This window comes from Callorhinus ursinus, unplaced genomic scaffold (assembly GCF_003265705.2).
Source record: "Callorhinus ursinus isolate GAN/ISIS: 27379988/994484 unplaced genomic scaffold, GSC_fseal_2.0 scaffold4, whole genome shotgun sequence".
Classification (NCBI taxonomy): Eukaryota; Metazoa; Chordata; class Mammalia; order Carnivora; family Otariidae; genus Callorhinus; species Callorhinus ursinus.
In genome coordinates, this window is record NW_027397066.1 from 112,611,771 (window position 1) to 112,683,859 (window position 72,089).

A 72,089-nucleotide genomic window follows, 5' to 3' on the forward strand; every position below is an offset into this window, starting at 1 on the left:
GTTTTCTTAGTCGACAGGTGGTATTTCTTTTCATTGTTCCAATTCTCCTCTCTATCCTTAATCAATGAATTTCTCCTTTTGTGGCATAGTCCACAGCTAATGTGAGCATCACCTCTAGAGTTCCTCATGCTGTTTTCCCCTTCACATCTATAAACCCTCTTTTGTACCAAAACCTTTTGCAGCTCTTTGAAGTCTTCTTATTTTGTGGCTCACTAACTGAGGTCACCGAGTTGCCATGGTTGGGAAGGAGTAGGGCCTCTGACTCCAGGTTGGACCTTTCTTTGAAGATAAACTTTTTATCTTTTTTTCTAGACATGTGCTAATCGGGCATCTGGAGGGGTATCACAGAAAAAGGATGTTGGTGTCTAAATTAAGGGTTTGCTAATTCCACTGAAATTATTTTTATATACTTAACATTTTAGATATCTGGGTATTATATTTCATTATATAAGAGTAATTATATTTTAAACTTTTCAGTGCTCATAACCAAAAGGTAATTTAGAGTAAGAAAAAGAAATTTATAGGGCTGTGTAACCTCTTTTAGGACTGACACTGTACATCAAAATAGTAATAAACTGGTTCAATGAAATGCCATATTTATCTGTCCTCTGTAAGCTATGATATGGCAAACCTTCAACAGAGACCACAATATTTACACACATTTAAACATTTCTCTTAGTCTATTTATTACATACAAATATATAAATGTTTATTGATATTTGTACAAATTCAATTGAGCTCTGTGCTTACATAAAGAAATTTAAATGTTAGGGAGATAACATGAAGATATTTTGAAATTCTTATTTTTCTGTACACACTTACAATAATAACACTATTATTAGTGCATACTTTACAATGATCATAAATTACCACCTCTTTCTCAAAGGTCACTCTAGTTTATGTGCAAACATACATATACACATATGCATACATTCTTTCAAGTAATTTCCAGCTATTGTAGTTACTGATTTTCCTCTTCATTTTTAAAGGGGTGAAATGAAAACTTCCATCTTCTTGTCTTGTCATTTTTTTTCCTCAGAAAGCAAAGTTTATTTCTAATATATTTATTTATATTAGAGAGTATATCCAATATATATTCTAATCCCCCCTCCCCAACCCCAATACTGAAAGGTATTTTCTAAAACTCTTCTTGGCACTGAATTCCTGACTCATATACTTAACTATCTACTTGGCAGCTTTATCTAAACATTTAAAAGGCTCTTTAAGCTTAACAGATCCATAGAGAACTCATGATTTTTCCCTAACAAGGTATTCTTCCTTAATTGTCCCCGTATGAGTAATTGGCATCATCGTATACTAAATTGCTCACAACAAATATTCTATAGCTTCTACTCCTGATATGTCAGCTATACTCGTTGGCTCTAAGTATTTATTTCAAATGTGACCATTTTTTATTTCGACCACCTTAACCAAATTATCTCCATAATTCACATGAACTATTATTACATAGACCTACCCAGTCTCTTTACTTTCTTTCCTGCCTTCTAAAACCCATGCTTCTTATGATAGCCAGAGCAAATTTTTAAATGTAAGTCACATACACATTGTCCTGCTTAAAACTTACCAATGGTGGGGTGCCTGGGTGGCTCAGTTGGTTAAGCGACTGCCTTCGGCTCAGGTCATGATCCCGGAGTCGTGGGATCGAGTCCCGCATCGGGCTCCCGGCTCAGCGGGGAGCCTGCTTCTCCCTCTGACCTTCTCCCCTCTCATGCTGTTTCTCTCTCTCTCTCTCTCTCTCAAATAAATAAATAAAATCTTAAAAAAAAAAACTTACCAATGGTTTTTCATTGCAAGTAGAAAAACATGACAATATTGTGGACTAAAGACCCTAAATGTTTTGGAGACAGCCCACTTCTGTAACTTTATTTTGTTCCATGCTCCATGTTCTCTCTATCCACTGTGGCTTTTTTCTCAGAACATGTCAAGTTTTGGTGGTTTTTTTGTTTGTTTGTTTTTGTTTTTGTTTTTCCTAATACAGAGCTATAGATTTAAACCATGGTCCATCTATTAAACTAATCTTTTAAATGAGTAAGTCTTGAAAATTATCCACATAATTAAAAACTTTCTTAAATTAGATATTTGGTTGTGTTATTCTATAATAGTTGAATTATCTAGCCCACCTAGAGGATAATATTATTAAACTCTGTTGTGAATATATTTCTTAAATGCTAGTGTGTATGTGTATATATATATATATGCATATATATATATATATTTTTTTTTTTTTTTAAAGAGAGAAAACGAAAGGGGGGGTGGCAGAGGGAGTGAGAGAGAAATCTAAGCAGGCTCCAAACCCAGTGTGGAGCCCAACACCGGGCTTGATCTCACAACCCTGAGATCATGACCTGAGCTGAAATCAAGAGTTGGATGCTTAACTGACTGAGACACCCAGGCACCCCAATATATATCTTAATGTATAGGAGAAAAAATGATGTTGGCTCAAAAGAAAAAGCAGATATTGATGAACATCTATTTAGAAACTTCTACATACCAGACACTTGGTTAGGTGTTATACTTTATCTCTATTCAAGTAGAGATTGGTCCTCATGTTAGATCTATCTCAATTACATATTCGGACTGTCACCTTACACTGTACATTTAATCTTGGACTTTGGGTGGACTTTTGTAAAGTCTGAGTGCCTGAACTGAGAATACAAGGATCCCAAAGGAAGTACATTAGTATTATTGGGTAAGACTTGATATTCCCATAGCAATCTATGCCTACCAGTAGATACAATTCTTCTATAGAACAAGGAATCTTAACTATTTTAGGTTGCACAGCCTGTTGAGTATCTGATGACAGCTAAGGAAATTAACTCCTCACCATGCACCTATTTTACTCATTTTTTTTTTCAGGCACCATTTCAGAATCATGTGGGCTCTCTGAAGTTTGTCCCATGGGTCACAAGATTTAAAAAAAGAAAATCCTGCTGCAAAGGTAAATACTTTGCTGAATCATTTCTTAATGATTATCAGTTACCTTCAACACTGGGGTTAAAAACTAAGCTTCTACCTTTTAGGACCACATTCCTTGAAAATTATTGCTTAAGTAACACAAGAAGTGTTTACCTCTAAGGATATTCTGTCAATTTATTTTCTGTTCAATTCTTAGGCAAAATATAGTCCAGTTACCATTGTTTATCTAACCATATGAAAATGATTTCTCCTCCACAATAACTCCTGTTGATTAATAAACATCCTATGGGACAAATAGTTCACAGAAGTTCACTTTATTTTCCTTTATTGTGAAATCTTCTTTGGAGGGTGAATCCTCAAGTTAGTTTATCTCCTGCTTGACACTCAAACAGCAACATTAGCACAATACCCCTGTAAATATCATAGAATTCTTTAATTAAATATAATATCAAATTCTATTATATAGCTCTTAATTTTTTGATTGAATCATTGGATTATGAATATAATCATATAAGTTCTCAGTATTACCACATAGCTAACAAAGCACATACTTCCTTTTCCATCTGTCTCATGAAACTTGCCAATCCGCGTACACTTTGGCTGATGGCTTCACTTTAGTTTCTGACACGGTCCCAGTTCTGGCTGCCCTTTCACCGCTCTTAACACATTCCATTGTAATATATTCACCCTGAGCGTATAGCGTAATCTGTTCTTTCCAGACCCCCACGAAAACCTCCCTGATTTTATCTTAAATGTGACTTTTATTATATTTCCATCTCTCAGTCTATTGTTTAACATTGAGGATGATTTGTCAAATTCGTTTCCCAGAATCTTTCACTCAACTATATCGTCTTTTGACAATTCCTTTTTTCTAGAGTTCCCCTCTCTAATGCCCTCTGTTCTTTTTAACATCAGTGTATCATCCTGGTTTACAAAGAGCACAAGCCCCCTTCCTTTTAACATTTTTATTTTCATCTATACTCACTAAATCTCAATCAACATTACAATCCAAGATATTTTGTTTTGATACATGCTCAGATAAATATTACCTGACCTGGACTTCAACACCTGGGAAATCTCAATTCTTAACTATCTGTGTATCTAATACCAGAGACAGTTTTATTGCATCCTAGATTAATTCTCTGTAATAAACTGGGAAGAAGCTTGACCTTTATAGTCATTGCTAGTCAAGCAAAACAAATTATCTATATAGTTCCTTGTGGAAATTACAGTAATGCTGCAAATAATTTCCATATTGCTCAATGCTCCTTCTTTCTCTCACACTCTCTCTGCCTCTCAAGAGTTAAAATCGTTTTGATTTCTAAATGCCTGAAATCTTTGTCCTCTTTAAGAGAGGAATCTTTTGTTAAGTGAAATTTCCTTTACTATCAAAGTTAAATAAATTAATTAAAAGGGTGAGCATAAGTATAGCTCATAAGAATTTTAGCTCCCATCAGAAAGGATGAATACTTACCATTTACATCAGAGTGGATGGAACTTGGGACTATTATGCTAAGTGAAATAAGTCAGTCTGAGAAAGACAATTATCATATGGTTTCACTCATATGTGGAATATAAGAAACAGCACAGGGGATCATAGGGGAAGGGAGGGAAAACTGAATGGGAAGTCATCAGAGAGGGAGATAAACCATGAGAGACTCTCAACTATGGGAAATAAACTGAGGGTTGCAGGAGTGGAGGTGGGTTGGGGGATAGGGTACTTGGGTGATGGGCATTAAGGAGGGCATGTGATGTGATGAGCACTAGGTGTGGCATGCAACTGATGAATTATTGAACTCTACATCTGAAACTAATGATGTATTATATGTTGGCTAATTGAATTTAAATAAAAAAAAGATTTTTGGCTCTGGATTTATTTATGAACTCTCACTCTTTCTCTCTAATATGTAAATTGTTACTACTGCTCATTGTTATACACTTTTATGATGTAGGTGAAATAATTTTCTTTCTGTATCACAGCCATTGATGTCTAAAATATATTTTTACTTTTCTTTCAAATTCATTAGAAGCTAGGAAGACTTTTATGTTTGTATTTATTTAGAGTTACTTTTAATGCAGACCTATTTCTCATAACTTAAAAGAATATGTAGGGAAATATTATTGGCTTTAACATTTAAATTTAATGTTTATCTAGTCCAATACTCTTACTGTCCTGAAAAATAAAATCAATCTGAGTGCTATCAAATTTTCAGCCATAATGATGAAACATAACTTCTTATGAATTGTAATGAAATGGTTTTGTTTATGAGATCATCTTGCTTGAGAAGTTAGTGAAATAAAAGCACTTAAACAACATCTATTTCTCAAATCGCTACAAAATCATATGAGGTAGTTTTCAAAATCCATTTTATTAATAAAAAATAATATACCATACATGAGTAAATAAGGCATCTACAAGTTTTAAGGATACACATTTTTTTTCTCAATCACTATTTATTTAGTAATAAAAATCTACGATTTTAGTTTCTATATCACTATTAGGAATGTCAAGATCAAATTCTATCCTAAGGGGAAATATTTTTATAAAATCACTTAGAAGACATTATTTTACTGCTGACTAATCCTTTAAGATGTATGAAAATTCTGTAGTATGAAAAATTTATGATTAAGTACATTTCATTATACAGATTTAAAATCATCATCAACTTAGGTTTTGTAGGATTTATGCATCAAATATCACACTCGTGTGTATACATTTCTGTGTAAGTTTCTATTTTGGTTTGCAAACTGTTTAATTTAATACTTCTATAGTATAACTCATCTGAATTAGTATAAGTATTTACATTTTATGAATGAAAACTAAGTCATGACTATCAATTGGATGGCTACCCAAACCACATAAATCATTCCATAGTTGGAAGTTTAGTTTCATAACTTTTAAAATCCATGTTATGACTTAATTATAAATACTATACAGGCAATAAAGAATTATAGAATAACTGCTTGTATTTCTTCCAACTATCATCACTTCACTTATTAAATATATTTGTCAATAATATTCTTTATGATTAGCTTCTGGCAAAGACAATTATATTCATATTTCAGAATTTAAACTGGTAAGATGATTGACCTTTCTTTCCTCTTTTTATCTACGTACTTACTCTGTACTGAGTACCATGCAAAATGGTACATTTTATTATTTTCTCCCCACAGAAACCATGAAGCAAATGTTATTATTCCAATTATTCAGTTAGAGAAGTTGAATTACAATAAAGCCAAATACTGGCCCAAGGCCAGTAGAATTAAGACCCCAAGGCCCTTAGTTTTAGTGATGATGCTGTATTGCCTTTTCTGGTACAAAATTATTTGATTAACAAGAGTTCTAAGCAGGTCATGTTCAGCATCTTTTCTTTTTTTCTTTTAAAGATTTTATTTATTTATTTGAGAGAGAGAGAGAGAATGAGAAATAGAGAGCACGAGAGGGAAGAGGGTCAGAGGGAGAAGCAGACCCCCCGCTGAGCAGGGAGCCCAATGCAGGACTCCATCCCAGGACTCCAGGATCATGACCTGAGCCGAAGGCAGTCGCTTAACCGGCTGAGCCACCCAGGCGCCCTTCAGCGTCTTTTCTTATTCTTTTTTCCCCCCCAGTATTTTCTCAATTGGTTTTCATTGGCTTCTGAGCTAATATAACAATGTGTCATTTTATGAACGATCTGGCTTCCATCTACCTTTGCAAGTCACTCCCTCCTTCTCCCTCTCCCGCCACCTGCCTCTGCCAGCTTCCTTTTCAGCCACTTCCTTTCTCTTTCCTTCTTTTTCTTCTCCTTTTCTTTCTTCTCCCTTTTCATCCCTTCTTCTCACTCTCTTCCATCTTATTCTTTCCTCCACCTCCCCCTCCTCCTCCGGTCTCCTCTTCTTTCCAGAAATTGGAATTCTGTCTGTCTCTCTTTTGGAGTTAATAACTACAGACGTTTTTGCATAATGCATCTTTGAAACAGCAATTCTGTACAGGAATATGGAGAACTTTAAAAACATACCGTGGAATGCAGCTGTGCTGTTTACTGGGAGCGGAAAAATTAACATTTTGGCTCTTTTATCTGACAAACGGGCAACACGACAGCGTATTTTCCTAGTAAATAAATGGATTTTCTTTCCAGATATACTCCAGAGAAAAATCCATTATTGGTTTCCGCCTTGCACCTGAGAAGTTCCCAAATTAAGTACAGATTCCAAAATTTTCGGTAGAAAGTCTATAAACTAATTTTCTAAGGACAATTATCTTGACTTCAGTTTGATTCAGAAATATTAATTGAACAGCCACTACATATAAAAGAACTGTTGGAATACATAGTTGGAATACATAATTTTAAGTTTTTTGATCTTACATACTATAGTATTTCAACCAAATTGAACTTACAAGCAATCTTTATGTTCTTATTAGCAGAATGTGTGAGTTTAAGCTGAGTATTCAGCTTCGAAACTGAATATTGCTATGTCTTCTCTCTCACCATTTTGCTAAATTTTGATTTTTTTCTCAAAATGGAACTGCAATTCTTTCCTCACTAATATTGGTTTATAAATACTTCCCATGTATCAGATTGACAAATAAAAATTAGTAAAGGGGGAGTGGAAAAAAAACAGATATTTATTCCAAAATGAATTAAAAAAAAAAACAGATTCGATGTTTTTCAGTTTATGTATATACACCCCCACACATACCCACACATAAATGTATGATATGCCTGTGTGTGTACATCCAGCTAGCTAGCTAGCTATGTATCTATATATAAAATGTAGCCTTTAGGGTATATAATGTGTAAATCTTTGGCACTTGTATTCATTTATAAAAACACTATTTTATATTTAATGAAATTTTAATATTGCTTTATATTTCATCATTCCAACATTGAAATCCAATTTTTATATACGTTTAAACACTCAAATAATGCATAGAAATAATGTAGAGAACAATAGCCATCATACATGACATACATGTTTATAGAGGACGGTCAATGTGGAAACTTGCATGTAGTATTAGAGCGGTATAACCAAGTGTGCCAGGCAGAGGAACTGATTTGAAAGTAAAAATACAAATGTCAGAAATCTGCTTGAATTTTTGGTGCTGCTTGTGTCCTGTTGGGCTCTGAATGGAGTCCCTTATTAATTTTCTCTAATCCATCTTAGAGCTGTCAGAGGTGCAAGTTGCTAGTCACGGCTTGCATATCGTGCCTTAGGATGACAAAGCTCAATAAAAACAATTATTTCAAAACCCATATCTCATCCATTATTAAATCTATGAAAAGAGTTTAATTTCCTGTGCAATTACGTAGTGAAATGTCATACTCTGGATGAAAAAAGATTAATTGCTTTTGATAAAATACTGTGTATTTTTGTTTGACTTTTTGGACATCCATTTAATGCAGTAATATCATTTCAATCTAATGTGCTTCATATCATGCAGAATTATTGCAATTTTGCAGAGGAAATATTGTTTAATTATTTTCTTTTCTCATAAAGGAGTAAGAATAAAATATTAATTCTTCTTGGCTCAAAAGGACCACAAGCCACACTTTATTTTTTAAACCACATTGGAGACTCTTACAAATGAGCAATAACAAAATAAGATTGATGTATTTTGCAAGAGATTCCTAAGACCACCTCAAGTAACATTTATATGTCATGTGTAGACACAAATTATAATTTCTATCATTTGTATTTGTTTTCTACTTACCAATGATTATTAAGTAATCCATAACAATGACCAGTCACTTTCTTCCCGTCACAAATATGACATCAATTTATTCTCTCATAAAGGCTAGCATAATGGCAAATGAATCTTCAGTAAAACAGTCTAAATACTGTAAGCTATACTCCACATAGTGACAGAACCCAGAAGTCCCTGAAAGAGTGAAAATAACACTTGAGCAGTAGTGGACTAGAAGGCAGTGGTGACCTTTGACTTATCTCATCTAGTCCAGTAAATGTTTGACAGTGTTAGAATTTAATTATTCTTTTGTGTTTTGCTGAAAATTGCTGGAATAGGCATTTGATAGGAAATTAATATTTTGACAATTTCACCTCTCTACAGATAACATTTAAATTTACATTGGTATTATTCAGTCTTCAAGTGCCTATTATATTCCCTGGTGTTAAGTAGCAAATAATAAAAATATGGGAGAGTATATAGAGAGCACATTCTGAATAATTATCGTACAAGGAAGAGACAACCCTCTTTATTTGCAGCAGTTTAATTTGATTGGCGTTCCGGGCCCTGGCAAAATGTGTTGCAGGTCAGGAATGAGTTTGATTGGCACATATGCTTTGGAAAGCTTACATAGTACATCATCCACCAAAAACTAATATGGGAAATTGTAAGCCTTAAAATCAGTACATTTATTTTTTTCCCAGACTTACAAATCAACTAGTCATTTTATATCCAATGTTTTCTTCCCTTCTGCTGATTTGTAAAAAAGAAAGCTAAAAAGAGATAGAAAGTAGAAGATTGCCTTTTCAGAGGTGGCAAGAAAGAGTATTTTAAGAAAGCATATTGAGTACCAGAAATGAAATTTCCATACTCACTTATAATTTTGAAATATTATTTAATTAAAATGTGAAAAGAAAATTTACTTTGCATGTATCAGTCATTATTTGTCAATAATAAAGTTCTAGTGAAAGAAAAGTTCTGGTCATTTCCCTATTGCTGTAGATTAAGGAAATGTTAACAAACTCACATCATCCTGAATATGTGAACTGGAAAACTGAAGTTATTCAATTTGATGTTTATGTGAATTTAACCCTTTAATTTGTAATATAAAAGGAAAAAAACTCTAAACCTATATAGCTTTTGAATATTGCATTCAAATCTCCATGTAACATGTAGATTCCTGAAACAGATAATATGCATCTGTTCACGGATAATATTATAATTATAACACAAATGTTAAAAAGCTTTTAATCTAAAGTTATGCACAATGTTTTAAGAATGATATTGGAACTCTGAGTACAAAGACTAAAATATAAGTGTTTAGTTTCTTGTCCGTCTCCAAGACATTCATATAGCAGACACATGGTTATGTTTATCCAATTTTATTTAATACATTTTCGTAAATTGATAGTTTCTTAAATTTAAGAATGAGTAGATAAATATAATAAATATATGAAAGTCTATCACATGATTGCCATTTAATTTTTTATGACCGGCCTTTTGCTTAACCCCCTAATAGAGAGCTTTATAAATATTAATGAATGAAAGAACAAAAGAAAGTATGGTGATTATACCCAACAATATCTAGATAAAATAATGTTAAGTCATTTTTATTTAATCTGAAGACATTGTGCATAAACATATGATTTTCCATCATAATTTGTTATTTTTAAAGCCCTAACAATAAATCAAACAACTCTGACCTCATAAAGGTTAAGCTTTCTTCCTATTAAGTGTTTCTTTTCAAGGTCAGTGATGACCTTCATCTTCGCAAGCCCAGTTTTTAGTCCTATTTCCTCAACATAATCCATATATCATCAGCTTGATTCTCAACATTCATGCCTTTTCTAAATATATTCTTTCTGTAAGTAATCCAATGATTTAAATATAATTTTTATACTGATGACTCCAAATTTTCTATCATAGTTTTGTCCTTTCTTCTGAGCTCTTACTTGTGTATCTGACTGCCTACTCAGCAACATGACTTGGATATCTTAAACATCTCAAAGTCAACAAATGAAAAACAGAACTCACAATTTCAGCTGTTCTAAACTTTCTCCTATTCCAATGTTCTTTATCTCAGTAAATCTCCCTCTCACAATTGCTCAGACAAAATATATTAGAAACATTTTTGACTTCTCTGACCCAGTCTACCCAAGTCATCAACAAATTCTTTAATTCTGTTTACAAAGCGTACCCAGATATGAGCTCATGCCCCCAGCTACAACATCATCACATCTCTTCAAGGCACCAGCATCTGCCTGTACTGTGATAATTAACTCTTTATCGGTTCCTTTGTGTTCATGCTTTCCTGTTTATATATTTTCATTCTGCTACTTATTCTAACGGATAAATTTTGCAACCATCACCTACCATAATGGTAGAAGGAATATAATTACTTGAAAACTGCCACATACATTTTTATAGATTGAGAAATAAAATTGATATACCCCATTTGCCTACCCCACCAAGAAAAAAAAAATCAAGGAATCCTAAAAATAATAGTGCAATGACATAAGTGGTAAACCAATCTGCTTGCTCTCAGCTCTGTTTCTGGGAGGTTATTTTTGTCCAAGACCAATTGCATGATGGCTCTTGAAGAGGCTTTTTCTTTAGCGTGTGAATTGTCTCAGAGACGTGCAAAGTTTAACTTTAATTCATCAGTTTTGGGGGCTAGCTGACTTTGCATCTCTTTCAAGCTAAACCATAATCTACTAACGTTTCTTTGAAATAGAAGCCCCAAACTTTTCTTTTCTTTTCTTTTTTATACAATGGCATCTTGCACTTGAAGATGCTAGGTCTGGGTGGCAGGCTTAAGGGCTCAGTAACCTCCATTTAGCTTCTGCCTAGAGGAAGAACGGGATAGGGTATGATGGTGTGGCAGAGCCTGCCACCCTGGCCTGCTTCACTGGGGAGTGATTACCAACTATGTCAGGAAGGTGGTCTTTGTGGTCTGGTTTCTCCTCCAGCTAGATGCCTTGCGCCCCTGCCTCTATTCATGCTAAGCTTATATTTGAGCAAAGAATGTGGTTATTAGAGAGTTTTAAAGCGTGTGATTATCTGATTGATCCTTCCAGCTGTGCTGTGTCCCTACCATAAAAGACCTAGCCTAGAAAGACTGTATTGTTTTTTAAGATTTTATTTATTTATTTGACAGAGAGAGGGAGAGAGCACAAGCAGGGGGAGCAGCAGAGGGAGAGGGTGAAGGAGGCTCCCCGCCGACCAGGGACCTCGATGCACTTTTTGGATTGAGATTTATAACATGTTTATAAAGTGGCCGCAAGAAGTAGTCAACAAAATCCAATATCCTTATAATTTCTATCAACTCACCCTTAATTCTAGTTTCAACATGCTCATCTACATGCCTAAACAGAAAAATATCCCACTTTATATGGTGCTTTGCCACCTCAAAATACAGGTTGACAAGCTAAGGATTGGGTTATAATCCCTACACTCTGATCCCACCTTGACTCAGACAATCCTACAGTTTAGGGGTTTTCATTTAAATACTTCCAATGCTTCATAGTTTTTCTACTAATCATGATTCCTTCAGATGCAAATGACCAAAGTTCATGACCAACTTCAGGAAAAAAAATAGTCGATTGTATTTGCTTTTTTAGTTGGAGAGTATGAAGCTGCATGGGTTCTGCTGTTCCCGCTATTTCTGGAAATGCTTCTTATTCATTCTCTTTCTCATTGCTCAGTTTTCCCACATGTTGGCTTTGTTCTCAGATAGCTTTTCTGCACCTGGTGGCTAAGATGAACAATTGTTCCTTCCCACACACTTTCAGACAGAGAATAATAAAGGAATGTTGACCCTGGGACTGTCAAAGTGGCCGCACTCTAAGTGTGTGCTAAGGACTAGGCAGAGATCGGAAAGATAAAAATCTATGCCCAGAAGGACCTTAAATTCTAAGAAGTTAAGACAAACAATAATAAATGGGTATGTAGAGTATGTATGATCTCATATGGTGATAAATTTTGTGGGGAAAACCTTTCTCTGTAGAGAAGGAAATGTTCTTAAGGATTGCCAGGAGTAACTTATTCTAAAAAAGAGCTTAAATTCTAGCTAGCAAGGGAAGACAAATAACAATTAATAAATGGGTAATTTAAATACTGTTTCATCTGATGATAGGTTCTGTAGAAAAGATTTAAATGCTTGTTTGTAGAGAAGAGAAAGCTTTCAGGGAATGTCGGGGATAACTCTGGAAGGAAAGAGATGATTTGTCTCAGGATATATGTTAGTATCTGTACTTGGTCCTGGATTAACAACAGTCTCTTGGAAAAAGGTATTCTCCTTGTATGATCACCATTTGTGATGTGGGAAAGCTAGAACTCCTTGAATGACTGGTTGGTCATTCAAGGAAGGAAAGAGGGATGGAGAAAGGCTGCCCTTAGAAGGAAAAGGAAAATCATTTCTAGACAGCATGGTTTTGAATTTCAGCCAGAAAAGAAGCTGAATTTCCACACAAACTACTTCCTTAAACAGTAGCATGTAAGAGTGGTTCTTCTCCAGAACTATTTCTATTGGTTATCAGTACAACACTGCACACGTAGAAGACTAGTTTCGGAATATTCCTCAAGCTGCAAACACTTAGGATACTAAAACAATGCCGCGAGCTTCATTGAGCTGAAGTTACTCTTTATTTCACCAAAAAAAAAAAAAAATGGGTAAGATCTTATTTTCTATCATCTATGTTATACTTGTTCTTCTGGATCTTGAAGGAGAGCTTGTCTTATCAGGAACCACAGGTGATAGTCACTTTAGCTCCTGGCTCTATCTCTCTCTGTAAGACTGACACCTATGAAGATAAGCCAGAAAATAGGTGTATGCTGTCCTCACAAATCCCAAAGGCATCTCCTAAGAAACTACATTCAGGGGAAACAAGCTTTTTTTGAGGCCCTATCCCCAATATGCCCAACTTAAACTAAATTGGCTACAGTCCTGCATACATAATTGCCATGGAGTCAAAGATTATGGTTTTCTGGAATACTGCTTCTTCCTCCTTCAGAACTTTCTCTTTTCTCTCTCAGCATACTATTTTTGGGTAATTTCAGGAAATTCCATAGACTCAATAAATAAATAATTTTCTGATTCTTAAAATATTTACTTTAGTACCCATAAAGGCCATCATCTTCTGCATCTTACCATTGCTTTTCCATTTCTCTTTGCAAACCAGCCATTTTTTTTGTCTAAACATCTCTTTCTTATTATACTGTATTTATATGGTTAATAGTATATAATTATCACAAGTATCTGACTCTTTTTATTCCCCTAAAAGTTATCATGGAACAGTGTTGACAAATATTTACCAATGAAATAAAAGTACCTATTCCCTCTTTTCCTTCCTTCCTTCCTTCCTTCCTTCCTTCCTTCCTTCCTTCCTTCTTTCCTTCCTTCTTTCCTTCCTTCCTTCCTTCCTTCTTTCTTTCCTTCCTTTCTCGTTGCTTCCTTTTTTCCTTCCTTTGCTCTCTTTCCAGTTTTGAATGGCATAATCTCATTTAAAACATAATTTCTATATAATACAGAAAGGAATTAGGACTGAAACAATTTATTTCCAAATTTTAAGTAGTATAACAAAATAAAAATTTATTCTTTGCTCATATCAAAGTCCAAGATGGCCTAACTGGTGGAGGAGTTCTGCTCAGTGCAGTCATAGAGGATTCAGGCTGCTTCTGATTGGTCCTCCTCAAAGTCCTCTCTCTACTAAGATAATGGATGGAGACATACTGCGATGGTTGAGAGATTTACATTTTATGATCTAATCATGGAAGTAGCATATTAACATCATTAACCAGAACTAAGCCATAAGTTCACAGCTAACCTCAGGGAAGTTATTCTCATTTTCTATTGCTTGTAATAAACTACCCTGAAATTTGTGATTGAAAATCATTTTGTTTCACTGACAATTTTGTGGGTCAAAAATTCAGACAGGGCTCATCTCTCTTTCTGTCTTTGCTCCACACAGTATCGGCTGAGGTAAGGGAATCCACAACCATGATAGCTCATCCATATAGCTGGTAAATTGGTTCTAGCCATGTCTTGGTCAGTCAGCTGTACTGTTGGACAGGGACCTCATTTCTTCTCTATTGGTCCTCTCCGTGGTGTTGCTTGGAATTCTTCAGTGGCTGGCAGCTGGCTTCCAAGAAAAATGTTTCAAGAGACTAAAGCACAAGTTGCAAGGCCACAATCGATCTAGTCAAATGTTTCACAGAATCATTTCTGCCATATTCTATTTGTCAAGCAACTCATTAACACCAACTCTTGTTTGACAGAAGAATTATATTCCACATCTCAATGGAAGAAGTAGCAAATTCTTGCTACTTGCCCATTTTCACCCCAGGAGTGTAGAAATTATAATTTGGCAGTCTACCTAGGGATGAAATTAAAACATAAATATTAGCAAGCAGAGAAGAATAAAGAAAAAAAAGAAGTTACCATCATCTAATTACATATATTTCACATCCTATTGAAATTTTCATCTGAAAAATTTGAAAAGGGTCCTATTCGATCTTGCACAGATTGAGAGTCACTGATTTATACAAGAGAAATTCATTTTGAGGTCTGGTACCAGCAATATGATTTTCAGAATATGTTTCCTTGCTTATTGCTCATGAAAATATCTAGTGAGCTTTCAAATACTGTGGGAAGACTATATATATATATTACTTTCTAACTACAACGTCTGTGGCTTAATCACAGAATAAAATTTGGTTGCCTGGATAGAGATCATTTTTCACCTGGTAATACAAGTTATTACCCAGGACTCCATACATACTGAACTGGTCTTGAACTTTTATTACTTCATTACTTTTTTTTAAAACTCCCATTTATACTCCTTGATGATTTGTCTCCAAATTCCAAGTGCAGAAATGTATTTTTTGTTTCCTGTTTTTTTAAGTCATTCCATAATTTGCAATTAAAGCATTCCACAGGTCCTTAACTGATTGCCTCTTATCTACATTCAAGTGTATTGGTGTAGTGATATAGAAATTAAAAGGAGAGAACATGAGTACATTATATTTCATTTTTTCTTTATTCATCCATAGAGGAATTTAAAATTAATATTTGCAGAATGAATAAATATGTGAAAAAATAAATGGATGGATAGATGATTGAAGTAAGCTTAATTTCCAAAGAGCAATTCAGAAATATGGGACTTATCTCTGGAGTAGTATGGAGAATATTCAAGATTTTCATTTTTTTCTTTAAAGCAAAATTCACCTTCTTGGCTTAATAAGTTGATTTATGCAACACTAATCAATCTGTGTTCCTATCATATAAGTTGCTCTCTTTTGAAACCTATATATATAGAGAGAGAGAGAGAGAGAATTTCTCCTGTAGTATCTTTAGCAAGAGAGTTTGATATCCTGAGATATTCTTGCCAACATTATTTGGCATGATTTATAACAGTCTAGCATTAAAAAATCTTTAAACAAAATTTATCATTTTCTAGAATAGTGCTATGTATATTTTAATATAAAATCTTCTGGTTGTATTTTACTTAAAAGTGATGTGTGCTTATAAAGCTCAAGGAAAGCCTTTGCATTTCAATTTCACATAGGGCTAGTTTCCTTTCTCCCTTCCCTTCTAATATAAGGGCAGCCAATTTAACACATACCTTTTCAAGTGGTTAATTTATGTACCATCTTAGATTATGAATAATTATGAAAATCAAATATTTGATGTTTAGTAAAAGTGGACCTGTAATTTACCCCACTAATTAGTCTATATTCTTCCTTTATTTTCATTTTAAAAAGTATATTTATTCCCCCCAGTTTTATTCTTACAGTTGAGAAGAGGAAAGGCCAGTTTTGGAGTACACATGATTAGAAAGAAAAAATATTTCACATAGGCAGTGGCTTATGCCCACTTAACATACTCAGATAGGAAAATGGGTTCTCCCCTTAACCGACCACCATTCTGAAACAACAATTTATTTTCCCAAAAGTAACTGAAAAAAGTTTTTCTTCCTGCCACAATCTGAATCATGTTTGCTTCAAAGACTATAAAGACCCATGTTAGTCATCAGAATGGCTCAGACCCGAATTGGTGGTAATCATGTACTAATGAAGTAACTGCATTTTTTGCCTCCTATGGATATGAAGTAAGAGGCATGGGTTATGAACATTACCCAAGTCCAACTATGACATCATTTTAGTTGTTTAAGTTTTATAAATTGTTTGGAGTTTTTGCATCTCTTATACTTTTACTGTTTTCTGGGTGGAGGTTTGTTGTTGTTTTTGTTTCTTTCTGTTTCATTTAATATTACCCCAATTTCTCAAGTCCTACCTGCCCGTCAAATAGGATACGCTGTTATGTTCTGAGTAACAACAGTTTAATGACCTTCCGTTTAAGGTCTCCGTTTAAGACCGTAATGACGGTCTTTTCTGCTTGGAAAGTTGTTATTTTAACCCCAAAGTCTTTCTCCATTCTTTTTATTAGCTCTAAAAATATGTATCTTCCCTTACTTTTGTTTATTCATTAGTGAAACACAATATAAATAAATATAATTAAGAACGTAGGGGTGCCTGTGTGGCTCAGTCGTTAAGCATCTGCCTTTGGCTCAAGTCATGATCCCAGGGTCCTGGGATGGAGCCCCGCATCGGGCTCCCTGCTCAGCGGGAAGCCTGCTTCTCCCTCTCCCACTCCCCCTGCTTCTGCTCCCTCTCTCAGTGTCTCTCTCTGTCAAATAAATAAATAAAATCTTTAAAAAAAGAACATTAAACAACTATTTTACTAGACTGTTTTGATGTTTAGTTATATCATTATATTGAAAAGATATTACATTATATTGCCTTCAATACGTATAAAGTATGTATAAAGATGGATACAGGGGCAATTAATCTCCTTTTGAACTTCTTAACATCAATGCACTGTGAATGTCTAGAAACACCTATGCAATTATTTTTCAGTATTTAATTTTAACCTATAATAGTCACCAAATCACTAATTTTCAACTAGTATCAAAAGTATATAAGATAGTATCATTTCCATAATATATGAAGATTTAACATCATATATTATTTTATTAATATAGGAAATTTTTCACTAAAGAAGTTCATACAGTATCTGTTTCTTAGTTTTAACTCATTTGTTATTGGTTTTTCTTCTTGTTTTAAAAAATCAACTTGAATAAGAATGTTTACTATTATATAATTGTATTAATAATTTAAAAAAGCAGTTAGCAGCTCTTTCCAATAAACATCAAATATTAAATGTTAGGTAATTTAATATATATAAAGGCTTTTTATAAAGTAAAATGTCAAAAATATTTAGTTTTAGGACATTTGTTGCTGTTATTAATCTTAAAACCCTTAGATGTCACTCAGATTTTTTTAAAAGTTATTTGCTAAATACTTATAATTGTTTTATTTTCTTATTTAGTTGTCCTCCTGTGTCCATTTCATGCATGATACATTGAAAGTATAGTTAAGAAAGAAATTTAAGGCTTGGGTCCTCAGATCTGCTAACTCACTCGTCCCACACAATTTCCTTCTCCAAATAGGCTAAAAAATAAATAACATTATGATCTTATTCTTTTTAAAATAAAATAAAATATTAAAAAAAGGCTCTGCTCAGCGGGGAGTCTGCTTCTCTGGGCTCTCCCTCTCTTTCTCTCTCTCAAATAAATAAATAAATCTTTAAAAAGAAAAAAAACTTAAATATGTTCTCATTACACTTTAAAATAAAATTTAGGGGCGCCTGGGTGGCTCAGATGGTTAAGCGTCTGCCTTCGGCTCAGGTCATGATCCCAGGGTCCTGGGATCGAGCCCCGCATCGGGCTCCCTGCTCACCGGGGGGCCTGCTTCTCCCCTTGCTTATATTCTCTCTCTCTCTCTGTATCTCTGTGTCTTGAATGAATAAATAAAAAAAACCTTTAAAAAATAAAATAAAATTTAAATACTTTATCATGACCTTTAAATTTTTTTTTCTGGATACTCAAGCTCAGAGCTTTTGAACATGTTACTCTATCTGTAACTTCTCTTTCCTCTGTCTTTCCATGAACCATAAATTTCAATCATTCAGATCTAAATTTAAAAAACACTCTGAAGAAAGTCCCTCTCAGGCACTATGTCTACCACCATGTCTCCAGATTTCATATTGTTGCCTGACACATAGATATTCATTAAATGCTTTTGAAACATTTCATTTAGGTGCAAGCACTTGCCTGCCAAGGGTTGAATGATGGGAGCTATTTCCCCCAAGTGCAGACAGTAAGTAGGTACAAAATCTGTAGATCATTTTAAAATATTAGTAAAACCAACTAAATGCTTATCTGCTTGTTATTATCACATCATGCTAGCAATCCTAAACAAATTGATGATAGAATTCTCCTCCATATGAAATTTTTTTAATGATTTAAGCTTTAAGTAATTGCTGTGGTTAATGTTGAGTTTTAATAATATACATGTAACCTCAAATTAATAATGTTTATTACTTTTTAATACATTTTGCATTCTAGAAGAAAGTTAATTTGTAGAATTCTCATTTATGTAGTCATCCCCAATATATCAAGAATCAGCTACAGAGAGTTATTTAATGATTGTATAATAATTTAGAATAATTCAAGTTCACTTTGAGTATACATCATGTCTCCAAACCTATGGTACTTCAGTAGTCTTGAAATACACACAGGGATTGTGAGCATGAAGCAATAGAATTTAAGATGCTTCAATTTTGTGGCAATTTGAAATTTTTGTTAATGTTTAATATTTGAAATGGTAAAAAATGCAAAGCAAGGTATATTCTTCCTTTAAAAACACTAATATAATTGAAAGTATTATTTACCTTTCCTTTTGCATCATAAAGTTTTATTTATTTATTTGTTTATTTGTTTGTTTGTTTATTTATTTATTTATACTTAAAATCACTGGCTCTGTTGTACATACAAAGTTCCAGAAAAAAAATGTACATGGCTCTCATTTCTATTCAGACTATTGCTAATATTATTCAATTAATTTTATTATAATGAAAGCAATTTTATCCATAGAGAAGGTGGGTGTTAATAAATGATCTACTCTGAATTTTTCTATTATTCTACCTTGCGAATGGCGTCTAACTTTTTTGTTTCTTATATTGTCATCCCTATAATGTAGCTACTGAATATTTTGACTTCTTTCCAGAATTGTTGTGGAAATCAATTGAATTAAAGAATTTTAAAAACTAAAAAAATAAAGAAATCAAGAATTTTAAAAACCAGGGCACCTGGGTGGCTCAGATGGTTAAGCGTCTGCCTTCGGCTCAGGTCATGATCCCAGGGTCCTGGGATCGAGTCCCGCATCAGGCTCCCTGCTCCATGGGAGCCTGCTTCTCCCTCTGCTTCTCTCTCTTTCTCTCTCTCCTCCTCTGTCTCTCATGAATAAATAAATAAAATCTTTAAAAAAATTTTTTTAAAAACCAGATAAATACCATGCCACTAAATGAGTTTAAAGGAGTTTGGAGGTCTTAGCCCTTATTACATCAATCAGCCCACCAGTATTCTTGTATTTGCACACACATCCCAAGAATGGGGAAGACACACAGAATCTATTGATTGTAACATGGAAATATTAAACACTTTTATTCTAGGAGATTATATTATTCATTGAATAGAAAATCTGGATGCAGAATATTATGTTGTTTAAGATATGTGCTGTCTCATCTCATCAAAAAACCTGAGTCTGATTCACCTTCTGTCTTTTCACCTAGTAGCTTTGTAACAAGGAGATTTTATCTAACTACTTTTTATCTCTACTTTTTCATTTGTTTCAGAGAGATAGAAGTAAAACCCTATATAATTGTTTTGATGATTAAATAAGCTCAGGCATATGAAGTATCGACTTAAAATGACAATTTGGAAATGGTTCATATGATTTTAATTTCCAGCAACTGTCATGAATTTCAGCATAATTAACAAAAGGATATATTTAAGTTGGTGTATTACAGGGAAATATAGATACCCAACCAGCATATATTAATGCAAAGCAATATGAATTAATCTGAATCATTGGTAAGATTCTTAACCTATAGTAAAGTTTTAACTTGAAAAAATTGAAGAAAAAGCATACACTGAATCACAATTTCATTCTATTCTAGTGTTATCATTAAACAACTGAATTTAAGATTGTATTTGTAAGTTAAGTATTTGTCTATCAAAAGGAATTATATGAACATATGCATACATTTATAGGTATGAAAAGACTATTTAAATTGAGAATATATATTTCAGCAATTGCTTTTTGGTAATTAATAATAGAGAATGCTTTTATTTTATGAGTAACCAAGATAAGCTGAAATGAAATATGTAAGTCTGTAACCTTTGTTTTCAGAATACAGGAGAAATCTATAGTTTATTCAGAGATTATATTACATTACTTTCTAGCTTAGTGTAGTATTATGGGGCATAAAACAAACAGTGGTTCCTACAAGATAGGTCTGTGAAATTAGTTTGGAGCTTCTTGTAAATTTTGGAAGTATGTACAGAGAATCAAAAAGGCTGTGTTCAACTCCTGGACTTAAATCTATAAGCTTTGTGAAAATCGTTGTTTGATTTTGTAAAATGAAAACAGTCATCTCTTCCAATTTCCTAGAGAGGCCATAAGCAAATAAAATATTTGAATACATTTAAAAGTGCAACAAAACCCTAGTTTTACTATTACCAAGCAAGACAATAATAAGGAAATTTGAATTTACAAACTAAATTTACAAACTAAACATCCCCCCTTTTTTTTCTGAATTCCTTACATTACCATATTGCTAATCCAGAAAGTAATAATACATAACTGTCTGAAAATTTTAAATAGCAAAACTAGCCTTCACCTGACATGGATTTTACTGAGTAGGTGTCCTGAAGATGGATATTGTTATAACAACAGGATAAATCATAAAACTTTGATGCATTTCATGCATTTGTTGATAACTGATAAAATTGTCTCACCTGGCTCTTGACCCACTCCTTCTAAAAAAATGATGTACTTCACTTTGCAATATGGACAACCACATAAAGATGCTACAGATATCACAGCAGCATCTGTGACTATGAGTCAGGGAGCAGAAATGAAAGCTTTGGTAGCAGGCTTAATAGAAGCCAGCATTTTGTATATAGCAATGATAGACGATAATGAAAGAAAAGAAGTAAAAATTATATTTCATATTATTATTGGTTGTTACTCATAGATTCTCAGGATTACATGTGTAGGTGTGAGTCATGGCATTCTGGGTCTCTTTGCTGTACTTGGCAAAGTGAATTATTTTAATATCTGAATACTTACATCTCTACTAGATGCACAGAGACACCTAAAAAAGGGAGAAACTATTTTTAGGATAATGCAGTTGTGATCATGTACAGATTATAAAAGGAAATGAAAAACTTTACTCTTAAACTTTCTGTGAGATGTATGCTAGACCAGCTAAAGCATTTTATTGTATGTATTAATAATCTGGACTCAATGGACAATTTTGCTAAGACAATAATACATATTTGAGATTAAAAAGTGATTAATTGCATAGTGAGATAAACTTAATGGAATGAATTGTTTCAAAATATAATTTAGTAAAACTAGATATATTTATTTTAATGTTTAAGACTATGCATGTTTATATCTGAAATATCTAGCTTATCATTTTCAAAAGTGTTAAGATGATAGTTGTGAAGAGCCGCCTTCATCCTTGAAGATAAATTGCTTAAATTGCTTCTTTTTTCAGGCAGGGTCAGTTCTTCTTCTGCATGCATTCAGTTTATTCTCTGGTTGCAGAAGATGAAACTTTATTCTCATGGCTTTGACATGTGTTTTCTTTTCACTCCCTTTATGCCAGAAATATACTTAACTTTGAAATCAAGCTTTAACATTTAGTGATTTCTTAGCACATTTGTTTAGTAACTGGACACAGAAAAAGTGTTTGTGTGTTCATTAGACACTAATAGAAAGAAGTCTGAGTTTAGTTGCTGCCCAGAAAGATTGTATTCAAAAGAAGATATATATCCACAATAATATCAGTCAAATGTCAAATCCATATAGATATATGAGGTATGAAATGAAACAATATTTGCTCCATTGTGTAGTAGAAATCAGTATAAAGTGCTTTACTTTGGGATGCTTATATTACTTCACCATTCAAATAGCTGAGCCACATCTCCCAATGATTGCTCTTGAAAAATCCAGGCAGACTCAGCCAAATATGTCTCAAAATGCTCCCTCTTCATCTGATGTTAAAGGATCCAAAGAAATATGCAAAAGAAGTTCTTATATTATTTATTTTATGGAAAGATCCCTGTACCTCATAGAAGGAAGAACCTACAGATATCTCCCTTACTGTGAGAATTCCCTGCAGTGAGAGGGCATTGCACATGTATTTACTCCACAAGTTGTCACATGGTGAATCTATGGGGGCAGAGGTCTCATTATGAGAATCTCCTAATAGTACTAAAGCAGCAGTACCACACAACAAAACCCGGTGTCATGGATAGGAACAAAGTATTATTTTGGATTCCCAATGCCTAATTTTAAAAGATAGGTCTCTTTTTCTATATTTCTTATGGAAATGTCTCACTAATTATTTTATCATCTCATCATATATTCCTCCCATTGGAGAACATTATATGTCTACATAACTGACTTCATCTCCTTGGTAGGCTGAAAGGAAGACTTGAGTTGATGGAATTGGGTAGTTACAAGGAATATTAAAAAATCAATAAATAAAAAATAAATCCTATTATGGACAATAGTAACATTCAAATTCAAATTTCTTTAGTAAATAAATGTACTTCCCATAATTAATTTTCATTATTTGAAAATGCCTTTCCCATAATTCCTTCCTTCTGAATCTATTTTTCCTTCTTATCTTTCCTACTGTTAAATCCCTTTACATGGGCTTGGCAGAGAAATTACGAGTGAAAGATCATGATGATGCCTGTGAAACATAAGAAAATCAAAAGCGGGGGCTCCTGGGTAGCTCAGTCATTAAGCGTCTGCCTTCCGCTCGGGTCATGATCCCAGGATCCTGGGATCGAGCCCCGCATCGGGCTCCCTGCTCGACGGAAAGCCTGCTTCTCCTTCCCCCACTCCCCCTGCTTGTGTTCCCTCTCTCACTGTGCCTCTCTCTGTCAAATAAATAAATAAAATCTTAAAAAAAAAGAAAGTCAAAAGCTTTCAAGCTCAGTGTTTAATAGCTCAACTTACACAGTTTTTCAATCAGTACTTAAGTGTTTTACACAATGGTATTACTTATTTTATGCATACTCTAAAACAAATTGTGTTGAAATTGTAAAACTGAATATAATAGTTTTATATTTTTGTTAATCTCACTTTCCATTTTTCATCATAGCTTATTTACAATGGTTTGCTTTCTTTTTTTAAGCTTGTATTTTGTTTTGTTTTGTTTTGTTTTTAAGTAATCTCTATACCCAATGTGGGGCTTGAATTCAGAACCCTGCTTTCAAGGCTCATGCCAGCCAGGTGCCCTACCATAGTTTGTTTTCTAATTGCAATAGTCATAGAGATATATTTTGAATACTAATCATCATTTTTTTTTTTCAGTTCCACAAGAAACATATTCTTTTCTATTTTTTTGGAACATGTAGCCTTTTCAGTTTATCTTAGGTTTTTCACATGTTTAAAGATACAATACGGGAAGCCGTGACCTGGTCTGATATTCAATTAACAAAAAAGAAGATATTGCAGCATGGCTAGAAATTTCTTTTTTGGATATAGATATTAAGTTATGGGCATCAGCCATAAACCCTAACCCCATGCCCTCATTGGTCTGCAGCTCTACAAAAGACAGGAAAAGCGTATGGTCTGTATTCCTCCAAACTTTCAGAATCTACACTTGCCAGCCATTTTGAATATATGCCATTTTTGAAAATATATCTATAGTGACCAGTGGACTCAAAACAGGAATAGCCATCTAATTTGCTCTTATTCATAGTTGTAGGAGGCTAAAAGCCCGTATTGTACCTAAGAGTCCAGTAAATTCTACATTCCACTCTCCAAGAAATATTCATATCTATACCCTTCTGATGATTATTTCTGTAAAAGTACTATTTATTTTGTTATAAAATTTAAAGAGAACTTTAAGTGCTCTAAAGTAAGTTAAGCTCAGGGCGCCTGGGTGGCTCAGTTGGTTAAGCGACTGCCTTCGGCTCAGGTCATGATCCTGGAGTCCCGGAATCGAGTCCCACATCGGGCTCCCTGCTCAGCAGGGAGTCTACTTCTCCCTCTGACCCTCCACCCTGTCATGTGCTCTCTCTCTCTCTCATTCTCGCTCTCTCAAATAAATAAATAAAATATTTTAAAAAAATAAAGTAAGTTAAGCTCTCTCTATGATACGGGCTAGGTGAAGACTGCATAAATGGTGAGTTAGGAACAGCTATGTTTGTCCCTTCAGTCTTGAATATTGTTTCAATTCCAACTACTCTAAATTATAAGAATGGACATAAAAGAGGTAATTTCTAAGTCTCATTCCATCTATAAACCTCTTTAACTCAATGAAAATATCCCTGAAAATTGTTTTTTGTAACATAAATAGAAAAGAGAACATGAAGGTACACTGCAATGTGGTAGGTAGAGATGGGGCAAATAATTTACCTTAAGAAATTTCAAAACAGGGGCGCCTGGGTGGCTCAGATGGTTAAGCGTCTGCCTTCGGCTCAGGTCATGATCCTGGGGTCCTGGGATGGAATCCCGCATTGGGCTCCCTGCTCCTTAGGAGCCTGCTTCTCCCTCTCCTTCTCTCTCTCTCTCTCTCTCCTCTGTCTCTCGTGAATAAATAAATAAAAAAATCTATAAAAAAAAAGAAATTTCAAAACAAATTCTGAGTTATGTCTTAATTAGACTCCACACCTTATCAGTGTTCTTTTCTGGCTCTTTAAAGTGGGGAAGAAGATAGTCTTGTTCTCGATGAGATGATGTCTTTATTTTTCTGTCTCCAGCAGCCAATCTGATGACATTGATTTTTATTTGGAAAATAGCAAAGAAAAGTTAATTTTGTAATAAATCATTCAGACCAAATGACATGTCCGATTTTTTTTAGAAACCGATGTAATGTGTTAAGAATAAAGTTTTATATAATTGAATATATGTTCCCAAGGAGAATATCGGTATAACTTATTTTTTTAAGCCGCTAAAACCTATATACATTTTTTCCCTCTGTGACTAAAAGGAAATTCGCTATAAAATGGGATGAAACTACATGCTTTGGAAACTTGGATTTAACGAGGAGTGCTAAAATTCAACCTTCCATTAACCATTATAATTTTTTGACACTGTCTTAATGTGTGAAGGAAGACTTGAACTCTAGAGCTAGAAAGGGCATCATTAAAAGACAAGATTGCCTTTCTGTATGACAGATATTAATATTAGATCATTTGCTTGGCTAGGAGCAGAGTTTATGAGGTATATGGAGACTACACAAATTTGGTTGAGATTGAAAACCTTTCTTGCTGTATTTCTTCCTCCTTCCTCTATACTTTACCGATGAGTTAAAAGAAATATGACTGAGTATTAATTGGTTTTGCTGCTGTAGTCCACATTTGTTACAGAAAAAGGTATTCCATTGAAATACTTGATTCAAATAAGTGCATTCTGCCTTATCCTGGAGGCTTTGAAGACAAAATATTTTGTTTTATGTTTTCAGAAAATCCAACTTTCATAGAACTTGAGAAATTTCCTTTTTTACACTGTCTCCCTTCCACACATAAATATGCTAGCCAGACATAACTGAAACAGCCAGTTATTTTCCCTCAAGATAAAAGAAGACAGTTTCTGATTTTGTGTATTATTTTCACCATCAAAACATAAATTTAATTAAATCAGGAATCGAAATGAGGCAGCTCGGAAAAATATACATATTTTCTTTTCCAAATACAGTTAAGAAAAAGAAGAAGAAGAAAAGAAAATAGGAGAGAAGGGAGGGGAGTGATTTTAGGCAGACATCTATTCACTTAGTTTGTCCCAGTCCCATAAAGACAGAGGAGGATCACGGCTAAAACCAAGGAAGCTGGAGTCCAACTGCCTGGGTTCGAAATCTGTCTCAACTACTTATTAGATGTGTGGCCTAGTACAAGTTACTTACATTCTCTGGCTTCCATTTCCTCTTCTGTTAGAATAATAATAGATTCTCCCTCCTAGATTTACTTTAAAATGAGGTGATATTTCTATAGCACACAACACTCCATAACTTTTTAAAAATAAATGCTTTTTATTGTGCCACACACAGTTTGATTAATGTTTTGTTGTTGTTATTGTTGTCATTGTCATTGTTGTTGTTGTTTTTAACTTTCCAAGCTTCTGAAGGCATTTGAGTTTGTAATTTCTGATTTAAGTGCTGACTTGAAGTGCTGACCTTGGTATCAAATAGAGAAACCTTCTGATGCTGCTGGTACCTGTTGGTAAATAATTTTCCATGGGTCTCTGCCATTTCTGTAGAGAGAGCAACTGCCTTTTGTACAGTTCCTCTAAGGCTATTTGCATAGTAAGTAGCCTTTGAATACAGGAAGAAAGGATAAACTTGCTTCCCACTTATTATAAAAGATTCAGGTTCCTAAGTTCAGGGTTCCTATTCTGTATTGCAACACTGTGTGTGCAACCATCTAGGTCCATCCACATTGCTAAATAGGACTTGTGCAAAATGGGAACTGATACTAATATGCAGATGTTCATGGTACTCGTGTCTAGAAAAATAAAGTTATGTATCTCTGACCCAGGAGTCTGTTTCTTATGTCCAAGAAACTGTGGCAGGTTATCTTATTAGCTTGTAAGCAGAATGAATGGTCAGACACTTCACCGTCCTGGACAGAACTTTCCAAAAGTCATGATGTAATACTGTTACGAGTGTATTGGTATACTTCTCTATTTTGTATAAACAACTGAATAAAACATTGGATCCAAATATAAATGAATTTTGAAAAGTTATACTTTTTGGTAATATCTGTTTACAAACGATGGATAAGCCAATGTAGACTTGATAGGGTCCTCACCTGCAGTTTCCCAACTGTGTTGTGGCCCATGCGGATGCCATAATGGCTGGTGTGGCATAGCTCACATGTGGTACCATGGCTCACAGATGGCATGAATAGATCTCTGTCTAAACATATTGATTTCTTATGCCTTGGACACCAGCTAAGGCCAAGGGCCATCTAAACCTCTCGTCAGTACTTCTGGCAGGAGCAACCTCCTCAGCTTACCCCAATGTGGCATACTTAAATGTTCATTTTCTATGTGTATATGATTTAAAAAAAAAAAGATCAAGAAGCACAATTCTGTTAAAAAATAGAGAACCAAAACAAAATCTTCGAGTCATATAAGTGAAAATTAAATCTAATGCTATTGAATAAAAAAACCTGAATACTAAATTTCCTGATTCTTAAATGGAAAATCATGAAATTTGACATAATGAAAATGTCTTGAAAAAGCCATTACGTTTATTCGATTTAACATGCTGTGTTTACCTATATTTGTAACCATTTAAACATTTGATCTTTACCATCTGAAGATATTCCACAGTGCTAATTATTAGTAACTTAATACTTCTTTTGTTTCTTTTTATAAATACATGTCAGTGGCTATTCTATTTAATACCTAAGGGGCAAGCAACTCTTACTCAAACATAGAGTATGGCTAATTTTCAGCTCCAATCGTTAGATAACTATTCCCAGAGAATAGGAGAAGAATCATTTATTTTATCTTACCTTCGCATCCTCTTAGTATAACAGGGACTGCTTCCAATGGGGTTGCATTTTATTCTATAGTAGGTACGAGGGGAAATGCTTTAAATATAAGCTACTAAATTTTTGCTAACCTTGTAAGTTAAATATTAATACCACCATCTATTACGTGACAAAAATGAGACCTAAGAAATTAAGCAGTGTGTTTGAGACACAAGGCTTAGAGATGGGATATGTTTGAGGCAGGACAGAGATTTAAAACCAGGCTTCTCTGATATCAAATCTAGAAGCAACAGCGAAGAGGCACTGACCTCAGTTCTCTCTAACAGAAAAATATCAAAGAGTGTGCAAATGTTTGATTTTATCTGTGTACTCAATATTATGAAGCACACATTTATTACTGAATTCTCTCTACTGGCCAAGTATTCACTTCCCAGCCAAAATGATAGACAGTGATTTTAACATTTAATTGTCATAGAGTTGGAGCACAATAAATAGTGGTCGTGCACATTTCTAAATGACAAGTAACCAAGGGTTTTGTTCCTATCGCCTCGTTTCTTACAACTGATTCATTTTATCTTACTTGTTGGAAAGGAGGTCTTAAAATTTTCTGCCAAAAGGGCAAACTTTAAGGTTATACATAAATGGGGAAGCCATTTTGATGTCAATTACTAGTGATGGGCCACAAACAAATTTAGCAGGCACTAGAAATGCCAAACAGAAAATAACAAGCTGCTGAGAGGGTGTGGGGCTTCGGGTGCTCTGCTAAATGCTTCCCAGGTGTTATATGTTGGGTGAATTAAGCTCCAGTTTCTCCTCTTGGAAATGATGATAATAATGACACCTAGTTCATGTGATTGTTCATCATGTAAAATCATATATGCGAGTCATTCATTGTACTGCCTGACTCCAAAGTTTGCATATAGCAAATTAGTGGTAGTTATTACTTCATTATTAAATATGTATAAAATCATTATTAATAAAGATAATATATTTTTTTCAGTTTTCAAAGAACAAATTTCAGACTTAAAAACAATAAGTAACTTGCCTAAAGTTGAACAGCTGGTACGTGGTGGAGCTGAGATTCAGCGAAAGGCAGCTCACAGAGCCTGTAGCATGTAATCCTCCTAGAAAGCTTGCAAGTGCCTTGGAGTGTGAGGCCGTGATGCTTTCCAAAAATGTGTTGCTTGGTAATTACTCTGGAACCCAAAAGTATATTCTACAAATTTTAAGCTACCTTCAATTCGTTATTTTATTGTTACATAAGCAACGTATGTTAAATCAGTTCTGACATCTTCGCTTGATATTTTTGGAAAATGTAAGAAGTAATTTATGAGAAGTGGTCATTTTTCTCCATATTTGTCAGTGCCATGGTGTGATCATTGCATCATTTTGTAACAACGGTAGGAACCATATAATTAAATATTAACTTGAAATTCCATGTGGATATAATTCGGTGATTATGACAAACCACAGTTCCCTAGTGTAAACCTGCTTAAGTCAAAATTTTGCCACAGGAAATTATGATTAATCAGTAATGATTTCCTTTAAAATCAATTGTAATGGCTATTTATTTAGGTTTTGGATTACAACCGCTGATCTATGACGATGTATTGCACATACCTAAATGATAGAAGTTAAAGATGCAAAAATGCAGATACTACTAACCCCTAAAGTCTTCTTCAAAATTAATGGCCTGAGGACATACTGATATGTATGCCTCAAGGCACATCATTTAAATAAATTCTGTCTTTACCTTTTCCATAATCATTGAGCTTGCTGTTCTTTTCAATTTGTGAACCAATTTTTTCACACATACCTCCCCAAATCAAGACACAAACCAAATTGCACCTTCTCTGTGTGCAAAGGTGGCTTTCTTATATCACAGATAATCAGGAAAATACAAAAAACATTATAGGTGAGGGAAGGTTTCTTTGCTATCCTGATTACAAATATATTTTTTAAAATTCCAAAGCGTCAGTACTGTTTAGTCAGTATATGTAATATGAATAATTTTATATCATATAAAACAACTACTAACTAGTCAATTGATAAAGTTTTCCCTTCAATATGTTTATATATATATGTATATGTGTATATATATGTATATATATATATATAAATGAAATGAGGATTTTGTAGATAATTGAAAATTAAAAATAAATTCAATTAACTGAGATTTCATATTGTAATGCCTTGGAGGATTTTAGCGTCTCTAATTATTTTTTCCTGTTAGCTATGGTCTTTACTAGACTTAGGAACGAAGGCACTGATTACTTGTGGATAAGTTTTCCATTTGTGCCTGTCTGAATGGAAAATTGTTGCCAGATTTACTTACATACTTTGCTAATGATTTTCTGCTTCAGTTATATCAAATCAATTTGAATCCCTGAATATATCAGAAGTTTCGTTAGGAATTTTACAAAGGGACGAGCAAGGAAATGCAAACTAGCAAAATCAATTCAAACATAGATCATATATAAATGTCTCATTTCATTAATTTAAGAAAAGCTGCTAGTACTTGGTAGGTTATATGATGCATCATAGGTGCTTTATAAATGATTATGAAAAAAATGATTATTGCTTCAAGTACAGATGCTGACAATTATTCTTTTGTATTAGCCAGCATTTTATTCTTCTCAAAATGATGAATACATTTTGACTGGTGCTTGTCTTGAAAACTACTACTAACAATACTCACCATAGTACATCTATTATTTACCGTGTGCTTCCTGTGTGCTCATGCACTGACCTAACCTCCAATATCATCTCATTAAGTTAAAGCCTCACATTATGTGCTGTGATAATCCTGATTCAAGATACAAAGGAATGAAAACAAATGGAGGTTAAATAGTGTTTCCAAAGTCAAATAATTAATGAAAGTGACATTGGCATTAAAATCCAATCATTAGTACCCCACTACTACAGTCATCACTGGGAATTCCACTCTTACTCATCACCTTACACTGCCCCTATTCAGTATTGCAAAGAGGAATTTCATTAGGTGAGTTTGGACTGAATTCCTGGGAGATAGCTATGATGCAAAATAAAGAACGTTGAGTGACTTTTGCCTTCTGTCAACCATTTGACTTTTGGCAATTCACGAGAATTTGAAATCTGGGAGCTTTAGTTGACTCTTCAGTAAAATGGAGATATTATTCTCCTACGAATTTGTGGGGTTTAACAATAAGGAGTTGTAAATTTTAACAACTAAAAGAAATGTTTAAGTGTTTTTATATGTTGAGGGATAATCATTTCCTCAACTATTTCCTCATTTATTACCCCAATCATTTATTCAATTTTATCTTAATTACCTTTAGTTCCTTGCTAGTAAAACTTTGTAGCACAACATACTGACTCATACAAAAAGATTGACAGTATCTGCTATAATTTATGATTACCACCCTCTCATGGTTCTTAAACATTTCTGCGAACCTGAGTTCCTTACTTCAACTCACTTTCATAATTTTTATGACTTTTTAAAAGCACTTTCCCTTCTAAAATGTTCAACCCTTCACACATAGCTGACAATTGTGCCTCCTGCTTTGGAGAGAAAATTGAAGCCGTCTCCTGAAAGTATCTTCCATGATTAAAGATACAAACCTCCCTGTGGCTCCAAACATCTTTGTCCCTTCCTTCTTGATAAACCAGAGAAGCTCTGCCTCCTTCTACCTAAATCTCATGCCCCCAAACCTTCCCACATTCTCTGAAATGTTGAAAAAATAGCAACTCTCTCTCTCTCTCTCTCTCTCTCTCTCTCTCTCTCTCTCTCTCGGATATTTAGCCTCAATTGGTTCATTTGTCCTGACTTTGAAACACTTGGCTGACTACTATGTTTGGAGCTTCAAAGTGAACTGTGTCTCTGAAAGGCACACCCTTTTGTAACCCTTTTTCTCCATCAACAAGTGATTTGTTTTGCTCAAGGATAGTAAGCATGAGACAAGCAGAGGCTTGATAAGCACTTGCACATTAGGGCTTCTTCTTTTGGAAAACTCCCTCTAAACTGTAAGAAAACCAAAGCTAAACCCTAAGGGGAGATAGGGGTTATGAGGAGGAATATCGAGGCCCTAGGCACAGGAGGTATGGTCTTCTTGGACCTTCCAGCTAGGCCCAGTGACCAGCTGAGTATAGCTGTGAATGACCCCACTGATTTGCCACATAGAGCTCATAAATCACTCATCAGAGTCCTGCCCAAATTAAAGACTCATAGAAACATGAAAAAATATTTGCTGTCTTAAGCTACTTCATTGAGGTGGTGGGTTATGCAACACTAAATAACTAAAGCAAGTATGCCCCCAAATTTTCTCTTACAAAAACAACATAAGCACATAACAGAAAAACAAATAATTGGCGCATAAAACCTGATTTAATCTCACATCTTCTTTTAATTACCATGCATATACCCCATTCCAAAAAAAGTTTTCAAAACTGTTTTCATCCCTTACCATCTGATTTCACAATCACAGATTCAGTCTCCAATCCCCATAGATGTGTCTACTGCCTCGTCTCTCTAAGAATGCTGTTCCATTGCAGGAGAATTAGTGGCTCTCTTCTGCTAAACCTTTTATTTCTATTCACATTTTAAATGCTCTTTTAAAAGCATTCAACTCTTTTGCAAAATGCTTCCTTGAAGCCCTTCCCTCCCTTTGGCTTCCTTTGTTTCCTGAGTTTTCCTCTTCCCCATCTGGTAGGTTTGGGAGTGTTTTCTGAAAACTCATTCTCCCTTATTCTGCAATTAAATGTAAGAGTTTTTACAAGGATCCATTCTGGGTCCTCCCATCTTTTCCTATCTGTCTCACTGTCTAGGAGCTATGTCTTTGCCTGGCATTTAGTTTACCACCAATATTAAAATGGCTTACAAGTATATTCCAGAGTTTCCTATTTAAATGAAAATTACCACCACTCACACAATTATGCATACTGAAAGTCATTCTTCACATCTATCTCAAACCTCATATCAAATAAGTCCAAAACTCCTTCTGATTTTGCTTCTGAAACATTTTATAAGCATCAGACTTATCTGTAACCATAACCCAAAGTGGTTATATATGTATTACATAATATATATACATATAAAAATTTTTAAATCATAATTGTCATACTACTAATGCTCATTTGTGCCTATCTTGCTTGATCAATTAAACATAAGATTAATTTTAGGCATTCAGAATTAAAAAACAAGAAGAAATAAGTGATAAAGTGTGTATTTCAGATATTGTATAAGATGCTTGATACCTCAGAGAAGATAAAGATGAAGCCCTACTCTGAACAAATGTTTCAGCATCTACCATATATTTTAACATGTCAAATGATAGATCGCCAATTTTGGTCTCACCATCTGAGAAGCCAGACGGCTATGACTTCATAAACTTTTCCTTCACATCCATCATATGGTTAATTTGCTAGTAATAGAATTAAGGCCCAATCTTCTGAAGTGGTAGGAAGAATTTCCTCAAAATTGAGAATTCAGAAAAAGGAAAAAAAATGATTCTTCCCTTTTGCTATAACCCTGCATTATTGACAACCTATCTATATACAAATCGAAAAATCAGGCTTCCCAAATAATTTATACTTTTTTCAATAGCTACAATAGAAGTTTACATAATCACAACCCCTATCCCTCTCCTTTTCTGACTTGTTTTCTCACAAGTCTGTGTGTTTCTAGCTTTGGAATAACTTTTAAACTATCTGATCATAAAGAAATTCATTGTTGACAGATAGTTACTTGGCCTTCTATGTTTGCAAGTCGTCAGAGATACCAATTGCAAAATATGGTTTTAAAATTGCCCTTTCCTAAGCTTGGCAGCTATGTGAATTCTCATTAAATTTGTTTGTAATATTTATGACAGAATGCATGCATGAGAAATCTTTTGTTAATGCCATGTATATAAGTGAGGCCTAAAAGAAAACCTGTTCCTTTGGATATAAATAGAGCCAAGAATAGTAGGGGAAAAAAAAAAGTGAGAAAGAAAGCGTTATGACAATAAATCAATTCTAAGGCTGTAGGACTCTAAATTACATAGAACCTGACATACTTATTCTTGACATACTCATCAGATCATGATTAAAATGTAAATATTAAATATTTACTTTTCATATTTCACTTTTCATCATGTGAGGAAAAGATGGGATTATGGTTTATCTCCAGTTCCTGTTTTGTGGGTTAGTTGCAAAATAAGGATAGAAAACTCAGAGTTATTAATGCATATTCTTCAAGATGGACCATAAGTTATTCATGTTTAACAGAAATCACTGAAGAAATAGGACAACTAAAAGTTTATTGCAGGAAATTATTTTTCCATAAATAAATCCTCAACAGAGAATAAATTCTCAAAGTGTTTTTCAGAGAAAGACTCCTACTCTTGTTTAAAGGTTCTATTGGACTCTTAACTCTAGGAATATTCTCTTTATGATTTTTTTTTATCGTCCCAGACAGCAAGCTTTTAAAAAATTTTGAAAATGTTTATTTTGTAGTAGTAGTGGCAACATTTTTAAAGACTTTAGAGTACTGTCTACCTTTCCACTGATTGCTAGTAAAAAGTAGGTTTTATAGGACTTCAACAAATTGTTTTTCTAGTGTTCTCAAGATAAATATCCTGATGCATAACCTTTGTGTATACAAACACCTACATTTTTATAAAAATGTGCATATTATATTTCCCCATTTAACAATTTGTCAATGCCTGTTGCAAACAGCAACATAATAAATTTTGGTTGAATTGATTAAAAAAAAGACAGCAATAAATTGTAAAGGTAGGTGAAATTTCCATGAAGTAGAAAAACTTGACAATGTACATTGTAGATTTTACATGGAAAATTATTTCCAAAGATACATGTACACACTCACACTTACAGCAAAATCTGGGTCTCACCACAGAGGAATAGGAATTTTAACAGGTTGGAATTTAGTTGTTGAATTCACTGACAGTATAAATGTCTCCAGGCTCAGAAATCTGATTAGTCAGCCCACAAATGTTGGATCTTTCTTTTTGGAATATTATCCTCATGGATATACAAATAATGATATTTTATTGATTTTTAGTGTGTACTACAATGCTAAAGATATTCAAAGCCAAATTCTCTAGAGAGTGAATGATTTCTCTATAAGTAAATTATATAAGAGGAAATCAAATTATAATAGTAAGTTTATAAACATGGACTTGAGACATGGGAGTTTTATTTTTGCCACAACTTATTCCGGCCTGAAACTAAGGTCAATTTTTTAGAATGTTTTAACTGGTTTTGATCTGATCTAATCTGATGATTGGTTTTCACAGTTTAATTTTCAGGAGACAGAATCATTTCTAAATTCATGGTGGAGAGGGAAACCTTAATGAAATTCTAACACGCCTATCTCCTCTTTGTCTACACCTGACACATAATTGGTAAATATTGTATTTTGTATTAAGTGATTGAATAGACAATGGTTTTCTCATCTAAATATCTCTTCTGAAAATATCATAGTTCTTTAATTTGTCTGATTACTAAAATGCTCCTGTCCAAATCTGTCTGCCTTAACTTCAAATTTGATCCATAGGATTATTTACTAGCTTGATCTTCAATTTTTATTATAAAAAGCACAGATGTATATATATATATTTAAGGTTATCAGTCATTCTAATGCTATGGAAGCCTTAAGTTCCCTGAAATGCAAATACCCAAAGAGCCAGACTGGGAATTTTGTACATTTTGACATTATAATTAACTAAATGCAGGTTGTTTTGTAAATATATAAACACAGATAGAAATGAGAAGTATTACAATCAGAAATTACCTGTAATTAAATGTAGATTTCCGGGACGCCTGGGTGGCTCAGTTGGTTAAGCGACTGCCTTCGGCTCAGGTCATGATCCTGGAGTCCCGGGATCGAGTCCCACATCGGGCTCCCTGCTGAGCAGGGAGTCTGCCTCTCCCTCTGACCCTCTTCCCTCTCATGCTCTCTCTCATTCTCTCTCTCTCAAATAAATAAATAAAATCTTTAAAAAAAAATGTAGATTTCCTTCCATTCAAAAGACAAAACTAGAAAAAGCTTTTATACAGTATTCTTACATGAGCTAATTTTTATCAAGGTTTTATCATGTAATCATCATAAAAACTCTGTGAAGTTTTTTTATTTTTTTTAAAGATTTTATTTATTTATCTGACAGAGAGAGACAGCGAGAGAGGGAACACAAGCACGGGGAGTGGAAGAGGGAGAAGCACCTTCCCACTGAGCGGGGAGCCTGATGCGGGGCTCGATTCCAGGACCCTGGGATCATGACCTGAGCCAAAGGCAGACGCTTAACAACTGAGCCACGCAGATGCCCCAACAAGGTCTTTATTTTTATTTCATTTTTTTCAGATGTAGAAAATGAGCAAGTGATTTGATTTCCATAATAGCAGACAGGACTCATTAGAAGAAATTTCTAAAAGGCCAAAACCTCTCTTAGTTATTAATTTTGCTGCAAACATATTCAGCAAATTGTGGAATCTGTTCCCTTTCTTTCTCAGTTCCTTCCTGACTATATACAGGTGCAAAAACACACGTACACACACATGACTTTCCAAATGTAAGTGCCTGTTCCTAAATCCTACCCCATGTCTCCTCCAGCTTCCTGAAATTTTACTTATTAAAAAATAATCCTAATATTTGTTCTTAGAAACACCTGGAAAGGGCAGATTCTATTTGGCCATTATGGGCTATGTTCTGCTGCTCCTAACAGAAAGTTACAGTACAGAGTACAAATTATGTAATGGCTCACCTCGTTTTTAGTGTTCTACACACTATAGAAGTAAATAGGGACCTAACAGAAAGTAAACCTGAAGACAAGTTTAATTATCTATGCAGTTTGTTTTCTTTAGTTTTCTCTCTCCAACTTAATAAATGAATATAAAACCACTATGTAGAAAGTAGGATCATTTGTGAGATCTTTAATCACTAACACAGTAAAATGGGTGCCCTGCTATAAAAATACATCTTAAAACAGTACATATGTTTGCCATAAACTATCTGCATAATGGGCCGATTGCAGCGTGTTGAAAGTTTCATTCTAGAACATCAATGAAGATCCTTTAGAAATACACTTCTGTAATCATTACTCTCATTCGAGAGTAAACAAGTTTCCTTACAATTTCAGAGAGCTAATTCCTTGTTCACTGTTACACTGAAAGAAGAAAGAAAAGTTTTAATACATCAAAACTATTCATTTCACTATTCAGTTTTTCAGTTAATTTAATGTCCTAAGAATTCACATGGGGATTTGGCAATGGTTGTGGCATTAAACTGCATTTTAAGTGCCTATATAAGATGCAACAACATCATTACTTTGAATTAAAGTGCAAGAAGAACATTCTACTGGGAGCATTATAGTATCCTACATGAAGAAAATAATTCATGAGTACTCTTCATAAAATTTGCTTTATTTCTCCATTCTAGAATAAATGATAGAACATTCTAAAGAATATGTCCTAAATCAGTAGCAAGCTGCCCCTCCTAAATCTCAATAACTGTCTAGGGTAATCTTCGACAGCTGGGTGCTATTAGGATTTGTTCTAATGGTGACAATGTGGAATATGCTAACACAGGGCTTATTGCCACTTATCCAGCAGGGGCATGAAATGAGGTGACATGGTAATGAGTTGATACAAATGACTTTTGTAACTTTCACACTGCTACCAGGCTGAGGCAGGCAATCAGAAAGAAACTATTGTCTGCCTTTCGTGATGGTTTTAATGTGTTCCATTTGATTTAATACTGCTGGTAGGCAAAACGTGAAAGGAAAGTAGGTCAGTGCCTCTTTGCTTTGCTCAGATAACAGGGCAGTACTTACCTGGTTTATCCTGAGAGTTATATTTACTTTTGCTGATGACAAAGATATATCTTGAGCTAGGACTTATGCTATTCATTGTAAATACAGTTACCATGTAGTGCCAAGAACAATTACTAAGTGATAATAAAAAAAATCTCATTTAGAAGTGATAAAGATTTATTTATATAAGGTTGAATTTAACTACTTCCATACTCATTGAGAATAAAAGACTCTCATATAGGTAATTAGCATTACAACTTAGGAATTTCTCAAGTTAGGAGTCTGATATAGTTTGGAACATGTGTAACTGTAAGCCTTTTTTCAAAGTGCCCCATTATCACAGTTAAACTTCTAAATCAGAAAGCATGGTAAGTTGGAATAAAGTATCTGTTAAAATTTTAGCTACATAAAATCAAAAGGGTATTTTTTGAACAGTCCTCTGTTTTCTTTTAATTGTCCTCTTAATAAAAACTTAGCTTAGAATAATTAAGGTGGCAAATATATAAAATGCTGACCTCATTAATAAAATATGTCACATTTGTTAGCCTAGTTCTCTTTCTGCTTGCAGAGCTTTTATTGACTTTTATTATAAATGTCATTTTATATTCAAGTAAGTAAAGAATTAAAAATCAATATGTTGGTTTAGAAGTTTCTATACAGGCAAATAATACATTATGAAAAGGGAACACTTTCATTTTGCAATGATATCATGTATGTGTGGGGTTTTTTTACAATTATTATAGCAACTTGATAAATTTTAGGAAAATATCTAAAATATAGCTTTCATAATATTGGTAATTTTAATACATTCAATCTTAATATAATATGTATCATTTACATGATTTGTTTACCTTTGCTCCCCTCCTTCCTAGTACAGGAAAGACAGGTCTGTGTGAGATTAACTAGAAAGACACTGAATGTTACCTGCTCATTTGTGGAGGGAAAACCAGTTCTTGCCATTTACATTAGACATTACAGGGATGCTGCAAGCTAGCCTCAGAATCTGTGCCCTTGCAGGAGGCAGAGAATCCAAAGGAGCATAACCCAGGACAAATTGGGGGCAGAGCTGCTGCTGCCCAGTATCTTTGCTGTCTCCTTGCTCTCCTGGGTAGAAATTATTTTTTTCGTTAAAAAAAAAAAAAAGAGCATTAGCTATTTACCCTCTATTGGTAGCATCTCAGTCAGAGACAGCCAGGCTTTAAGCATTTATCATAATGAGAAAGACTTTTGTTTGATATAACAGCCTGGCTGGAGACAGGAGAGATAGAATAGAGGTAGGGGAGTTCAATCCCCTTCACTTTTTTGTGAAGGACAATTGAAACACTTTTTTTTTTTTGGATGAAAAAGGTAATTTCCTGTATAGTAAAATTTAGGAAGAAAATTCATTTCCAGTGCGAGGAGTTTCTACAGAACAAGTACCTGAAAAGCAATATGTAAAATAATGGAGACGTTAGAATGACTTACGCTAACAAAAAGTTCTGAAGTTAAATGTCACAAAGTAAAAGAAAATCTTATTCTAAAAAAAAAAAAAACTCTTAAGAATTTCAAATTCAATTCATGCCTTTACAGGAGTTTCAGCACTATTTGAAAATCATTGGAGGGATTTTCTCCCAAACTTGAGGGTATGATAGAGATGATTTAATTGAGAATACAGGCAACGTGGTGTACTAAATTTTCACTTTGGAAGTAAGGGTAGCTTTGAGTGCTATGCCAGACAGGATTACATCCTCCAGGACAAAGCTGTTACAAAATGCCAGATGCACCCTGTTAGTGTTGGTGAATTCTGCTTAATCATTCAGAACTAATAATTGCAAAAATAAAATAGGATAAAAAGAAAAGAATATTACAGAATAGAAGATAAATGAGACCATTAATTCAGTACATATAATATATATATAATGATATAAAAGAAAAAAATCAAAGTGCATCAGAGGTACCAAAATTATTTTTATTTCCTGAACCTTTACTTCACTTTGTGTGTATGTGCGCGTGGGCGTCCAAGTTTGAGCCATGCACATATGTGGTGTTTGTCATAGTTACAACACTTTTATTCCTGTGAGTTATGGTCAAAAAAAGTTTGAAAATTTTTGCTCCAGAGTCGCAGAAAGTGGAGTGTAACAAGTTGCTGATAACCAGGATCCGTGTATATGTGTTATAATGACAAGGATTGAGAAAACTAACCTTGGTTTAAATGTGGGTCCCAAACTGAAGGTCAGAGAAGTTCTGAATAGCCAGGCTTGACCAACATTCTAGCTGTTGCTTTAACAGAAGGTCCATTCACGTGTGCTACGTAGTAAGTAGCTATAGATAGTCAATCATTTTACCATAAATAATTATTCTCCTGGGTAATACACTGGAAACTAGCAAGGACAAAATACAGTTTCTTTTTATTTTTTTTCATTTTTGCTCAGTACAATGTATATTAAAGGAACACTACTCTAGGCTCCAGGCTAAACTGTAGACAGTTAAATAGTAAATATTATGTATTAATCATTTTTCAGTACCTCAATAATGGACAATACGTAAGGGGGGTGTTTATTGAACACTGGAATTTTAAAGCTATATATTAATATAGTCCCATACCTTTGAAGAGGTCCTGATGTAGAGGTACATATAAAACAACTAATAATATAGAAACTATAATGCAATGTGTTAAGTATAAATATACCACTTTTAAAAGCAAGTAGGAGGAACAAATCAGAAAGTGGTGTAAAGTATCATTTGAAATAAATATGATAGGGGTGCCTGGGTGGCTCAGTCGATTGAGCGTCTGACTTCAGCTCAGGTCATGATCCCGGGATCCTGGGATCCAGCCCCGCATGGGGCTCCCTGCTCAGCGGGGAGCCTGCTTCTCCCTCTCTCTCTGCTACTTCCCCTGCTTGTGCTCTATCCCTCTCTCTCTCAAATAAATAATAAAATCTTAAAAAATTGAAATAAATATGATAAAATTATTAGCATTTGAATGATAACTTAAAAGAAAAAAATTGTAAGAACTAGAAATGGTAAAGGCATTGAAATATATATTGTGGGAGCTTAGTAAGTTGTCTACCTCAACTAATAATTGCATATGTGAATATATGAACATTATATTATACTATATGTTACATATTATTGATTATTTTACATTATGTACTATAAAATAGTCCCCTTAAATACCAGTAAAACCTTTCCAAAATGATGCAGATTTTCAATCAATTTGTTTAGGAATTTTTTATCACGTGGCAGGTCCTGTCCAGAACACTTTACAAGTAATAATCCTCAACAATATTATCTCCATTTTACAGATGAGAAAACTGGGACCAGAGCACGTAAATAGTCTGCCCAAAGCCAGCCAGCTAGTAAGCTGGAAATCTACCCCTGAATATGTAATTTTAATTCAATTAGCTATTTTGCCCTTTCTTGTGATCAGGTACATTTATCTTTATTATATACTTTCTATTTTTAATTTTGCACATAAATATGCTTGTAATTAGTTATATACATTTAGATGTTAGTAATATATATTGCCATCATCTTCAAAAACAGGTATGTATCCAAAGAGCAATTCAAATCCATGAAATTCTGAATAAGCCTACTTTTGCAAGCCTTCATTTTCCGCAATGAAACATTGAATGCAGACTAAATTTGATTGTGCATCAGACAAGCACATACAGCATTTTGAAGACCATGAAACAGTTTAATAACCAATTCATATACTGAACTTTCCAAAAGGTAGAGCTGTAATTTAATTTCATTCATAGCTGTCAAGTACCAAAGGCCACAAATAAAATAATAAATTCAAAGAATATTAAAAATTAGACCTCAGAGTACCAGGCAAATGTTTGTAAGATTAATAACAAGTTATTAAATTTCTGTGGAACAGCAAAATAGAATAGCAATGGTTCTAAATATAACAGTATTTGGTTAGTATTCATTTATGAACCATTTTGTGGGCATTTTGATGTAAGTAATTGAGCTCATAATCTTTATTCTAATGCTTCCGATTTCTTCTTTTTTTCAGTATTTGAATTTTTCTGACTTCCTCCCTTTTTTCCTATTGTACACTACTGACTTTCTCTTTCTTCTTTTTTCTTTCCTTGATCCTTATTATGAATGCATTCACTACTTTTTTTGTCCCTTGTAAACATCTAATTCAACCAAATTCATACATCATAAATATACTCATTACATCATTTACAACTTGTTACGAGTTTTAATTTTTCCCAGTTCTCATCTTCTTTACACACAGTAAGGATAGAGCATCTTCCTTTATGTTCATGTTCTCTTGTCTATTATGCAGAAACTAACAGTGTTATGGAGAAATCACCCTCATTTTTAATTGAGCATGCACACTTCCGCATACAATCAGTGTCTATGATGACAGACCTTTCAAACCATTTCAGTAGAAACTTTTCAACTATTCTTGAAATCATATATTTTTGTTTATCTGTGCTATGGCTTTTTCTCATTTGTATGGACAACAAAAATGCCATGATGATATTTTTATTAATTAATAGATCAGAAGACAGAAAGTATGGCATCAGATTCTAAAAATACCCAGAATATTACCAGAAAGTAGCATCTGAGATTTGGAAGATTGTGTCACAGCATAGGACTTTTTTAATTTATAAGTTTTAAGTACAAGGTCTTGAACTTTCTATAATAAGTTCTGTCACTTTGCCAACAAAAGGACCAGAATAGATGGGATATAGTTAAAGGTTAATGTTTGCATGCCACCCGGGTTACAAATAAATGTTTTATTTCTTTGGGAATCCCAACTTTCATTGCTATAAATAATTAATTGCAAGCAGTAGATGATAGTTGTTAAAGGTCATAATGAAAACAGGGTTTTAGCAGTCCTGTTGGTAGAATTGTGCAGAGGACTTAGAAATAGAGAATCTACCCAAGTGTCGGTTCTATCCCAACAATTAAACTGAAGAAGGATGAGGAAAGGAAGCTTTTTGTTTGTTCTTTGTTGACAATAATGGAAGCCCACAAAACACTTCATAAGGAGTTTCTTTCTTTCTTTTTTTTTTTTTTTTAACGCTTGTGGCTTTTGTTCAATGACTACTTGTATTGTGTGTTCATTGTTCCTTTTGCCCCTTACTTTTTTGAAGTACCATTCCCACACCCATGGGGCTTCTGTTGGCTTCATGGACAAACACTGAAATCCCATAGGTTCAAGGACTTCATTGCTACTGTTCCCCCAAACCCTACCCTTCCTCCCCCACCTCCAGAAGTTAATTTAACATTAAAATGTCCACAATAAGAGAGGATTACAAGAAAAAAAATGTGTTTATTTGCTCTTTGCAACTTAAACATAGAAAGATGTAAATTGTAATTGCATTGTGGAATACAATTATTTATTTTGTTTTCAAGTTCAATGGGGAGATAGGAATTTATAATTTCAAGCTGACCATGAAAGGCTTAACTGTTTAGCTAGGGAACTGTTTAGATTAGGAAAGACAAGATAATATAGTTAGAACTGTGAAATCTTACAAATATCAAAATGTAGATATGATTGACAATTATTTTTCATTTGTGAGTTTCAAACCATTGTCCTATTTATAGATTTTGTACTTAGGTAGTGGAATTTTAAGGAATGAAGCCAATACAACTATCTACCATACATACATTTATATTTTTCTAGGAAAATTTAAAATTACTTATAGTGATTTTTTACTATAGTGAAATATTCCTTTTAGTCTCTTCCCTCTTTCTAGTTAAGGCAGTTAACATCTAAATGTCTCTAATTTACCCCTAAGTGTCTCCAATTCTAACATGTATAATATAGTCATCTGTAATTTTATTCTGCCTTTCATGGGTAAATATGTTATCCTCAATAATTACTGATTAACCAACATATTCTAGTGATTATTTTGCTTACATTTGCTTCTTGCTTAGTTAGTGCTCCCTCTTTAGTTTCAGTCTAAATGACAAATACATTTTTCTCTCACTCATGATCCAGATGTAGTGAGCTCGCATAGATCTTACCTTAGGAAAACAGCTTTATTTTATAATCACTCTTCAATAAAGCTAGTGTGCCTGTCTAGCCTGGGACATATTTTTCCTAATCAGTTCAAGATATTATTCTGACCACTACTGCATCTATTAATGCTGATAAGTATTCTGTCATTCATTGCCATTTCTTTCTAAGGAATCTTTTCTTCATTCCTATTATGTTTAATTATTTTTGTCTTTGAGTTTTTGATATGTGTGACTAGCACGTGTTACAGCAAATACCTCTCTCTATATATGTTATATGGACATATAAATTTTGCTAGGGACCTTTTTTTCCGTTTGAGAACCCATGCTTTTCTTTAGATCTGGAAACTCTTAGCCATTAGTCCTTTAAAAATTGATTCCCTCATCTCTCCATTTTCTCCTTTTAAGAGGCATAACTTGGGTATTCATTTTTCCTCATTTCTTTTTATACAATCTATCTATATTATCTCTCTGTGCTCTATTATAAAGTATTTCCTTTTCATTTGTTTTCCCATTCATCAATTTCCTCTTCTGTTCTGTTGTGCTCATTGTATAACCTATTTATTATTAATTTCAGTGACCATAATTTTTATTTGTAAACTGCTGAATAATTTATTCCCCATGGAGAAATATAGTTTAAAATGTTTTATTGCAAGGTTACATGAATATAGAAAAGGATACCCATGACAATTGAGTAGCTTGATGACTTTTTAAAACATACTCTCAAGACCAACAGTTCAGTTACCTAGAAGACTTTAACCTTACAATTTTAGTTATATTTTTTTGAATTACAAAAAATATTGACATTGACATAGCTGTTAGGTAAGCATTAGTACACCAATTATATAATTTATCAAAGTCGTTCTCAAATCTGGAGATACATTATAATAACTTGAATATCCTTTAAATGTATCATCAGCACCATAGAATTTCTGGAAGTGAGGTCTAGATGCCAGTTTTTATGTTTTTAAAGCTTTTCAGGTGATTCTAACAGTTAACTAAGGGTAAAAACCACCCATTGACTATTAAACTATTATACTATACTACTATATTTTGGTACATAAGCTATAATGAATTAAAGATTCCTAAAAATGCAATGTACATTAATGTTTTGGACACAGAGTACTACTAATTATTAGAAAGAAAGGGGACTTATGAGGAAACACAATAAAGTATAAATATTTATCACAAACTCTAAGGAATCCTACTTTAACACTGAAAAGCACTGAAAGATGTACAAGAACAACAATTTTCAGGGAAAATTAATATCAGTTTAAGAATTTCCACAACAGCTAATTATTACCCCCTTTTAAAATGATTTGTACATTTCCAGGGAGCAAGCTTGTAGACATATTCTTATTGGGAGAGATTATAGCTACGGTCAGGATTTTTAATGACACTGAGGCAATAATTTTCCCATAAACTTAACATCAAAAACTTCAAGCAATCTCACAGTGTTTCTTGCCTTGATTTTTAGCATTTATTTAACCCTTCTCTTGTGTTGACAAATGTTTATTTTCAATGTGATTCATAATTTTTTTAAATGTTTACATATATAAAGCCTAGGCTGAAGCCCTGTAACTTACTTAGGTTAAGCCATAAGCTATAGAACAGCAGACTTGATGGGCAATAAACAGTTTTAACATTCTTAAATACTCTGATAAAATTGATATTTAGAATGTTGTTACTTTAATTACAAGTAAGCTTGATTATTTCTTTAAGATTGTACATTTTGTTTATAATTAATTGACTGGGAAGAGGTAGTACTGAAATATTCATTGTAGTTTTGGAATTGAGTCAAAGTGGGAAAAAATTGTATCTTCTAGATTCCAAACTTTTGTATTAGGTCCCAACTCAACTACCATCTGTGTGAGCTTACACCAAATTGATTCAATTTTCTTTAAGATTTTATTTTATTTATTTATTTATTTTTATTTATTTGAAAGAGAGAGAGAATGAGAGATAGAAAGTATGACAGGGAAGAGGGTCAGAGGGAGAAGCAGACTCCCTGCTGAGCAGGAAGCCCGATGTGGGACTCCATCCCAGGACTCCAGGATCATGACCTGAGCCGAAGGCAGTCGCTTAACCAACTGAGCCACCCAGGTGCCCTAATTCAATTTTCTGAGTCTCAATTCCTACATATACGAAATTGGAAAATAATATTCTATATCTCACTCAGTTTTTGTGGTTCTTGGTTCTTAATTTTCAGAATTTCTTTTATATGAGCAATCATATTATCTGCAAATAACTACACTTGCATCTTTGTTTTATTATTGGTTTCACTTTATATTTTTATTGGTTGTTGCACTGGTTCATCCAGTCACTGGCAATCTTGTTCTCTTTCTTCAAAATCCATTCTCCATTCAACTGTCTCTCACCTACCTGTTAGCTACCATCCGCGGAACCCACTACTCTTCCTTTCCTGGAGTGTCACAATGGTCTCTTTACAGGTCTTCACTGCAATTCTTGCACCCTTAGAGCATATTTTTCCCACAAAGACCAAAGTTTTAATTTTTATGTCAGTTGCTTTCTCAAAGTCATGTAATAAATGTAGTATTTATTAAAATGTCCTATAATTAGATATTGCTTGCTTTCTCAAAACCTTGTTAAGCTTTCCCAATACATTTAAAGTAAGTCCACATTTATGTGTGAATTTGGCTATAGGCCACCCACCAGGATAGCCAACAAATCCCTACATTATCTGGCCATGATCTTTTCTCTATGTTCTCTTCCTCTGGCTCACTCTGCTGCAGCCACACTGATATCCTTCTTTATTATTAAATATTCTCTCTTCCCTTTGCCTGTAATGTTTTACTCCAGATATTAAAGTGACTTGCTTTGACTTTTATGAAATGTCACTGCCACAGAGATGACTTCTTTCAACACCCAATCTAAAATAACATCACCCTGTCACTCTCTCTCTACTTACCTTTATTTTTTCCTTATAACACATATCACTGCTGGACATTATACCTTTTCTGTCTCTGCCTCTAACATATAACTTCAATGGGGGCAGGAATTTTTTTTCAATGTTTACTCATGTATCCCCTGCAGCGCCTAAAACTATGAGTAGCATATAGTAGATATGTAGTAAATATTAGCTGAAAGGATAAACTAATGCATAAATAAATTGATGAAAATTTACTGAACAACACTGAATAATACTAGTGATACCTCGTGTTTCAGTTATGTATCGCTGCATAACCAAAACCTAGTGGCTCAAAAAAGTATCACAAATCGAGAATTGGGGCAGGCCCCAGCAAGCATCATCACTGCTTTTACTTGGTATTAGCTGAGACAGTTTGAAGCCTGGAGGCTGGAACAATTCAAAGGCTTACTTACATCTCTGGAGATTGATGCTGACTGTAAGCTTGAACATTAGCTGGGATTGGGGCAGAACACCTACAAGTAGCCATTCCATGTGGCTCTTTGGCTTCCTTAAACTATAAATAAAATGATCACAATAGACAGAAGAAAGAGACAGGTAAAAGAGGTAAGGCTTTTTATCATGTTGTCTCTCAGAAGTCAAGCAATGTCACTTCTGCTCCATTCTGTTCATCAAGAAGAGTGACTAAAGATGGCCCATATTCCAGGGGGGTGGGGTGGGATATTACACTCTAGTTTTTAGTGGAATGAGTGTCAAATACTTTGCTGACATCTTTTAAAACTATTATAGAATGCATTGTTATTTTAGTCCCCATTTTAATGGAATTGTCTCTAGGGCCTTCCTATTATATATATTTCTTGTTCAACAATAGCAAAGACAAGATAGATAAACCAGCTTATTATGAAAGAATTCATGAATATTACAATTTTATATATATGTAAGATGTACTTGCATGTATCATCAAAGAAAAATTACATCTAAATTGGTATTCATGCATATTAAGTTAGTACAAATAGTAAAATATTTTAAAATACAATAACACAAGCAACTTATCTAATGAAATGTAGTAAGTATGATCTGTCCTTACTGGTTCACTAGATGGATGCATTTCCTTCTCCCCTACATGGGCATCTCTTCATCTGCCATTTTTATTGTCAATTTGACAGCATCTAATGAATTTATTGCACATTATCGGGGCTAGGAATGTTTCAGGACTAGGAATGTTTTCAGTGATGCCAAAATTCATACCTGGAAAAAATTATCAGACTATTACTAGGTGTTCCTTTTCAAAAAGCCAACTTTCTCTCAGCAAAGTAAATCTGAACAAAATGAAAGGTATTGGTATTTCAATAGTAAAAATAAATAACATTTTCTACTTCTATCACTGATTTTGGGTAATTCATGTAAACTATTTAGATACAATATTAATTTTCATGCGAAGTCTCTTCTTCTTTTAGTAGTGACTTACTTTTAACATCAGCTGCTGTCTTTTTTCACTTAGTCCTGCAATGCTGATGTGTTTAGGTTTTTGCATAAAAGGGGCTTCCTGTGTGACTATACATACATATTGTAAATGAAAAAAAAGCTTGGGAATGTCACCTCTCTTTAGGGATAAGCAGACTCATTAAATAAGAAATATGATTAGATTCAATAGTATATCTCCTCATTAATACGGCAAAAATACTCTTTAAAAGATGAAAATAGGGGCACCTGGGTGGCTCAGTCGGTTAAGCATCCAACTCTTGGTTTTGGCTCTGGTCATGATCTTAGGGTTGTGAGATCGTGCCCCATGTGGGGCTCTGCGCTGGCCATGAAGCCTGCTTGAGATTTTTTCTCACTCCCTCTCCCTCTATTCCACTCGTGCACACATGCTCTCTCTATAAAACAAAAAATAGGAAAGAAAATATAATTACAAAATAAGACCTAGTGAGCAATTAATGAAAGCACAATCAACGGTCTTACCACAAATTTGAGACTGAAATTATTTCAAAATGGAGAAAATGGCAATATGAATATCTTAATAGTTTTAAATATACTTATGTTTTTAGTATATATAACAAATGGTTGAAAAGAATACTACAATATCTTTCATGATACTTCCTTATTACATTCCCCAAAAACAAAGGAAAAATTTAGAAGTTTGAAAAATGGATTTGATTCTCACAGGAGATTGAGGAACACTTGTCTTTTTTTGGGTAGTTAGAAGTAAACTTCCGTTATAAAAGAGAGATTTCTATCATTGAATTTTTAACAGACAAAGGATGTGTACAGCTTCAACAAGGCAATGTGATTTTAGCTTCAAATTCTTTTTCCTCCTCAAATATTAAAGGTATTTGCAGATCCTTAGACCTGTTTGTCTACTTAGCCAAGTTAAATTAAAATGCAAGATGATAATCTATTGTTAGATTATTTTTCCCAATATTGACAATCAGTTCCCTTTCATAATGAACTTTTCTCTGTGCTAGCTACTTCAAATCTTTTTATCCTGTACCCATAGGATTGAACATGATTATGAAAGATAAACCTTAGTAATAAAAGATGAAAAGAGGTTATGACATTCTTATTAAACAGAAAAGGCAACTTCTTTTGATTCTAATCTTATAGTTACCAGCATTATTAGAACATTATTAGAAGTTCAGGAAATAGGCATATTTATTCATAAGTCCTACTTTCATAAATTATACTTTGTAAAGAGTAGAACTTTTATAAAACTAGTGTATCATGACTCTTTTTTTTTGTCTTATAAAGTACATAATATAAATTCTATTTTTCTATAGAGGAAATGTTAAAAATATAGTTATCTGCTCAGAAATAAACTAAAATATTAATGGAAGTCACTAATATATTAAAGAGGGCAAAGCAATGGAAGAGAAGAAAATTAGGATCTCTTAAGCTGTGTATTCTAGACAACTTACATGCTATTTTTATTTATTTTTTAATCTTCCCACCAAACCAAAGGAGAAGTCATGATATGCATTTGTAGGCAACAGAATCCAAGTAGCTAGTTTAACTAGAAAGGGATTTATTAAATGGTAGAGGTAGCTCACCAAATCATTGGGAGAGATGAAGAGACTCTGGGCTTAGTTTCTAGGATTGCAGAAATGGACCGCCTTAAGATCCATTGTCAGGAACCTGCAAACTCAGGAAGCTAATGATGCTGCTAACTCCAGATGAATCTCTTTCTGTGACAAACTCAAAACTACTAAATTAAAAATCTTCTGAAAAATTAGGAAATCATCACTATATCACTCTTCTAGAGCCACACTGCTCTGATTATATTACTTAAATCCTGAATAAGCCCATCATGTGTGAGTCACAACTGGTGCCCTAGCTGCAAGGTAATACAGCAAACGTGACTGGAGCCCAGCTGAAAGAGCACTGGAGTGGGTACTGGAAAATGTGCCATCTCTATCCACCAAGGCCCCTCCTCCATATATTTGGTCACTTAGCCCTGGTAAAGATCTCGTTCCAATTGCTATGGTAGAGAAATAAATTATCTCGAAGCTTAGTAGCTCCACACACCATTATATTTTTTTCACAGTTCTTTTTTGACTCCTTATGAAGTGGTCATCAAATACAGGTTAAGGTTGCAGTCATCTGATTATTCAAGTGGGCTGAATATCCAGGATGGCCTACTCACATGGTAGGCATTTTTGGGACTCTGTTTTAGACTAAAACCTGTAAGGTGACCTGTCCCTGTGGTCTGGGCTTTCTCATATTGTAACAGTTTAGGATTCAGAGTATGAGTGTTCAAGTGTGCAGAGAAGATGCTTGTTGGCTTTTTATAACATGTCTCAGAAATCATATATTACCACTTCTGACATATTCTATTATTCTCAATGGCCTATACATATATTCACATATATTATATATATGTTATATATATATGATATATGTATCATATACATATATATGTATAAATAACTGGGAAGAGGAAAAATAAGGTAACTACAGAAGACTTGGTTGGCATTTATAATTAATTTTTCATTACCCATTCCAAGTTCCTTTTACTTATTCTGAGCTCCTCACCTTGTCAATGTTCTTTATTTGAAGATGGAGGGGCAGTTACTGAAATTTTCATTTTAGATAGTTCAGGTGTCTTGGTGTCATGTCATAGGATATTTCTGGTCTACCAATGCACATAGCAGGCCTAAGAAATACTTAGGATGGGGCACCTGGGTGGCTCAGTTGGTTGGGCAACTGCCTTCGGCTCAGGTCATGATCCTGGAGTCCCGGGATCGAGTCCTGCATCAGGCTCCCCGCTCAGTGGGGAGTCTGCTTCTCCTTCTGACCCTCTTCCCTCTCATGCTCTCTGTCTCTCATTCTCTCTCTCTCAAATAAATAAATAAAATCTTAACAAAAAAGAAATACTTAGGATGATTCATCAAGTTTGAGAAATACCACTGCCTCTCCTGTTTTGTTGCAACATATTACACCTTGATTTTAAAAAGTAAGCACCAAAACAACAGAATAATGTCATCTTTTTGGATATTTTTCTGGTGGCATGAGGTTTCCAAAATTGCCTAGTAGGAATTTTAGTTTTCAGGTTAATAATCTCATTCTTAAGTCCCTATGGGAGCATGACATCCTTGGGTACCAAATTATTAAAGTATGATACCAAAGTTGAGACAGGAAGTAAATTTTTCCATTTAATTATTTATTATTTCATGGATGGATATAGAGGGTATTATGTTAAGTGAAAAATAAGTCAGGCAAAGAAAGACAAGTACTATATTGTTTCACTTATATGTAGAATCTGAAAAATAAAAGAACAAACAAAACAAAACACAATTATATATACAAAGAAAAACCTGGCAGTTGCTGGGAAAGGGGCTGGGGCAAAACAGGGACAGGGTATCAGAAGGTAAACTTCCAATTATAAATAAATATGACAGGAGGCAACAATGTGTGGCAAAGGGAATATAGTTCATCATATGTAGCGACTTTGTATGGTGACAGATGTTAGCTAGATTTATCCTGGTGATCACTTTGCAATGTGTGTAAGTGTTGAATCACTATACTGCACACTTGAACTAGTATAATATCGTATGTCAACTACACTTAAATAAATAAATCAATCCTTAAAATTATATAATTGTATATATAATTATGTAATTATAAAAATTATATATTTGAGTGGTACCAGTATTAAGTGCATCCCTTAATATAACACATAAACTCTGGCCATAGAGAATGACATCCTGTAACACAAGCCTTCAAAGGTATCAGGTTTTAGGATTTTTTCCCCACCTATTTGAGGCTAGTTGACTCTTCAGTAGTATGTTCTCCCATTCTCTAAGAGCAGCAGTTTCTGGTGTATCAGTGAATCCCGTATAAGGCCAGTTGCCTTATTTATTTTGTGGTAAAATGGATTCCTTGCTTAGAATAAATGTTGTATGTGAAAACCTGATGGTGAACAAAGTATTTAGTAAGTCAATTAACAGTGTGTTGACAACAGCTTGGTGGACAGAAAAGGCATAATAATAATAATTATTATTATTTTAGAGAGTGAGAGGGAGAGAGAGAGAGCACCTACGAAGTGGGGGGAGGGGAGAGGGAGAGGCAGAGAGAGAATCCCAAGCAGGCTCCCCACCCAGATCAGAGCCTGACACGGGGCTCCAGCTCAGGACCCTGAGATCATGACCTGAGCTGAAATTAAGAGTCTGACACAACCAACTGAGCCACTCAGGTGCCCCAAGGCATAATTAGTTTTAAACAAGTATTTATTACAGTCAAGAAAATTACTGAATTCTCTATGAAAAAAAATATATGTGATATAATCATCATGCTACTAGATGGCTGGCTGACTCCCATAGGATATGATATCAGAGTGACAGTTCTTTGCAATTTGCAGACCAGGGATTTAGCAGTGGCAGTATTAGATAGGCCTTGTAGTGAGGTAGTGCATAACCTTTGTCCCTAATACTATGGCCACATTTTCTGCACTCATTGAGCAAGATCTGGAATGGATGTGGAAGGAAGCTGATCGGTAGCCTTAAGGTAAGGCACCTTTTTAATTCAATTATTGGGAACCTCATCTACAGAATATTTATGTCAGCCATAAATATTCTCTTTTTCTAGGCCTATTTAGTTAGGTCTACCCACATTCCTCTTCCACAAACTGCCTTAAAATCAATCCTCCAATCTAGTTCTTTCCAAATTTCTCCTCATTTGGACAAATCATTAGCTACCATCCATGCATTACCACATATTTGTGTTTCCAGCAATCTATAATTCTAGGCCAAATGGAAAACAATATGTAGATCTTGAAGTTTTGCTTACTTCCAAGATTTTCTTTTCCCACTCTGTTCCCAGCTATCCTGTACAACTGTAGCATTCTTTTTTTCGCTCAAAATCTTTTTCCTCACTTAACTGCCATAGGGAAATCCTAATGAGACCAAAAATGTGAGTTCAGAGAGGTGGCAGGAGTAACGACACAGGGAAATTAAAACCTGTTCAAGCTGAGTCTTGAATATACCACATCCAATTTTAAGAAGGTGCTTCTGGGTAAGATTGGCTTTATGGCTGTTGGATCAAGCACAACGTTTATGATAAGTTCAAGACTTACAGTCATTTGTTCCATGTTTAGGTGTTCAGTATCCACCATGGTATAATAACAAGCTAAGGATTATCTCAGGTCACCTCAAAGAGAGCCCAGATATCCAAAGAAATGACAGGCTTCATGAATCATCCTGATCAGACTGTCATTTAAAGTACCATCACACTGAGAGGCTAATAAGGGCTAGGTGGAAACAGAGCAATTTTTCAGAGCAATTAATGTATGAGAATTTGATAAGATACAATAAATTTGAGTAGATCAAGTCTGAGCCAGCTGGAGAGGCTTTTCTTGTTCAGTCAACTCAAAACTGGAATTCTGATGGGCTGCTTAGTAAATATGTCAGAGCAGTATAATTAAATATACTGTATCAATTCCCTCCAGAATCCAGTAGTCCACCAACCATTATTCCTCTTTCTGAGTGCTTGAGAAAGTAATTTGAAACAACTTGTCCTTTCTTCTGGAGGATGTATCCTAACTTGTCTAGATCTATACATGCTGGAAACTATCAGATGCCTCTCCTGTTATAGAATATCATTTCCATATTCTGGCATCCATCAACTGCTACTTCCCAATCAATAGGTACTATCATCAAGTAAGATACAATAAGATAGGTAAGGTCTCTGCAGACTAAATTATGACCAAGAAGAACATTGTTGTATAGAGTAAAGTGATCATTGAAGATTTGTTGTTGTTCCTATTGGAGGAAAACATAATGCTTCTTTTTTTCTGTTCTTTTGATTATTGGGAAACAGAAGAAAACATGACATTTAACAGATCAATATCCGCACAACAGGTGTCAGGGGCCATGTTAATTTGTTGCAATAAAAATAATAAAAATTAAAAAAAAATAGATGGTGATTACCTAATTAAGTTTGCAATAATCCTTTATTATTTTCTAAGATTCATTTTCCTTCTGCACAGGTCAAAAGGTAAGATAAATAGGAGTGTGACTGAGGCCATTTCTACTCCCTCTTTGATGTCTTTGATAATGATCCTACATTTTGCAAAGCCTCCAGGGATTCATTATTGCTTTTGATTTACTATTCTGGTAAGGACAGGGAACTCTGAAGGCCTCCAATTAGCTTACCAACCAATAGCCCTTACTCTGCAATGAAGTACTGTGGGGATTTTACAAGTGTCTGAGTGTTTATATTCTAACCACATGCTCAGGAACTGGGGAAATAACCATGGTGTGAGTTCATAAATTGGGCAAATTCTATTTATCATCTGACCCTCATAAGCCCTCAATGAAACACTATTGCATTCTAGATCCAAGAGAATAGAATTAGTTTGAGCTTAGAGTTGAATTACCCTGGAGAAGAATATATATACCTCTTTTTTCCAATGCAAGTTGCTTCAGCAAATCCAAATAAATCTCTTAGGGGATGACTGTGAAGTAGGTGTACTATGTATACTTAAAATGTCTTTGTAGAACTCTTTAACCAAGTATGTGGCTTTCCCTTCATTAAGAGGACTCTATTTTTCAGAGCAATTAATGTATGAGAATTTGATAAGATACAATAAATTTCCATCTGATGATTCAATTCAGAAATCTCTCTTCACCAGAGAAGAGTTTTTTGGTTAAGTAAATGAAGTACAATCTTAATGTACTACACATTTTTTTGAAAACATATGATCTACCAGCAACTGATAAAATCTCTATTAATCAGATGACTCTGATTATATAACTTTTTCTCTGCCACGTGGTTTCAGTAATAACTTCCCCCACAGTTAATTGATGATAAGTGCGGTATCTTTGCCTGTGCCACCATGTGAACTCTATAATGACTGATGAACAGGGGTTTAATATCAATGGAAGCATCTCCCACTTGTATCCTCTGCCACAGAAAGCAGCCATTTATAGTACATCTCAAAGATGCTGATACTCCCCTTACCAGTGACATTTGTGTGGCTTTGCAAAGAAGTTATCCCCTTGAAAAAGATATGAGGATCTTATGTGTAGCATGATGACTTTGATGATAACATTGGATTTGATAAAAGTCCCATACCTTACATTAATGAAAGCATATTAAGCTTATACATGAAAAGGCCAATACAATCATAGAAAAAGCTGAATAATTGGCTCTGTATGCAAGAATTCTTATATTGCATAAAGATGGCAAATAAGATGGCTAATGGCTGTAGGATCATGTCAATTAGATATCAGTCTCTTGTTTACTTCACGGGGGAAATAGTTTGGATATAACTTTGTCCATAAACTTTCCTTAATATTTATATTCCTATAAGAACTTTAAAATCCTAATAATCAGGCTATCCAGAGAAAGACTGTTGTTGAGAGACAAATAAAAACATGACTGGAGAGGAAAACAAATGATCTATGACCTGTACATCAAATACAAGTTTTGACAGCTAGCCTGTCTATAGTTACAAATCCTACATAAACGTAAAGGTCCAGCACAATGTTTTCCACTCTGAGGAAACTTCCCTATTACTTCCAATTAACTTTAATCACTCCCTCCCCATCAGCCACACACACACAACTTAGTCATTTCATTTTGTTTACACTTCTTTTATAACGCTTTACATCCTGAACTTCTTCAGTTTAAGGTGAGAAGCAGCTTTAAGGCACATTGCCTAACTTCATACCTTGATTGCATATTGTAGATGTTTTAGTCTATTATTAATTTCTACTTTTATCATTGTTATATTTGTATTAGATTATATTTTAGGAAATACACAAACGATTCTTTCTTTTTATCAGGGAGAAAATAGGACTCCCCTTCAGCACCTTTGTAGTCTCTACTATAGGTTATCTGAACACTGATTGGTTTATACCTGAATTTCAGAATAAAGATGATGTCTGGTCCCTGACACCGTGTCATTTCCTCTCCTAGACTTTATTTGGGTAGCAGAGGAAAAGAATCTTTAATTTTTAAAAAAATCTTAAATATTAGATATAAGCAGGGTATCAGAGGACATACCCAGATGTTTTGAATTGAGATAATTATGTGAATTTCTTTTTGTTTTTTCTTTTTCATCTTTTTTTTTAACTTGATGTGTTATTTTCCCTTCCATCTGAAGTCTGCTTAGAAAAACATTGGAAGGTAGCCACATATGTCAAAAAAGTCATCATCAAAGTTATGCCTGCTATTTTTTTATATCCCTATGCTGTTTATCCTCATCTATAATTCATTTTCTGAAAAAAAAAAAACAAGAAGAAACAAAGCAAAGAATAAATGGTGACATAGTGTCAAATCCCTTGAGAGGCTGACATTGGAACACAGTTCATTTTGCATCTTATGATCATCTTGTCACGTAAACACACATTCTCAGGGCTTCTTTCTTCATTTAAAAAAATACCTAAAGAATTGGATTACTTTTTTTTTCTAAGTAGAGAAGAGTAAAAATGTTATTTTTATTCTTGTCTTCATAGAAAAAAAATCCAAACTTTATCATAATTTTATGCATGACTTATATAAAGCTAGTTTAATTTTTTAAAATTTTGAATAATACATGTTGAATTATATAAAGGTAATCAAAAAACATGTATTTTTAAAAATGGATGTTGTTGTAGGTGGGAAAGCTGAATCAAAAAGTAAAATACTTAGCTACAGTTTCTTTGTCCTACAAGAATCCAGCATTCCAGATTAGAAGCCAGACAAATGTCTACTAACTGTGGAAATATATAAGAAAAGGATTTCCTGTTAATTTTCAGAAGATAACTTACAAAGTGATGACAGACCATAGGAATGATGGGACAGCTAACAGTCAGCAGAACATAATCCGTTTCTATTTATACAAGTGTCCTTGCCAGGACTCATGGCCAGAGCAAGAAATAGGTTGTTTAGATTTTTCTCTATTTCATTGATACATTTTCAAAAATCTACAGGCATGAGCAAATAGATGGGTAAGACATTAGTATTCCCAGTTTACATGAAATTTCAAAAGTCACGGAAAAATTTTGCAACTTTTCAAAGGCCACAAAACTGGGTAGTGACAGAACCTTCATCTACTGTGAGGGTTTTTATGATCAAGACTTGAGGAGTCTGGAAAAAAAGTCCTCGATTTTATTCCAAATCTTCAATCTAACTGATGTGTAACCTTGATTGAATTAAACTGCTCCATGCCTCAGTTTCCTCATTTACGATGGGCAACTTATATCTACCCACCTGTTAGGGTCAATAAGATTTAATGAGTATAAATATTTAGAACACTGCCAGACATATATTAAATGCACATAGTGTAAATCTTGGCTCTTTTTTTACTATCATTCTAATTTAATGTCTAATTATGCATAAAGCCTGACCAGTTGAAAGTTGTTGGCACAATACCAAAGACTAAACCAAAAATTCCACATGAAAATGGTGGGGGGAGGAGGATAAGCTTTATAAACTTAACATTTTTAAAAAAAATTTCTAAGATAATGAAAGGTACCAGAGGTTTCTAGGTGTTTATATGAAAAGATCTCATTTATGATTCATCCTTTGACATTGTTTCATTTCCCTTCACGTGAATTCTTTCTGTAAGAGTGCTATGTGATCTTCAAATTCTCACATTCTCGTAAGCAAAAGAAGAACCCACCATTATTTCATCATTGTAGTCCCCAAAGCAAACTGCAAGTGACAGAAGAGACCAAGAGTGTTTTCTCTGAAAAGAATAAATAAGAGAAGCTATGTGTATTTTAGGGAAGAGAAAGAATAAAAAAGTGATTATCTGAACATATTAGAAAAGAAAAGTAATTTCACACATGATTGCTAGCTATAATGATTTAAGCGAGGTTTGAGGTTTTATTACCTTTAAATATATGCCTAATTATTCAAATTTTGCAATGCTGATATTTGTTAAGGTTGCACTACTTACAATGGCATTCTTGTTTTTATTTGTTTAAATGTCTTCTTAAATGAGCTTTAAACCTTAATGATAAGCCTTTAAGGTAAATCCAAAAGAAAAGCAGCGGAATCAGGTATGTTGTAATTCATTTTAAATCTTGAATTAGTATGGAGGGTCTTGTAAAACAGGTACAGGTACAGAAACACCAGTGGTTACATTGGCCTCCAGGGAATTAGACTGAATAACTCCTTCAGTTTCAACCTAATCTGATCACTGCTATATAAACTCAGTTTAAGTAGTCACTAGATTAAATTATTGGATGAAAGAGAGATCGCTTTTCAATGGATAAATTGTCAATAATTTAACACCGTTTGACATCAAGAAAATAAAACTGAAGTTAGTATACCAAAATTAAATTATTAAAACTTAAAGAAGTAAATTTCCCAATTTAATAATTTTTATCACTCTCTTGAGGGGAAAGCAAATGACTGTCTAAATGTGCAATAAAAAATTCATGGAATGTTTTATATGATTGAAAATCTAAAAATAAATCAAGTTTTATTTGTGAGGATAAATAGTTTTAATTCTATTTCAGTGGCTGTGAAGCACATGCAAAGGAAAACTTATTGAGATTTTTGGACATAGTGAAAATCTGGAAAATAATATATTTTGAAATATATGGAATTCATCCTATAGTTATGTCAATGTAAATTCCATTGAGTAGTAAGTGAAATACATCATATGAATAACATTCCTCATTCATTCAGATAGATATAAAAAGATGAGAATTTTAACTTTTATTTTATTCAATCTTAATAGATTAATGAAGTAGTGTTTTATTAAATTATTAAAAATGAATCATTTTTCCTTTTTCCTTGTGTCTTCCTCAATTTCTTTCATGAGTATTTTATAGTTTTCTGAGTACAGATTCTTTTCCTCTTTGGTTAGATTTATTCCTGGGTATCATATGGTTTTGGGTGCAATTGTAAATAGGATCGACTCCTTAATTTCTCTTTCTTCTGTCTTGTTGTTGGTGTATAGGCACGCCACTGATTTCTGTGCATTGATTTTATATCCTGCCACTTTACTGAATTCTTGTATGAGTTCTAGCAGTTTTGGGGTGGAGTCTTTTGGGTTTTCCACTAAAGTATCATATCATCTGCAAAGAGTGAGAGTTTGACTTATTCTTTGCCGATTTGGATGCCTTTTATTTCTTGTTGTTGTCTGATTGCTGTGGCTACGACTTCTGATACTATGTTGAATGGCAGTGGTGATAGTGGACATCATTCCATGCTCATGGATTGGAAGAACAAATATTGTGAAGATGTCAATGCTACCTAGAGCAATCTACACATTTAATGCAATCCTTATCAAAATACCGTCAACTTTTTTCAAAGAAATGGAACAAATAATCCTAAAATATGTATGGAACCAGAAAAGAACTGGAATAACCAGAGGAATGTTGAAAAAGAAAAACAAAGCTGGTGGCATCACAATTCTGGACTTCAAGCTCTATTACAAAGCTGTCATCATCAAGACAGTATGGTACTGGTACAAAAACAGACACATAGATCAATGGAACAGAATAGAGAGCCCAGAAACGGTCCCTCAACTCTATGGTCAACTAATCTTTGACAAAGCAGGAAAGAATGTCCAATGGAAAAAAGACAGTCTCTTCAACAAATGGTGCTGGGAAAATTGGACAGCCACATGCAGAAGAATGAAACTGGACCATTTCCTTACACCACACACAAAAATAGACTCAAAATCGTTGAAAGACCTAAATGTGAGACAGGAATCCATCAAAATCCTAAAGGAGAACACAGGCAGCAACCTCTTCGGCCTCAGCCGCAGCAACTTCTTCCTAGAAACATCGCCAAAGGCAAGGGAAGCAAGGGCAAAAATGAACTATTGGGACTCCATTGGGATAAAAAGCTTTTGCACAACAAAAGAAACAGCCAACAAAACCAAAAGACAGCCGACAGAATGGGAGAAGGTATTTGCAAATGACATATCAGATAAAGGGCTAGTATTCAAAATCTATAAAGAAGTTCTTAAACTCAACACCCAAAGAAAAAAAAATGATCCAATCAAGAAATGGGCAGAAGACATGAACAGATATTTTTCCAAAGAAGACATCCAAATGGCCAACAGACACATGAAAAAGTGCTCAATATTGCTGAACATCACTGAAATCCAAATCAAAACCTCAAGGAAATACCACCTCACACCAGTCAGAATGGCTAAAAATAACGAGTCAGGAAATGACAGATGTTGGCAGGGATGCGGAGAAAGGGGAGCCCTCCTACACTGTTGGTGGGAATGCAAGCTGGTGCAGCCACTCTGGAAAACAGTATGGAGGTTCCCCAAAAAATTGAAAATAGAGCTACCATACAGCCCAGCAATTGCACTTCTGGGTATTTACCCCAAAGATACAAATGTAGTGACCCAAAAAGGTATGTGCCCACCCCGATGTTTATAGCAGCAATGTCCACAGTAGCCAAACTATGGAAAGAGCCAAGATGTCCTTCGACAGATGAATGGGTAAAGAAAATGTGGTGTATATATACAATGGAATATTATGCAGCCATCAAAAGGAATGAAATCTTGCTATTTGCAATGATGTAGTTGGAACTGGAGGCTATTATGCTGAGCAAAATAAGTCAATCAGAGAAAGACATGTACCATATGATCTCACTGATATGAGGAATTCTTAATCTCGGAAACAAACTGAAGTGTGCTGGTGTGGTGGGTGGTGGGAGGGATGGGGTGGCTGGGTGATAGACACTGGGGAGGGTATGTGCTATGGTGAGCGCTGTGAATTGGGTAAGACTGTTGAATCACAGACCTGTACCTCTGAAACAAATAATATACTATGTGTTTAAAAAAGAAGAAGTTAGCAGGAAGGGAAAAATGAAGGGGGGGAATTCGAGGGGGAGAGAAACCATGAGACTATGGACTCTGAAAAACAAAGGGGGGGTTCAAGAGGGGGGGGGGGGGGGGGGATGGGTTAGCCTGGTGACGGGTATTAAAGAGGGCACGTACTGCATGGAGCACTGGGTGTTATATGCAAACAATGACTCATGGAACACTACATCAAAAACTAATGATGTAAGGTATGGTGATTAACATAACAATAAAATAAAATTTTAAAAAAATGAAATACTATCAGGATTCAATTTTTCAAAATAACAAATTAGTAGAATTTCAGCTTTTTTTAGCTGTTAAATTTGTTCTTTTTTAATTTATCATTAAAAATATGAAGCAAGCATTATTTTTTAAAAGATTTTATTTATTTATTTGATAGAGAGCACAAGCAGGGATAGCAGCAGAGAGAGAGAGGGAGAAAGAGAGGAAGAAGGAGAGGGAGAAGCATGCTTCCCACTGAGCAGGGAGCTGGAAACAGGGCTTGATTCCAGGACCCTGGGATCATGACCTGAGCCGAAGGCAGACACTTAACTGACTGAGCCACCCAGATGCCCCTGAAGCAAGCATAATTACTTAGAAATAATAATATTTTGAATCTAAAAATTAGAATTTTTAAACAATATATTCTTATTTTATGGTATTTGAAAATAAGAACAGATAGAGTTTCCAGAAATTAGCATGAAAAATTTTGTGTAGGATATTTAAAAATAATGACATAAAGAGCAAACTAATTTAGAAAAGTCCAAAAATGTTCATTTTAATGTTGAATCTAAAATCAAGCATTATAATTTACTACATATTATAATGTAATATTTAAGAAAATTGTGAGCTGGAAAAATCTTAAAGAATTCTTCAATGTATTTAAATTAGATGTTAACTGAAAATTGTAGAAGAAAGTATAAAGTCATTACAAGGGAGAGTAATAAAGTTTATACTTAGGTAGGACTGGTAGTTATTTGCATTACTTTAGGAGTTTGTGCATTTATCTCCCAAAAATTCTCCATGGTTAATGCATTTTTGTAATTTATTTTAAAAATACAAGAAAATGAGTTTTTACTGTATTTTGACTATATTTTAAAAGATTTTCATGTTTCTGAACCCTGATAAAACCTGAATGACTCATGAGTCACAGTGTGACTTTGTGGCTAGAACATGAGTTAAATGTAATTAGATAAATGGTATCAGAGAGTTAGTGCGTTTAACAGTGATCCATACAGAAAGGAAAATTATACAGTTTGGATCAAGTTTGAGTAGATTAATGAAGCAGTAAAAAATGGCATTCCCTGGTATCCCAGGCCATCATGTCACTTCCCTCTGTTATACACATGCCTCTTTTCAACTTACGTATATGACCAAATGAAAGATTCACTATAACTAACTGGATGAGAAAGAAAGAAGTTGAACATGCTTCACAAAGGGCTCAGCTCCTTATGTGGCACTAGCTAAAAATGGATTGTTTCCACATTACAGCTCACTTAACAGCAGTCCTAAAGAACAGTTATGAAAAAACTCTCCTAGCAGCAGAGTTTTGAGCAGTATATTTGGTCATTCAGGTTGTAAAGAAAGATGAGTTACATGGATTCTTGGACAGTGGCAAATGCACATGAGCTGTAAATCAGTCCCCAGAAGGAATAAACACGGTAGATCCCAGGGCAGGATATCTGGAGAAGTGATATGTGGATAGACTGATGGGTATGTGTGGGATTGTGTGGATCCTTATGTTGCATGGTAATGCTCATCAGAGACTGTTAGCTGCAGAGATGGCTCTCCATAAGTAGCTTTACAGGATGACTTTCCTTATCTATATCACCTCTGTCCTCTGTCATCTCAGTGTTTGTACAATGGGCTCATGAATACAGTAACCCTGGTGGCCGGGTGCCTGGGTGGCTCAGTCGGTTACGTGTCTCCCTTCCACTCAGGTCATGATTCTGGGGTCCTGGGATTGAGCCCCATGTCAGGGGGACTCCTCCCTGCTCAGCGGGGAGCCTGATTCTCTTTCTCCCCGCCCCCCCCCCCGCTCACGCTCTCTCTCACTATCTCTCTTTCTCTCTCCCAAATAAATAAATAAAACCTTAAAAAAAATAACACTCTTGGCAGGAATATAGTATATGGATGGGCCCAGAAACATGGGCTCTCTTTCACCAAGATTGATCTATCTACATTCACTGCGGAATAGCCAACCTGCCAAGAGCAGAGACTGACATTGAGTTCTTAATACTGCTCCATCCCTCAAGGTGACACATTCAGCCAGTTGCTGGCAGGTGTATTATATTAAACTCCTTTCCTCTATTGGGGAGTGATTTGTTCCAATAATAATCCATTCTTTTGGCAGATATGGTATCAGAAATGCTTGATCTAATCCCAGTATCCCACACATTGTCTCCAGCCAAAAGATACATTTTACAATGAAGTTCATATGACAATATGCACATGACAATGGAATCCAGTTTTCTTATGTGGACCTTATGCAGTCAACAAAATAACATGGGAGAATGGTCTGTTAGAAACTCAATTAAGGTGCCAGCTTGGAGACAGCATCCTGTGGGATACAGTGCTGTTCCCAAGGTTATAGTATATGCTTAAGCAGATGCTGAGGAGAGCCTGAGGATATTTTCCTTGAGCCTTATGACTCCTGTGTGCTCTAGCAGTACTTCTGTCAGTATCTACATCTTGTTACCTAAAGTCTTTCTCCAAATCTATGTGCAAGGCAGACAATTCAATGCCTAGAAATTACCACCTCCTCACCAGAGGTAGCCCTTAATCATTAGCAGAAGGACTTGTAATATTAATATCCCAATTACTTGTCCCTTATGTGGCATATTTCTAACTATTTCTTTAATTCCTTGGAATTAAGTTTCAGTATCCATAGAGGTTGACGACTTGATAATGTACCCTTTATTGCCTGCCTTCTTTTCCCCTGACTCTAGTTATCACTCACATATCAGTATTTCCTTCATTTCTCAGATAGCTCATGTACTCGAATTACCTCAAGCTGAGAGTTGGAAGAAAAAAATCTATGGCATGTGGAGACCAAGGAGGGCATTCTTCTAGGGAGTTCTTGGCTCCTATGAGATAACTCTTTTGTTAAGAAAAATATTTAGATGCTCAATTATCAGCTGGTCACTTTGTCTCTCTCTCTCTCTCTCTTTTTTTTTTTTCCAGTGGAACAATAAGCACAGAAAGAAGGTTATATCCTGGTGGGGTATCATCTATGAAGAGATACACAATAGGGAGTAGGGGAAATATGACTAGATCTCAGGGTATTTATTAAGGCATTTCTTTTTGGCTCATCACATAATGATAATGGCAATAGGAAATTTGAAACATCCACAATTTAATGACAAGTCAATTAAAGCCTAATCTTCATTGGTTCTAAAAGTTCAGGACACTCTACCAGGTCAATGAATAAGCTGTTAATTTTTTTATTAACACTCTGACCTACATCATTTGAAGGATTTGAAGGATCCACTGTTACTGGTTAGATTTGTAAATGTCTTCTCAAGAAAAAAGAGAAACTCTCCTGTTTTCAGATATTTGGAGGTCCCACAATGCATCATAAAATGGAAAACACAAGCAATGTAACATGTGCAAATTAGCACATGACCTCATATGCACACCCTGAAATTTCAACCTCCCATCTTGTCACTTTCTTTTTGTTTTGTTTTTTTGGTGTTTTTTTTAATTTTTTTTTAAAGATTTTATTTATTTATTCATGAGAGAGAGAGAGAGAGGCAGAGGGAGAAGCAGGCTCCCAAGGAGCAGGGAGCCCGATGCGGGACTCGATCCCAGGACCCTGGGATCATGACTTGAGCCGAAGGCAGACGCTTAACCATCTGAGCCACCCAGGAGCCCAGTCACTTTCTTTTTGGATGCTATGTCATGAGCTACTACAGGCTTCACCTGTTGCTTATACATGCATAACTTACAAATGCAAAAATGTTAATCCGTTATAAGGAGACCTTTCATAAAGTGCAGATGTAAATTGGTAGAAAACATTTTTGCCCAAGGCAATTTGTCCTAAGATGCAGGACATACAGTCTCTCAAAGATTGTAAAATCAAATAGTCAGGATCAGCTGATACTAAATAGTGGCCAGGTAGTCAAACATACCCTCATAGTGTTCTTCCTTCCTGCCTCACTTCCTTTTCCTTCATTCTTGCTTCCCTGGGATTACACTTTTGAAAAAAGTAAAGTTGCCCATAAACTTTTTCCTCAGACTCAGTTTTCTGGGTAACTTAGGCTAAGACAGAAAGCATCTCATCCACTATTATTTTTCTAAAGCTTTAGTGAACATTAAGTGATTGAATAAATTTAAGTAGACAAATCCACTCATTATTAATAAGAATATTCCTTTTAACCTATTTCTTGTTTAAAATAACACAACTGTGTACAAAATAAAAATTTAAATTGAAGAAAAACTGGGCGCCTGGGTGGCTCAGTTGGTTAAGCGACTGCCTTCGGCTTAGGTCATGATCCTGGAGTCCTAGGATCAGTCCCGCATCTGGCTCCCTGCTCAGCAGGGAGTCTGCTTCTCCCTCTGACCCTCTTCCCTCTTGTGTTCTCTCTCTCTCAAATAAATAAATAAAATCTTTAAAAAAAATAAAATAAATTGAAGAAAAACTTAAACTGAGACTTTTTAAGTCACTAGTAATTTAATTATAATAAGGATTATTATACTATGATAAATAATACATTATATGTATTATATAGTATAAATGTATGTATAGGCAATATGCGTTATATGTATTCTATATTATACATGCATATAATATTTAATAGGTGTATTACATTTTACTATAATTAGTAATAATAGCATTGTTAACAATTTAATAATATAATCCAAATTTTGAAAAAATATTAGTGAGACACTTTAAGTCACTAATAAGTTTTTAAATTTTAATTAAATTATGTTTATCTATGACAAAATCAGAGAAAAGATCAGATAAGTGAGTGATCATTGCCATCCTAAGGAATGGAAAAAGGAGTAAAAAGGAAGGAGTTGCAAGTAAACACGATTTTGAGAAAAAGCTGATGTCAATCTTGGTAAATTTTTAATTACTTACGAGAGTGTGACTAATATATTCATACTCATCCTCAGGTTACTTTAAAAAAACAAAAATGTATGTCATCTATATCTACACATATATATCTATACCTATGTCTTCTATATCTTCAATTTCTTAATGATATCAAAATAAATATATATCAACATGGGAAAGCAATGAGTAGAAACATATGCCTTAATATTTTGATAATTTTCTTACGTTGGTAGAAAGATCATAAGGGGTTAAGTTTATTTATTAATCTCTAAATATTTATAATATGCATGTCTAATATTTATAATTTAAAATTAGTATCAACGTAATATGCAATTATTAAAACTTAGAGCACAATACCAGATCCTGCACAGTACTTATTATGTAGGTAATCTTAAGTAAGTTATTTAAACTATCATATTCAGAGTCCTCATTTGCAGAATGGTAAGAAAAATAGCTAAGGTTTAAAGTTATAGTGACATTAAATATTATAACAAATATATAAATCACCTAGCACAATGTTTGGTACAGATAAGATAATTTTTTTTTCTGCTACTTTATCAGCCACTGTTTTCTTATGTGTTACCAACACTTTTAACAAGCAATTCCCTTTTATGGCCACTACTACTAAACCTTTCTCTATCAACACAAGTCAGTTTTGAAATGCCATTCTAACATCATTTTTACACCTCTAAGAAAGTAATAATACTATTAAGCTTTTCTTTTCATAAGTCTAACATTATTAAATATGAGCTTATGTCAAAACACACATTGCTAATTGTTCATATTTATAATTTTTATAGAATTTCTCTAATGTATTCATATGTATGGAATATCAATTATGAGGTAGAATTCTATGGTTTTTAGCTAAAAGTCATTTTTGGTTTTAATTTTCAATGCTACTACTAATCTATTTTCTCTTCCTTTATCTCCATGTGTTTTGTAATCTCTGCCATCCCTAAGACACATTGAGAAAAATATATAAAATATAACAAAATATTTTACTGTCTATACACAGGGACACAAGTAAAAAAGGAAAATCTCCAGGGATCAGCAATGAAGAAAAAACTCAGATACAGAGCATTTAACAGTTATTAAATTCAAACAGTGCAGACAGGATTTAGAGTCATTCCTAAAGACTGGGATTCTTACACCAATACCATGCTAGTGTGAAGCTGAAAATGTGAAAATGAACTCCCCACAAAAAGGCATCAGTTCTGAAGGGCTGAGGGACTCAGAACTGGAGCAAACTGACTCCCTCTTGGGCTATGGATAGGAAAAGAGTCACTCAGAATAATTTGGGACACAGGATAGTGCTTTCGGCAATGAGTGATCTGAATTCACACTATTCAAATTGTGTGGGAACCTGTGGCTGGAAAATTAACAAAAATCTGAGATATACCTGGAGCCCAAGTAAATGTGAAATTTCCCCCATGGGGACCTTCCAAATACACGTGCATATGGAACTCTCACAGATTAAAAAAAAAAAAAATTCTGTCCATTTGGTCCCAGTTTAATGTTTAAAACATATAAAGAAGGAACTGTCATAGAGACATGACTAAAGCATAAAGACATTGTTTTGAAAATCAATTTTTGGAAAATAATATCTAAGATAAAATCGACCAAATGAAAACTGACCTAATAATATATCTGTCAGACAAAACAGATTTTTAGACAGAAAGTATTATTTTTTAAAAAGAGGATATTACTTAATTAAAGAGGAAAAGTTACAAAGAAAATACAATAATTTTGAATCTTCTCTGTACTTAGAAATATGGTCTCAGAATCCATAAAAAAATAATCAACAGAATTACAAAGCCAAGTCCATAAATCTGGAATCTTGGTCCAACTTTCTAATAGTAGTTTTGCAGAAACTGACAGAAAATCATACACTTTAATACAAAGAATATATGAGCTATACAATTAAGAAAACGGTTACAAAGGCAATTTGTGTGTAATTTGAGAATTTCAACTCACATAACTGAAGAAAATCTTGAGCATGTGTTAGTGAAAATGCAAATAAGTTGTTTATTAAATCATTGTTTAAAATTACAAAAAACTATCCTTAAGAAAAGGAATGAGTATAAATCATAGTGTCTTCATATAGTGGAAAGCATACAGATTTTAAAATGAATAAATTTGTTCTACATTTTAATATCTGATTCTCAAAATCATAATCTCAAAAACCTAAGATAAGCTTTAAAAATGTACATTTATTTTAATTACACCTAAAAAGCTGAATTTACAAGGGATTATGTTATTTATAGTTATAGACATACATATATCATATACTCATAAAAGCATGGAGAGAGTAGGAACTCATCAACTTGAATTTAACGCTGTGGAGAGGAAGACAGGTGAACGGGATGCAGTAGGACTTCACAAATCTAATATTATTATTTTTTAATTCTAAGTAAGTCGAGATGTTAACATTTGTTAAATCTGGATACTGAGTATCTTATTTTCTCTACTTATCTTTAAGTTTAAAATATTTCAGAATTTTTCAAAATGAGATATTTAATAAACCAAAAATGCAACTTCAATGCACATTTGCAGCATACCCTTGTGTGCTTTGCTGAATGTATCAACTATAGAGAGTGGTAGTTTTAATTATTCATTTACTCATTGCTTCATTCATTGAGCATCTACTATGGGGCCAGGCACTATACTGAGTGCTGGTTCATAGAGCAGTACATGAAAAGAAAGCAGGTTCCTTTCTCTATCTAATGGAAAAAGTAGATAGGTGATTGCAAAAGTACAGTGAAGTGAGAGAATCATTATATGGCAAATATTAGGCTCAATGAGAATGCAGACATATCTCCCAGGAGAAGAGAATTTTAAGCTGGAAATTAAAGAACAGGTAAGATTTAGGGGAAAAAAATGTTGAGAGTTTAGTCGTTTGACAGCAAACAAGGATAATTGTTCCAGACACAAGGAGGATCCTAAAACAAGTGAATCTAGCCCTGATGCTGAAAGTAGTCTATCATGACTAAAGCAAACCTGAATTTGAACAGAACAATGTAATAAGATCAAATCAGATTGGCAGTTTTAGAGATCTTGAAAAGTCTTACAGGATTGGTAAGAACCCACTGTGGAGCTTCTAAAGGAAGGAGTTTATATTATTAGATTTCATTTTTTGAAAAAGTGTAAATAATTAATATGGGAGAAGGATGGATTTGAAACATTAGCTATTGTTCAGAAAAAAAGTTTATAGTCTGAACCAGGACAGAAAGAGTCAGAAAGAATGAAAGAATAATTGTTGCACATAGCTCTCTATGTGAGAGAGCAACAGCTCTCTATCTCCTATCAGAGATACTGATAGGACTTGACAACTGAACAACAATGTGTTTATGGAGAATGATGTATTAATGATGACTACATTTATGAATTGGGAAACTAGGTGCCTTATATCAAGATAAGAAACAATGCAGAAAAATAGTTTGGTGATAAAGAGTGACATTCAGTAAGGGACATTCTGAGGTTAGTTGCATATAAATCATTGAGGTGGAACTCTATGCTGAGGAGAGAATTCTCGGCTGCTGGATTATCAGATTATGGGAGGCTTCACTTTATTGATGTCATCATATGTGTGAATAGGATCATCTGAGGAGAATGTATAGGTTTCTAATAAATAAGGGCATAGTAATGAACACTGTAATATCAATATTTATGATGTCTTGGCAAAATCAGTTTTTATGGAATCCTGGGTAAGGAAACCACAGTGCATTAGGTTAATGAAAGTAGATGACGAAGAGATGGCTAAAATTCTTTAAGAAGTTTGTGATAGTATGAAGAAAATCTGGGTAATAACTACAGTGTTCATGAAACAAAATAAGTTTGAGCAACTTATATCTGTTTAAATATTGATGCAAAAAAACCCCACTCATTTTTCCCCCTCTCTTTTGAAACGGTCTCTGCAAGAATTGTGCCTTTTACACAGAATGTTCTTCTACCAAATATTGCCCTGATGGGCTTTTCCCCATTCTGATCTTAGCCCAAACATTACCTTTTTAGAGGAGCTTTTCCTAAATTTCAAACTTAGTACTCTGTCCTCTCCCACTTAAGCCCTCTTCACATCCTCACATCTGAACTCATCACCCTATTTCATTTTAATCAATGTCATTTATCACTACCTGTTATAACTTTGTATAGTTATTACATGGCTTTAATTTTTTCAAGTAGTGATAAATGCGTTGACTTTAAAATGCCATTTAATCTTTGCTTTCCCAGAATAAATACAAAATTATTATATATGCACTGCTTAATTTTGTTTGCTAATATTCTTTGAGTATATATTCTTGAAAAAATCCTGCTCCAATTCCATTTATTAATTTTTTGTCAGGTTTTGATACCAAGGTATATGGGGTTTATGAAAAGTTGGAGTATTTATTGTTACATTCTCTGGATTAGTTTCAGGGCATTTGGTGGTATTGATTCTTTAAATGTTTGGAAACTATCACTGGTGAATCTATCTAGTGTTTTCTTTGTGGATCATGTATAAGTCATATTGAATATCTTTAATACATATAGGAAAAATCAAATTTTCCAGTTTTTCTTTTGTCAATTTGGCAAACTCTTTATTATAAGCTTTTTCTAAACCATTTATTATCTTTCCTATACCTAGGTTAGGGAGTGACCACTGGTTTTCTTTCTGATATTGACTTCTTTGTGCTTTTTCTCAGCTTTTCCAGGTGTTTTAAAATTTTGTTAGATTTTTCAAATACCAAATTTGCCTTTGGGAATTCACTTTATTGTACTATTTTTCTCTATCACTTGTTTGTGCTTTTATCTTTATTATCGTTATTATTCTTGAGCATAGTTGATAATGTTTTCCAATTTCTATAGTCGGATGCTTAGTTTATTTATTTGTATCTTCTTTTCTATTATATGCAATTAAGGCTCAATATTTCTCTTTGAGATAAACTTGAACTACATCCCACACATTTAGGTATGCTATGTTTTCATTATCATTTGATTCAAAAATATTGTCTAATTTCTAGTATAAATTCATTAATTTTCAAATATTTAAACATTTTCAGGTTTTTTTTTTTCTTATTGAATTCTAGCTTTATTCTCCCTGGAGTCAGAAGACATACTGTCTATGATTTTTGTCATTTAATATTTGTTGATTTTGGGGGTCACAATTTTCCCTGCCTTAAATAAGAGAAGGATGGAAAAGAATGTGTTCTCTAACAAAGAATTGGGTTTTCCCCCTGCTACAGCACACAGCATTGGAATAGGAACAAAGTAACAAGATCTATTTTATGGGAGCAATATAATTACATTTTCAGTCCTGGGACCAGTAAGTAGCTTAGGCATAATAAAGTAACTAGCTGTGTAGAAAAGTAGAGCAGAGAACTCTGATTCTCTGGATAACTGTTTCTTCTTGGTGATTACTATGAGGATGACCATCTAGGCAACATCAGTCCCCAAATGTATTCATCTCTTTGCCTGCAGTTATGTCCAGCCTGGGAGCCAATTTCAACAAGGCCTACACATTATTTGCTGTTATTTCCAATCTTCTTTCTAGTTGTTTTTCTTGTTTATTCAAAGAAGAATTCCCACAGCCTGAATTAGTGAGAGGAATCAAGATTTAGAATGAAAAAGAATGTATTTATTCCCAATTTTAGCTAACCTACCATCATAGAACAATTAAATTTAATATTCTTGATATTGGGGTTTTTAGAAAGAAAATAGGACTATATATGTGAAGGAAGAAATTAAAAAGTAGATAAAGTCACCAAATATCATCCACCTACACTTGGTCCCAGTGAAGGATGTACTTAATTTTTCTGATGTCTTTGCCATAGTGGATGTAGCTGGTGACACATACAACCGAAATGAAGCCTCTCAGGCCTCTCAGATCAGAGCCCAGCTGCTGCTAAATGG